A 72,089-nucleotide genomic window follows, 5' to 3' on the forward strand; every position below is an offset into this window, starting at 1 on the left:
GAGAATATGACCTTGTTTGAATTTTGTTGTTGTTGCTTTAAGGCATCTATAAATGTCATGAACCACTCCTGAATCCTACTTCTACTCTTCTATACGGCCATGGCGTGGATGCACTTGTGTCCTTTTTTTTTGGTTATCCTTATACTGGACTTGGAACAGGATTTGAGTGTGGCTTATGTCAAGTGATAAATGTATGTTGAGTGTTGGAAGTTTAGCGCCGAAAAATGAATCGAAAAATAAACAAGAAACCTTGCAGTTAAACAGAGTAAAAGACGACATTATGATAACAAAACAAGGACATGACTTTCAGTAAATAGGACACACACGAGTAGTAGGAAAAATAGATTTTATTTTGTGAGTATTTTTTGTTGTTGTTGTTTTCGAGAATGTTTTTGCTCTCGAATAAAATTCATCCTTTGTGCTTTCTCACGTGCGTTGATGTGATAAATCATCAGTGGCACTGCCAAGCCGTTCGTTTTGGACAGACTTCACTTGACATTTTCAATATGGAAGCCAACAAAATGAAAACGACATTACTGTCTGTAATATACGTTGACTGGGCAGGATGTCTGAGACTGGATGGTATATCTACAGAGTGAGCAGGCAAAAAAAAAAAAAAAAAAGGAAACGAAAAATGTTCATTTCATGGCGAGGAATTATTACATTGGATATGAGAAAAGTTTAATTTTCGCCGTCCTTTATTATATACATTTTGGTCTTTGAGTTCTTGTGGTTTAACGATATAAATGTTGAAAGTTTTACTCTTTAATAATGGGTGTTAATTAATCAAAAAGGGCTTCATAATAATTTTGTTGTGGTAATATTTGATATTAATGTGATGGGTACATTAATTGATATGACATTCAGTGGCCTTAGCCAGCTCTGGGGGTGGTTGCTGGTTGGATGAAATTGTTTTTTTTTTTTTTTTTTTTTTATGTTTTTAAGGTGGGTTAAAGAGAAATGTAATTAGAGAAGGTGAAATTTTTGTGAAAGTTTTGAGGAATGTTTGGTAACAAATATCATCTGTCATTGTCAATTATTTTCAATAGATTTAAGGAAAGATAAATATTTATCTGAAAAACATGTGGAGTTTATTATTAATTAATTTATTGAATGCAAACATTTTTTTAACTAACTTTTTCGATGTTTTCATAAATTCTTTTCTTAAAGTTTCTGAAGAGCGATATTAAATTATGAGGACAAATTACCATTATGTTACTATAGAAATAAAACATAAATAGCCACATGTCCTCAAAAATTTTGTACAAAAAAAGATATTTATAATACCAACAACTTTGATCTAAAATCTTTTAAAAAATCAGCCTTCTTGTAATTTGTTCCCCGAAAACTCTGTCTTTGCTGTACCTACATAAATACAAAAATACATTTTTTTTTTGCAGTTGAAGAATTTGTTCTGATTAAGCATTAAAATATTCAAACTAAACATTTTTTTTAATCTAAATATGTAGGTATCTCCTAAAAAAAAAAAAACTAAAAAAAAAAATGTTGCTCATACACCACAGTGACCCAACCAATGAAGGGTGTGGAGGCCCCTTCATTATTAATTTCATCCTTTAGTGGGTCGATCACAAAGAATTGAAATTTTATTTTAATTTTGAGTTCTTAAGAGCAATAACCGATTGACCATTCAATAAGTTGCTGTCAGTAGTGGCTTTTTACGGATCAGGCCCTATTGCACCAACCACTTTGCATTGTGCAAATTTGCAAAACAATACTTTTCTGCAAAGTAAAAGTGCAAAGTGTTAAAAGTTCCCCACTTTGCAGCAAAAAGTGCGGGCGTTGCATCAACTAAAAATGAAACTTTGTGTAATTTGAAAATTTGCAAAGCAAAGCAGTACATACATAGTTTCAATTTCTTTTCGTTGTTAAAAAAGTTTATAGTTACTCAGACTGTTCCTTTGCTGCAATTTGTTTAAAGAAAAAAATAAAAGAATTTTTAATCTCATTATAATCATTATTTTAGCTTTAAATTGCAATCATTCATTGAATGACGCATATTTTAAAATAAGGTTGAAAATTCTAGAGGAGGCTATGTGGCCATGAAACAGAGGGCAGAGGTGCGTTATTTATTTTACCATAGTTTATTTATGTTTATAATATCGAACTATGGTCTTTTGTTTATTTACAATTTGAAACTATTTGACAGCTGAACATCGTCCCTAAACTCCTTTTGAAGTGTCAAATACACTGAGGGAAAAAACAACTTTAAATCAACGAAAACCACGTTGATTCAACTACACCGAAAAAAAAAGATAATAACAGCTATCAAATTAACATTTTTCAGTGACAAAAGTCGTCCAACAGTTAGAATATCAATTTTGATATTTTATCATATCATTTTGACATTTTTGAATTTCAGGTGGGATAGTGAAAATTTCACTTTGACAATTAAAATATCAATGTTGACTAGATTTTCCGTTTTAGTTTATTATAATGAAACCTATTTCTTTCCTTTTCTTTTTTATTATTTTTATTATTTCAAGAATTTTCTTTCTTTTTTCAAAACATTATTGAAAGAGAATATTCTTTACAAGATAGTGGTGATATTATTTTTTCTATTACATATAGGTGATATAATTATTTGGTTATTTTCTCCCAAACTGTGTGAAGTAAAATCCTATTGCCGATTAAATTTTCTCAGTAAATCATACATTTTACTTCGAAAAGCACAAAGCGCCTTTAAATTAGTACACATTAAGAATTTTTTATTTAATATTTTTCAATAATTTGGAACGAGAAATTGATATGAAAAAATGATAATAAAATATTAAAAAAAAATTCCAAAATGTGACATTTAAATATCATCCTGATAATAAAAATGTTGTTTTAACATTTTATATATCATAAAACACATTTTATAGAGCATTTTTGGCAGATATTTAAAAATGTTAATTTGATATTAAAAAAATGTTAAATTGTTTTTTTTTTTTCGGTGATTTGACGGGATGATTTTGCGTTGAAGACGAAAATTTTAAAATCAAAGTAGAACATCGTTATTTTAAAGTGGTTTGCCGTTATAAAACATTTTTAAATCGAAGTTGTTTCAACTTTGAAAAAAGCACCAATTTGTAAAAAGAACAAAAAGTTTTTTTGGAACATACATTTTTCTTTGAAATAATTGATGTACTCAGTTTATCATTAATATCTTACGTTTATAATATTCAACAAAAGTTTGTAGGTATGGTTAATAGTTAACAGACGACAACCCTACGAAAAAAGCTTTCAACTGAAGAGTAAATTTTGTTTATATTGGAAATATAATGACCGGATACATATAAATATCGGTGGTTAAACTGCAAGGATTTTTAAAATTTTTAATTTCAAAAGACTTAAGATCTTTATTTAAATTTGTATAGATACTTCTTTCCTATAAAAGAAATTCTTAATTAAAATGAAGACACTTTATTTGAATTCAGAAGTTTGTCTAAAAAGCAGCTATTTCTTGTTGAATTTTATTGATAACAGATTTTTTTAAATGCCCTCAATTTCATAGTTTAATAATACCTGTATTAGAAAAAATATAACAACAATGACCTTTTCTTTCAATTTCCTATTACGTTGCAGATAAAAATCAAATAATTTATGTCAATATGACTTATTATCTAGATGAAATGGTATAATAGTGGACCAATAGAAAATAAAAAAAAAATAAATAAATAAAGTATAGCGTGTCAATTCAAGAGTAAAAAAATATTTTAAAACAAAATATATTTTTTATTAAAATCGTAGTCAATTTAGTTGGTGCAATTTTTTTATTACATAAGCATAGGTGTAAAATTCCCATTCACACAATAATAATATAAAAAAAAAAATACAAATTACATCAAACATTAAAAATTAAAAAGAAAAAAATAAAACACATAGCCAATAGCACTGCACTCGTTCATCTTGAAAAATTAAAATCAAAAATATATTTGTAAGATATTGTTTTGAAACTAACTAAAATGCACATTAAATTTAAAATATAAAAATATAATACTGTTTGTTCATTATATTTCTGAGAAGTAAAAAAATGTAAACAAGTATTTAATAAATTTAATCATTTAGGTGACGAGTTTAAGTGCTTTGTTTTGTTTAATATAATAAAAAACAAATATATTTTCAATTTTTAAGTACCTTCACAAAAAAATTTTAAAAAATAATTAAGAAATAAACAACTACATTATAAGCAATTAAGATTTTTTTCAAACTCTTTTTATAAACAAAACAAAAAAATAGTAGAATATATAAAATAAGGAAATTGGTATAAAAATTACCATTAGAAACTATGTATATTTAACTTGTTGATTAAAAGTCTTAAAAATGATGCTGTACCTATAAAAATTATTTGAACAAAAATTAAGAACAAAAAAATCTATTTAGATTTAAGAAATAAATAAGAACAACTCCAAATTATATATGAAACACTGTTAACATTAATGAATAAATATAATATTTTATTGATAATTAAAAATTGAATTTGGTTTCGGGAAAATTTTTTTGTGACCGTGGTAAGTAGAAGCATTGAAAAAGTATTCAATGGTAGAAGGTAAAGAAATTAACAATAAAAAAGAAATCTCTTTTGTTAGAGTCTAACAATAAAGTAAGATGATACAAAGTTAACATTTAAGCTGGATATACACAAATAAAATGATACCAACAAATACTTTTAGTAGGTACACATTTTTTTTATAGAATCAAGAAGAATATAGTTTAAAACCACTAAAAATTTTGATAAAAAAATATGGTACCATTATGAAATAATTTGCTTAACTCTTAAAAAATGAACCAAGAATTTAAAGAGTTCATAAGATATATTTGAGGAAAAACCTATATGCTTTTCAATCTGGAGGCAAACTAAGTTTATCTTCTTGTGAACTCATTATCTTAATCCCAAATAAAATCTTCTCAGAAAGCAAGTTTTTAAATTCCTAAAATAAGTTCTAGTACTGCAAGGAGATAAAAATACAGCTAAAAAGCTTAAGGGAAAGAACTATCTATCCATTACTTTGCAGGAAATTCAAAACAAATATGAAAAACATTTCTTTCAGTTAATAAAATTGATCATTTAATAATTTTTAAATGCACAGTTTCCACAAACTGAATCTTAGCCCTTTAAATGTCGGGATCGAATTTTTAAAAATTATTGTCGTGCAAGAAATTTTATTTCAATAAAACACATATTTTGTGAAATCAGAATCTTAAAAAGAATACAATTCAGCATTATAAACCACAGCACAACATATGTATACCTAATTCCATTACTCGAAAATAAAATTAAGGTTTCCATTTCATTTTGGATATTTGAATAAACTCCGTTAATACTCGGTCATCATACAAACTGTGACGATTTTAACGAATTCCACAGGTACTTAATTGGGGATTTTCAAATCTGCTGTAGAAAGTGAAATTCTGTGACGATCCCAATCGTAGGAATTCATGAATTATTTTTTCTGTTTTGTACCCTTTCAGAACCTATCCGAATACAAAACTTAAAATAATATGGAAAAATTACCTAATAAAAAAGTCGGATTTCTTAAGAAAATAAATTTTATCTCGGTTATTTATGGAATATTCTCAACAATGTTACACCATTTTAAAAAGAGAATTGAACACACCAACTTTTAAGGTAACTTGCCGAAACATCCTGGTGCATTTTTTTTTTACACTACGGTTCATTGAATTAGGGTCATGTAAAATTTTTTAGTACTTAGTTGGATAAAAAAGTAATATTTGCTTTAAAACTGATGCAGCTGAGTTAAAATTTGTAAATGCATTTGGTAGCAGGGTTATTCAAGGTTCTGTAACAAAAGAAAATAATGAGAAAAACTTAGATTTGTGGTCACGGAACATGAAAAACCGTCACAGGGTGACCATTTTTTAGACTTTTTTCCAATTGCCCATAACTCACAAAATGTATGACTGCGATTTTTTGTATTATTTTTCTGATAACTGTCACCACCTACCCTATCTACCGTTTTCGTTCCGACGTTGAATTTTGTGACACCCTGTATAAACACTTTTTTAATTTTCAGTACTTTCTTCCAGTAAGATGGTATGATAATTAAAAGATAAAACAGGATTTTAAAGTTAAAGACTGTTCTAAGAAAAAATGGCTTAAAATTTTAAACGATTAAGTAAATTGCTAAAGCCCTTTTAGTAAGTTTCTTAGCCAAAAAACTTTCATTTTTTTTTTTTTTTTATTTCAAGAGTTTGACCTTATTTGCGTAGGTAAAGATAAATAAATATTTTAATTATAAAATCGTTAGAGCTGTTTTCGAGAAAAGTTAATTTTTTGTTCGTCATATGGTTCTAGGAAATCATCAAAAATTCTTCACATCGAAGTTTGAAACAAATCGATTCAGTGGTTTGGGTTGCAGCCATCGACAAACTATACCAAGACTGGAAACTTTCGTACGTCTCTCCCCCCAAAACCCATTTGTTTACAGTGTTGTCTATGAATATGTGAAAGCCACCGCTGGCTGTGGTAAGTGACGTTAACACGCACACATAGATAGATTCAGGACATTCACCACACTTGCAAAGCTAAATACAATTTTTTTCTTGTCCCGACACAACATACCTACAAACTATTGCTTTTTGGCACTTTACTCCTGAATCACCCTGTATATTTTTGTATACAGACAGAAAGACTTTCAAATACCATCAGTGGAGGAAATGAGTGCGATAAGTGTGACTGACCCCCCAAAAAGGGAGTTAAAAAATACTTAGAAACCGCGCACCTTCTATAATAAAAAAAAAAATACAAGTAGGAATCCGACGACTTAATCAGCCCTATCCTGAGTTTCACGTGGAATGTTTTCCACCTGGAATATTGCCTTAAAAAAAAAAGGTGAAAATACCGACAGATGTCCGAACGTGAACAACCTTTCGTCCGGAACTTATAATAGGGGAACAGTGAAACTAAATTTTACCGGACGAAATCTTGTTCACGTGAAATTCACGATACGTCTGAAGGAATATCTTCTCTTATATAGTGAAGTGCTACTTATTAGAAAAGATTTTAAGTTATATGGTCTGTTCCATTTGTATTCGAATTTTTCAATCACAATAAATTCGTAGTAACGATTTGTATGAACGGATTCTGTGATTACTTTTTTGTATTTGTAGGAAATTTCCGATACTATAAGATAAGACCGATTACCTCGCTTGTTTCAAGACTATATTCGTTAACGTATCTCATACCCAAATTAATTTTTTGCATTTTCAAGAATCGTCTGATACTAACTTACGAATTAAGAATTTCGTTTCCACACTTTGTAAAAGTTTTCGATTTTTTTCAGATATGTTTCTGTAATCCCACAGGCTCTTAATTTGGTTCAGATCCGGATAAATGATAACCATGAAAAGGCAGCTTATAAAATATACACAATGGAAGTATATAGTATAAAGTATCTTGAATTTGGCGGTAACACACTTGACTTTGGCCAAACTGTTACAAGTTTTTATAACGCACTCACAATATGTGAAAACATATGTGGTGAATGATCTTTCCAAAAAAAAATTAATCAAGGTTTTTGTTTCGGCTGAAAAAAGTTATAAAATTGACTTATCTTCCTTTTGAAAATAAATTATTTGTTTATAATGAGGGCCTTAAAAAGCATAACCGATGTATCAAAAACGCTAAATTGTTAGATGTTTCGTGATATCAACCCATAATACCAAAATTTAAGCTGAAACTATTTAAATTATTTTGTGCTCGACATCTAACTCCGATTTTATATTATGTACCTACATAGGTATATTTCTTAATTCCACTATTTCACTCTGATCGAAATAAAACAACCAAAATTATTTGCACACATATATGTATAGATATACAATAAGATTTTATTGATTTTATTTTTGATATAATATAATAGAAGTTAATACATTGAATATTATTTTCAGTGATGATTTATTTTTGTTTTGTTAAATTTAAGAGATACTTATTAATACAATATTTAAAAATGTTTGCATTAATATTTGAGACCATTCATTTTGAATTTAAAAAAAAAAGTAGTATTGCGTAAATTAATATAAAAAAAAACCTAAAATCCTTTCTTTTAAATAGTTATTAATTAAATTCATTAAATACAAAAAAATAAACAAAATAATAGTATTTAAAAAAAAATAAGTTTCTATGAAATAACAAAAAAAAAAAATGTTTTGCCTCGATTTGTCTTTTTTCCAGTTTGACTCCTGGGAACTTGGTTGTTTTTTTTTTGTTAAATTGATTTAATTTTTGATCTCATCAAACTTTTTTTTTAAATTTTTTTTGATAAACTTAAGGGTAAAGTATATGTATATGTGATATATTTAGTATATAATTATATATGTTTTTTTTTTTTAAGGTGAAATATATTCGAGACAAAGAAAAAACTAATTGCAAAACAAAAATTAAATTCGAAATTAATCAATAAAATTATAAAAAAAATTAATGAAAATTTTTTCGAAAAGGTGATTTTTGTTCTTGTTGTTGTTCTTAATGGTGTTATAATGTTTGTCATTCTTTATCTCGTCCACCTATAGGTGTATGTGTGAATATTTTTTTGATACACCTCCTCCTGCTCCATCCTTTTTCATTTTTTTTTTTTATGACCACCGACTCAATACATACAGACATTAGAATAAACCAAAACTAATACGCATCTGTTTGTCTAATTACACATCAACCAGCGCCGCTCGAAGCCCACTACTTCTGAGGTCGCCGACTATAGCATGACTTCATTCGAAAGCTACACATTCTCTCTCCCTGAGAGAGTTTATTTTTTTTTTTTTGTTTTTAAACAGAGAGACAGAGAGTGCGGCAAGCCGCGAGTAATGATTTGAGTAATTATTTGTTTTTTTAATTTTAATTTTGTTTTTGTCTTTTGTTTAAAACAAAAAAAAAAGAGAATTTGTTTTTTTGTTTGTTTGTTTTTTTGTTGTGTTGTTTAATGGTTGGTTGTTGTTTTACATGCGCACGCGACGCGGCGTACAAACAAGAAATACTAAGAAACAGCTTTGTTGCCGTTTTTTTTGTTTATATAGGGGGACGGGCCTACGACTACGAGTTTCATCTAAAACACCAAACACTAAGGACTCTACGAACTAACACGTAATATATTTGAAAGATAATTTTGAAGAAAAGGGTAATAATGTTGCTGCAGCAATTGCCAATTATAATGGATGCATTAATAGTTGCAATTGTTGTTGTGGTTCTGTTGTTATTGGTGGTGGTGCTGGGGACCACTGGTCACCAGAGGTTCATTGGTAGAGCATAACCTTGTTTGGACACATAGATGTTACGGTCCGAATAGGAGGATGCATTTCCAATGGCCTTGCGGGCCGAAACAATTTCATTGTTTTTGTTGTTCTTGCTGAACGAAGTGACCGTTTCGGATTTTCCATTTATAGTCCGAGTTGTTTGGGTTTGTGTATTACCCTCCGAGTCCTGGGTAACTTTGGTGGTTTCATAAGAACCATCTGGTTTGCGTACAGTTTGCACCATAACACTCTGACGGAACATTTTCGGACCCTAGAGAAAAAATTATGTAAACTTAATTTAATAGAAGGAAAATTGAATCTTACTTGATAGGCCCCCTCGAAGACGCCCCCAAACGGTGTTTTTATAGGCGGAGCGATCATATCAGGGCCTCCTTTGGCCGGTGGACGTGTCTCGTCATCTAACAAGGTGCCATGTATACGGCCAAGAATGGTTTCCTCATCCGAGAGCTTCTTCTTTGGTTGTAACATTCTTGCACGATTATCATTGCGTGGCAAAATGTTGGACATTTCAGGAACAACAGCACGTTGCAACAAAGAGTGTAATTGATTAGATTTGATTCTATGAATGCAAAAATTAATTTAAATCGTAATGAAGTCAGTTTTACATTTTTGAACTTACTCTCCATCCAAATCAGTATCAAACATTTTCTTCTGCTTTTCAAATTCCTCGAGGAAATGCTCCTCAAATCCAGGCTTTAAATAATCTTCCTTTAGGTCCTTGTCAAATTTAGGAGGATTTTCTAAAAAATAAAAAAAAAAATAAACAAATGTGAATTTCAAATTTTTATTCCAGAGACAGAAAGCAATTATTTTTTTCGGAAAAAAGTTGATTGAAAATAAAAAAGTACCTAATGTACTCGTAAGACAGACAGAGTTGAAGATGCTTAGATATGAAAATTATTTGGTTATTGTAAATTTTGCTATTATTATTTTCAATTTTCAAATATTTCAAAAGAAACGAGGAAAAGCATTCAAGGTGTGTACAGCAAAATAAAGCTTATGGGTTGCAAAAACACTTCAATTTTATCTATCCTGTCTAACACAAGTCTGTTAATATCTCAAAAAATGCTAATTCCATAGGGCTAGACGTCTCAAGCAAATTATTTCCCGATGTGTGAGCTGCTTCTTGTAGTTGGAACTTTCACTAGCTAACTTGTAGAGTAATATTGAGGCTATTTTGAGTTAACGTTTGCAAAAAGTGTTTTGCTTTGACAGGTTCACCTTCACACGACACTTTCGACTACGTAAAAGAAACTAGATTAGCCTGGCTCAAAATTGGAAATTGTCACTTTTTTAATAGGCGAACCTGTAACCAAAACAATCAGCTTGATGCTGCTTCGCTGCTCAAGAGGAGAATTAAAAACTGTTACCAGAAGACTGGTTTCAAACGTGCTTAATCAAAATCACTTGACGTTGAGATGCGAATTACAAATCAAAAGCTTTAGAAATACGAGTATGGGCGAGTCATAAATGCAGGACTGCAGCAGTTCTGCAAAAAAGAATTTTCATTTAAAAATTAATCCAACTTATTAGAACTATTTGTCATTGTTTCTAAGAACGAGTAATAAATTAGTCGAAATGCACTCGTAATTATAAAAATATTATCAATTCTTTTTTGCAGCACTGCTGTATTTTGATGAGAAAGAGCCGCCTGGTCGGAGGGTGTAACTCATATGTAATACCTATAAGCACTAGATTTATACTATACGTGGTAACCAAAATGTGATGCAAGTGTCTTATTTTCCCTGTACTGAGAATTTTTTTTTTTTGACAGAGTAAAGATGGCAGACTCCAGCCCAGATGCTGAAAGCAGAACTAAACTAACTTATCATGTTAACTTGCAGCGCGGCGTTTGTTTAAAAATATAACTGGCTGGAGAAGCTAACGTGATATCCGCAAAGAATTCTAGCACCGCAATAAGGTGCTGGTCAAAATCAAACTTAACATGAATTTCCCTCGTACTGAAGATTTTGTTAAAAATCCCGAAATAAACGAATTGGGAATCCAAATTTGAACATTTACGGCCATATTATTCACTAGTTTCAAAAATACATCTGGATTTAAAGAATGTGAAAAATAAATCCAAATCCATAATATTCACTACTTAAATCCAATTTTTTAAATCCAATTTTGTTAAATCCAAACAAATTTAAACTGCTCTCTGGAGGTCTGTTTAACTTTATAAATCCAGATGTAAAATTCATTTTCACAGTGTTCAGTTGTTTTGTCAAGTATTTTGTGAAGGAAAAATAAAGATTAATGCAAATTATACAAAATTTATTGAATAATCACATTATTGTTTTTGAGTGAATAGGTAGGTAGGTAGAGATGGCGGTCATAAGCAGCCTAGCTTGATGACCCAATTAGCGCAGAAAGCGTAGTTTTGATACCAAAACTTGTGAAACCTATGAGTTATAAATGGATTTATTGAAATAATGTGATTTCAATACAAACGAGTGTTTAGGCTGGCCTAAAACCACTTCGTTGCATTGAGTGAATTATATGAACAAAAGAAATAATTCCTTGGATTTATGAAATTCAGATTTAATGGATTTAATTTAAAATTAACTTAAATCCAAAGTAAACCAGAGTGAATAATATGGCCGTTAATGTTAAAAAAAATTTCATATAAATTGACATTCCCAATGGTTTCTGTAGGAACATATGTATTTGTTTTTTTTTTCGGGATTCGTAACAAATATAGGACACGAATGGAATTCATATGAAGGTCGAAGTACCAAACTAAAATTTTAGAGCAGCACAATGAAAAATGAAATGCACGACTGGGTCGCACGAACTTGCTATTAAAGTTAAAGTTGCTTAAATTTTTAAAACTTTTTATATAGAAATTTGGAAAAAAAATGAAATTCGTTTAAAAAAAAATAAAATAAAATCTGAAATCAAATTGCCCTCCAAAACAAGTATGCAGTTTTGATTGATATATTAAGATGCATTTTTAGAAAAAAAATTTCAAAATCATTCGAGCCGTTTTTGAAAAAAAATAATTTTTTATAAATAATTTTTTGGAAAAAAAGTTTTAAAATAAAATTGATATGCCATTTTGTAAAAGTCAATAATCAAAATCTAAAAAACAAAGTTTCAAAAAAAATTTAATGTTCCGTTATCGAAAATATGATTTTTCAAAAAAAAATTTTCAATTTTTTTTTTTTTAATCCAAAAATTATTTTTTCAAAATTATAGACATTAGCTTAAAACTAACATTTGAATTTTTTAAACAAAATCGTTAGAGCCGTTTTCGAGATATTTCAATTTTACTAAAATCGGTATTATGACAAGTACCGTTATTTTTGGTCCAAAAAAATTAACTCCAAAAACTCCTCTGGAGAGTCGCCAAATAACGCTACATACAAGTTTGACATTAATCGGTCCATCCGTTTAGGCTGTAGCTCCTTATACAAACAGACTGACAGACAGACTTCCGCGACCCACTTTTTGGCATTGTCTACCATCGTAATGTCATGGAAAAATGTTATCTCAACTATTTTTTTTTTGTACGAATGCATAACTTGATATATAGTACCTATATCGCAAGTAAAAATTTAAGGGTTGAGACTGGTTTATTATTATAAGGACTTGCCCTGTAATTGTAATTTTCAAAAAAGGGAAAAAAGATTTCAATTATGAACAAGTCACCAAATTCTGATAGCCTTTTGCCCATTACTTTTGTGACACTCTGCAAAAACTAATAAACATAAAACATTTACTTGAAAAACAAATTTTGAATTTAAATGGGTTGATACTAATTTTTTATCTGCAAGACTGACGAATCTGTTAGCCTAGTTCAATGTCCGAAAGTACAATCATGGGACCGTCAAAGTTTTAGCAACAAAGAATAGAAGTAAAACAAATCATTATTAAACTAAATATTTGTCCTGACGCCTTGCCCCCAGAATTATGAATTCAATGAGGTGGGAGTCCCAGGAGCCAGACCAATACGGGACTTTTCTTATGTAACAAGGTCCAAGAAAAAAAGGATAGCTGTACACCGCGGTTGTGCGTCCAGGACTCACAAACGGTTCAATGTTGGACCATGTAAAGAAAGTATGATAAAAAGTAAGTAAAAGGAAGAAGAAAATGGTCCAAAAGTGCATTTAAAACTTCAGTTATCTTAAAGAAAGTGCTTGTACTGAAGGATTACACTGGTCTACAAAATTTAATTTTTTTTTTGGTGCCGAGACTATGATATACTTTTCTATAAGTTTTTGATGTGCTGAACTCGAATCTGAAGTCAGAAATATCCTCTCAGCTCCCGTTTTTGAAATATTACCGTTAGAAAAAAAAACGTTTTTTTACCACTATTGATGTTATGCCTTAATTTGAAGAATTTTTTTTAATATAATTCATAACGGTTTCTATAAGAACTATTTTCCTTCTTTTAAGACCTGTTTAAATCTTTGCAATATCTTTTTTACTGCCGGAGATATCTTAAAATGAAGTAAGTGTGTTTTTATCAACAAGGAGATGAAAACGTGATATCTGTTTGATACATTACAATAACCCAAAAAAAAAACTGACGATATCTCGAACAATAAAAAAGATATCGAAAAGATTTAAAAAGATCTTGAAAGAAGGAATATAGTTCTTATAGAAACCGTTATAATTTATATTTAAAAAAAAAATGTCTTCACATAAAAGCATAACCTCAAAAGTAGTTTTTTTACATCTTTTAAAGGTAATATTTTAAAAACGGGATCTGATAGGATATTTCTGACTTCAGATTAGAATTCAGCACACCGAAAACCTATAGAAAAGTATACCATAGTCTCGGCACCAAAAACCTTGTAGACCTGTGTTAAAGGTTCCTTCAGAAGACGTACTTAGGTGCTAGCACGTAACTTTACAATCTAGTTAACTCCATACAATCGAGCAGTGGCAGCGCTTATTTTGTATCGATCGAGCATTTTCCATTGAAATCCTCGCTAGAACCGAATTATATAGACCAAACTCGATTGTATCAAGTTACTGGCTGGGGCCCCTGATTTTTTACCGACATCTTAGGCTTAAAAGAACATGCGTCTTTTCCCAAATCAGATAGAATTTGATTTTGTTAAGTATGTAATAGTGCTAATGTTTAGCTAGCCAAGTTTTCAACACCAAAGTCATAGGAATAAAAGTAATTTTTATGATCTTTGATTGAAGAGCATTGGAGTTAAAAAATTATGACTCATAAATAAACCAACTAAATTCGACAAAGTGGATTCATTACTAAGCTTGACAATTGATTTTAGCAAAATGCTTTAAACCTGCAAAACAAAATCTATAGAATTTACCTAAACAAAACCATTCCTCATTAATTAACAAAAAAAAAAAACAAAACGACACCGGAAGAGAAGAAAAAAAGCCTCTTCTGTGTGTACATAAATCACACACAAAAAAAATCTATACCAAACCAACTTTGCTTTAAAAATATAAAAAAAAATCTCAAATTGACAGTCAGCCGCACTTGGTCAAACAAATCCCCTAAACAGTGCCAACCTTTTTTTCGTGCTAAGTTGTTTCGTTCAACTAAATGCGCAATAGAAATTTTTAAAAAAAGGTGCACCTTCTTACCACCCACCTGCAAAAATGCAACCCACAAACCAAAAAGAACCCATTCCTCCCCTGACAAAACAAAAAGATGATCCACCACCCCACAAAAAAAACAAACCCATACCTACCCTCGTATTGGCTAACAGCCTCCATTATTTGCTGCATTTGGTGTTCGAAATGCTTCTGCAACTCCATCGGATTGGTAAAGACTTGGAAGACGAACTTCCGATTGTCCCCAAAGAGCTCATCGTCCGTGTCCGATTCATCGAACCAACTTGGCTTCCGGAAACCGTCCTTTTCTTCCAATGAAGAACTGAAAGAGAATTGTTATTTCTTAGTTTCCATTAAAAATGGTTTTTTATAGGTTTTTTGCAATGGAAGATAATTTGTCGTCGATCGATAAACGAGATGCTTCCTATGCTTCTCTATGGGAACTCAACCAACAACAACAACAACAATTTTGGTGTACTTTTATTCGTACTCGGGTTTAAGTGTACTTACTTCTTGGGGTCGTCGGTGTTGGCTTCGTTTTCGGTCTTATTAAACATTTTACGCAAGATATCCATTCTAACTTGGACAAAAAACTAAATTAAAAAAAAAACTTTACTTTTTCCACCAAATTGGAGATATAATTATAAAAAAAAGAAGTTTGTTTTGGGTTTTTTTTTTTGTTTGCAATTTTGCACAATAATTGAGGATTGATTTTTATTTTATTTTGCTTGCTCGTCAGAAAACTTTTGCTGCCTGCTGCCGGAATTCTCTCGAAATCGAACGAATTACGTTTTTTTCTCGGGTTTCTTGCATCTGCATAGAAAAAAATGTTGAGGGAATGCGCATGTTTTGGGATATTTTTTTGTGGTTGGCAAATGAATAAAATTTTGTTGTTGTTGTTTTTTGTTCAGTTTGTTTTTGTTGTGGGATATTTTTGATTTGAACTGGGATGGTTGTGAGGTTGAATGTGAGTTTGGAGCACTGAATGCATTATGAAATGAGCGAAAATGTGAACAACGTAGGGGATTCGAAAAGTATTCGCTCTTGGTTCTTTGGAAGAAGATTGACATTTTTTAGAGAAATTATTGACAGAAATTAATGTTGTTTTAAAAAATTATGTTAGTGAATCACTCGTTTTTTGTGCAATTTTGGAATTTGTTCACGATGAATTTGACAAGTGGAGTGATTTGACGTTTGGCTTTGCATGTATTTGTAATACTAAATAATAAATAAAATAATAACACAATCTTTTAAATTAACTTTTATTGATTTTTTTACAATACTTTATTGAATTTTTTTTATAAATAAATATAATTTCCTTCACAAAAAAAAAAAATTAAAACAACCACCCAACAATTTGACAAGCAGTCCATGAAGTCAAATGTAGAAGTATTATGGTAATCACTCCGTCACTCTTTCAAAATTTTGGGATTAAAGAATTCACTACTTTTTTTCAATTTTAGAATTTGAAATCACTCCTTTTAGGAGTGATTACATAGCAAGGAGTGACACTTTTTGAATTTTGGAAAACGACATAAGAATGGTACGCAGATATCGACATCGAGCTAAATTTTAGCCGAGATAAAAATCCCTTACAAATAATCGATAATGGGATACATTTTAGCTCGGTTAATTTTTTTCGATAATTTTTATGGGAGCTAAAATTTAGCGCGATCTAGTTCTTTTCGATAAAAAGAAAATTAGTGGTGCAGACAAAATTTCTGTGGTAAACAGATGACTGTTGTAAGATTTTTTCCGCAAAAACAATGGGCTGCACATTGTTTTGCGAGTAAAAAAAATCGTGGTGAGTATGGATTTTTTTTCGATTTTGGTTTACAGCTGTGGTGAGTTAAAAAATATTTTTATTTTTTTCGGAAAAAATCTCTTCAATAAGAAATGCATTGGCTTTTTTATTTAAGCCTGGTACGCAGCTCGCGCTAAATTTTAGCTGAGATAAAATTCCCATACAAGTTATCGATAACTTGTATGGGATCCATTTTATCTCGGCTAAAAATTTTCGATAATTTGTATGGGAGCTAAAATTTAGCGCGTGCAGCGTACCAGGCTTTAGAAGAACTAAAAAGAAAAAAAAAGTGAGAAAATTATCTATAGTTTTCTTAATCGTCGTGGCAGCTTTGTTGTTTTCATGCAATTTATCGATAAAAGTTTGACTCTTTCATACAATTTATCGATAACTTGGCGAAAACTTTAAAAGCATACGATTTCCACTCCTAGTAAGCAGATCGCGCTAAATTTTACAAATTAAGCCTGGTACGCAGATAGAGCTAAATTTTAGCTCCCATACAAATTATTGAAAAATTTTATCTGAGCTAAAATGGATCCCATACAAATTATCGATAACTTAAGTATACAATTGTATGGGAATTTTATCTCGGCTAAAATTTAACGCGAACAGCTAATCAACAGTTATCGATAAATTGTATGGGATTCATTTTAGCTCAAGCCTGGTACGCTGCTCGCGCTAAATTTTAGCTCCCATACAAATTATCGAAAAATTTTAGCCGAGCTAAAATGAGTCCCATACAAGTTATCGATAACTTGTATGGGAATTTTATCTTGGCTAAAATTTAGCGCGAGCAGCGTACCAGGCTTAAATTTTAACTCCCATACAAATTATCGAAAATTTTTAGCCGAGATAAAATGGATCCCATACAAGTTATCGATAACTTGTATGGGAATTTTATCTCAGCTAAAATTTAGCGCGAGCAGCGTACCAGGCTTCAGATAAAATTTTTCGATAATTTGTATGGGAGCTACAATTTAGCGCGAGCTAAAGGCTTTTGGGCACAAGTTAAATATATTAATAGATGGACCATGAACGCAATACGCACACACTGATCAACTGCATGACGAAACAATTGATTCCCAGTAAAAAGATACAAACAGAAAGTAAAAGTCAGTCATTCGATTTTTGAATCCTTAAAAACATTTATTTGCTATAGCCTGGTACGCTGCTCGCGCTAAATTTTAGCTCCCATACAAATTATCGAAAAATTTTAGCCGAGCTAAAATGAGTCCCATACAAATAATCGATAACTTGTATGGAAATTTTATCTTGGCTAAAATTTAGCGCGAGCAGCGTACCAGGCTTATCCGTTTACAATATGACGAGTGTCAAAAATCACAGTACACATAATAAGAGCTGTGTTCCTTTGGCCTTAAGTATACTGCTCAGTACTTCTGGTTGTATTCAACTCCATTTCTTCTATAGAAAAAATGTTTTTTGAATGGATTCAGAAGTACTAAAAAGTTCTTTACTGAGCCCAAAGGAACACAGCCAAGGTAATATATTCCGAACGTTTTCAAAATTTGTTTGTCAAAAATGGGCACCAATCTGACAGGTCGGCCTTTAATTTTTATATTTTCAATTAGTGCACGGAGAAAAAATAAGGTATGAGCTACCTTATTTCTGGTATATTTAACTTTAATGTAAAGTTTGAATAGGGATGACTCCCCAATAAAATGGAATTCACCTTACTTTTCTAGTAAATTTATAGCTTAGGATTAACTTTACAGTAAAGCCTTTTTTTGTATGACTTTCTAATAGAAATTACTAGAAAGTTAGGTACATATTTTACCGTACTATAAGGCTGAAAATACTGATTTTTAAAGTAAATTGAACTTCTCTATGGAAGGTATATAATTTAGTTCCAGATTGGATCAAATAAAGTCAATTTCATTTTTATTGATGACATTTTTCTAAATAAAATTGTGTGCATTTATCTTACAAAAATTAAAATAAAAAAGTTGAATTTTGTAATTATTGAAAAGCATAACTAGGTAACACGTACTTAATCCTCAAAGCTATTTAGAAGTAAGTAACGTATGACCCTGTTATGTTTTTCAATAATTACATAAATTACCTAGTTTATTATAATTTTGTAAGGTGCAAACAAACAATTTTATTTAGGAAAATATCATCAATAAAAATGGAATTGACTTTATTTGATCCAATTTTTATCTAATTCTTCATGAATTAATTAGATTGAATGATGTTAATCCATATGGATACCTATATATTTTTCTAACACAAGAAAAAAATATGCTATCCGTAATTACGGAGCCAATAACAACGCCTAAAAGAACACAAAAAGTAATGAAAACATTACACTTCCAAAAGAAAAACACAAATGAGAAAATAATTTTTTTAGATTTTATTTCTTTATTAATTATTCCGCACCCGCACACCTAAAAGCTTTGACAAAAAAAAAATTTCCAAAACACATGGAAGACAAAATGGCAGACTTTTCAATGACAGCAATTAAGAGTTATTACTATGTATAGGGGAAAATTCCTAGAATTAGGTAATATTATTACCTTAGTGTAAGGTAAAACTTATTCACAGAATAGTTAAATTTGTAAAATATGTTTTACTAGAATCTTAAAGTGAAAAGAGTCATACACTTTTTTGGATGAAGGTTTATTTTACTCTACGTAAAGAAAATATTGCTACTCGTAAGGTATATACTACTTTATTTTGTTCACCATAATTTTCTTGTAAAAATTACTTTACGGAACCAAGAAATGTTCAATACGTAAGGTAAATTTTACTTAAAATCTAGGGCTTTTTACTTTAATTTCCTTACTAGTCATATGGAGTATAAAATACTAGATTCATTTTTCTCCGTGTGGTGTGCCTGTTTTTGTGCGTTTTCGTCGGTAATTTAAAACAATTTAGAATTACGGTTGCTGACATTGGTCGCCAAATTGTCATGTTTTGACAATTTGGCGACCAATGTCAGTTCGGAAGATATTAACTTTTTATGTGTACTGTGGTCAAAAATAGTCATAAAAGAAAAGAAAATAATTTAAAGAAATTTATTTTATTATTGCTTGAATTTTTAATATGATTTTGCACAAAGACAACTAAAATTTGAACTTATTTCACCGTTAAAACCGTCACAATTTCTTGTATTGCCAATTTTATATACAGGATATCCGGGAACATTGGTGTAATCGTAGTTACAAGTTAGGAAATTGTAAACCCATTTTCTATAAATAAAAAAAAATTTTATTATTTTTATTATGCACAAAATTTTGTGTTTTTATCGACTGTCACGCATTAAATTTGACTTACTCATCTTTATCCGGAAAGCTTGTACAAAAAGTCATGGCACAGCCAACTCTTCCAACTTTGTCATTAGACAAAACCGTGAAATGACCAATTTTTCTAAAATTCGACAAGATAATAGCAAATTCATAAATATTTTCTAATCTCCTCTGGCTTACGCAGTTGAATCTATTTTTCCATAATTATGAATTATGGATTCTGGAATATATTGACATTCCTTATACCAATTATATATTGAAATTTGTGCCCGATCCAATGCCTTACGAGGAGGTCCTGTTGTCTTGTGATAGGCTAAATTTTGCCCCGATATTGGTATGCGTTCAGTATTTCGACATTGATCATGTTGCATTTTACATCGTCCAGCATGAATACTTGCTATATACTCAAGTTCGTAATCCCAAGCCTAATTTAAGAATAGGTATGAGAAAGGTTCTTATACGTTTTCGTCTAAGGCCGTGTGTGAATTGCGTTAAAATGTTGGTTAAAATTTGACATTTGGTTAAACTTTGACACTAGCGGGGTGAATAAAATGGGTTAAAATTTACCCAGCTGTAGAGCAGGGTAAAATTTGACACTAGTGGTTAAAATTTGACGTTTCTCAAGATAGAAATTTTTTTTTTGGCAGCTAGTGAACTATGAATTAGTGTTCGAAGACGGAATTACAAATTTCTTTTTGATCGTAATGAAGTCGGAATTTATCAATAAAAATAAAAAAAAGTATGTGAAATTGAGAATTTCTTACATTTTCATATTAGGATATTTAATTTTATAAATTTTCAGGTGGGTTTTCTTAAAAAAAATTAATTGAATATAAGAAAAACCATTTTTGAGGGTAATTTTGTTTTATCTTGAGGGAATTTTAATCAAAATAGTACCAAATAAAAAGTCCCATTTAACACATTTTAACCCAATCGCACAGCAAAAAACTAAATTGGATCCCTTTTTTAACCAAACGTCAAAATTAAATCGTGGTAGAAAATTTAACCAACATTTTAACCCAATTCGCACACGGCCTAAGTAAAGTCTTACCAATTCCCTCATTTGAAAAGCACGGGGTAAATAGCCTTCACTGCCTTGTGCTTTTCCACAAGCAACTTCGTTTCGATAATAATTATGCCAATAGAGAATCCAATTCCTGAATAAATCAGTCATAGGGTAATGTTTCTGATATTCGGCTTCTGGTGTCTGTGAAAACAAACAAAGGCTTGCAAACACAAAAAGTCTTCAATGAATTCACTTACAATTTGTTCTTTAAAACAGACAATGTGTCGTTTGGTATTTCCCATGCACACCTTTGTTTCTTTATTGCAGTATTCATAGCTATTAGCCAAATTCAAGAAGATGATAAGAAAAGTTATTTCGGGAATCATTTTGATTAGTTTAAAAATTTTGATTTTACTTTGATTGACAAAGAAATTCGTATTGAGCGATGTATTTTATTTTTAAGGTCGAAGAAGCTATGTATATTAAATATGTTAATATTTTATAGCCTGTTTTCACTACAGCCTAAATGAGCTAATTTTGCAACAAAAAAAAAAACAGGCTATTAGTCTCTACACCTACAGCCATCAATGCGTTTATTTTGCTTTTTGCTTCTATAATGCCTTACAGATGCTTCAGCTGATTCTATAAAGCTTTGTAGAAACAAAAATGTGTTCAGAGGTAAAAGGATCTCCAAATCCGTGGATCTTATTTAAACTAACTGGTGGTATATTAAAAAAAAAAACTTTTTTGTTAAGTGTCATTCAAAGTTTCAAGATTTATGTAGATATTAAATTTATTAAATCATGTTTTGCTGTGATCTTTTGAAGCTCCTTTTAATACGATCCTGGAATTATCCATTTAGACATTTCACCATACAGTCGCCAATACCACCATATCCTCCACCCAAGCAGACTTGGGTACAATACTTAGTCATGTCACTTGACTGAGAATGTTAAAAGAATAAAAATATTTTTATTAAATTCCAAAAAATGAAATTTAAAAAAAAAATGTTATTGTGAGCAAAAAAAGGATAATTTCTTCAAAACAACAACAAAATTCCTTAAACTAATGATACATTTTTAGATAATTATTTACCCTGGCATCGATGGTGATGATCAGCGACAAAACAACAATAATGATGCTTAGAACGCATACGATAAAGCTTGTGAAGTTCATTTTGTTTTTTTTTTTTTTTTTTTTTAGTTTAAAAATGATTTGCGCCCTCTATTTATATGCAGTTTTCTATCTGTTATCTTTAAAATTGATTTTATAAGTGTCTATTAACTGATAAAGTTAACAGTCGATTCCGATTGCTTGAACTCTAAATTTGCATCAGTTTGTTTTACGTAAATAAATTAAAACAAAAAATGTTATATAATTCGAGCAAAACCCGTTAAAAAACCTCGTTTTAATTATCTGGTATATTACAGCTTACAGGATTACTCAAGTCATTAACTCCTATCATAATAATAAACAACAAGATAATTGTTTTCCTATGAGAACTAATTGAATTTGGAAGATTCTTTTAATTTAGTTTTAGTACACTTACTAAAAACTGCAGGGTTTCAATATTTTTGCTGTTTTTGTCAATTATTATCTTAAAATGTGTGTAAACTTTAATTAATAAATACAAATTTGATATATTGCATATTTTAAAAATTTGCAAATATATTCACAACTGTATGGAGTGTACGAAAAAAATATTAATTTTTTTTAAATAATGCTGAGTAAAAAGTAGGTTACTGTCAATATCACTGTTTTTCTGATGTTTGGTTGAATTTGGCATATTTATGGCCAATTTCATAGAGCCCTTTCACATATTTATAAGGCTTACGGCCATATTATTCACTAGTTTAAAAAATACATCTGGATGTAAAATTGTCAAATGTCAAAAATAAATCCAAATCCCGATTTTAACTCTGAAAAAAAATGACTATTTTTGTCTCTGTGTGATGGTGAATATTATGGATTTGGATTTATTTTTGACATTTCAATTTCTTTACATCCAGATGTATTTTTGAAACTAGTGAATAATATGGCCGTAAGCCTTATAAATATATGAAAGGGCTCTATGAAATTGGCCATAAATATGCCAAATTCAACCAAAATCGTTGGAGCCATTTTCGGCGGTTAAACATTTAAATTTACAACCGAAATTTTTCATTTACGTTTTTTTTTTTATTTATTTAAGCCTGGTACGCAGATCGAGCTAAATTTTAGCTCCCATACAAATCATAGCCGAGATAAAAACTATCCCATGCAAATTATCGATAACTTGTATGGCAATTTTAGCTTGGATCGATCTGCGTACCAAGATTTAACTATCATTCATGACGGCCCTTTCTATATAAAATTTTGAATGGTTAAGCCTGGTACGCAGCTCGAGCTAAATTTTAGCTCCCATACAAATTACCGATAACTTTTAGCCGAGCTAAAATGTATCCCATACAAATTATCGATAACTTGTATGGGAATTTTATCTCAGCTAAAATTTAGCGCGAGCAGCGTACCAGGCTTTAAAATTAAGTATTGGGAATGGTTACCTAGTACACGTATGTTATGGCACATTGACCAACAGGAGCGAGTACTTTCGACCTATTCATACGTTTTATTTATTTATTACACTGGTTAACAAAATTAAACTTTTTTTTTGTTGCCGAAACAAAAATATACTTTTCTGAAGGTTTTCGGTGTGCTGAACTCGAATCCGAAGTCAAAAAAAATTAATGAGCTACCGTTTTTGAAATATTACCGTTAGAAAATGCGGTACTTCGGGCCTTATTCTTTTATATAAGGAAAATTGTTAAAGCCTATTTAGTAACGGTTTTTATAAGAACTGTTTTCCACCTTTTTAAATCTGTTTAAATCTTTCCGATATCTTTTTTACTGCCCGAGATATCCTCAGTTGTTTGGCATATTTAATAAATTTTAAAGCGTCATTATCTCCTTTATGATACATATGAAGCCAAACCCACTTACTTCATTTTAAGATATCTCGGGCAAAACAAACGATATTGAAAAGATTTAAACAGGTATCGAAAAATGGAAAATAGTTTTTATAGAAACCGTTACTAAATATACTCTAACAATTTTCCTTATACAAAAGAATAAGGTCCGAAGAACTAAAAAAAACGGTTTTTTGCGTTTTCTAACGGTAATATCTCATAAACGGGAGCTGATAAGTTGTTTCTGACTTCGGAGTTCAACACACCAAAAACCTTCACAAAAGTATATTTTTGTTTCGGCAACAAAACCCTTCTAAACCAGTGTTATTATTTTTTCAAAATACCCTACCTCAGTTTGTAGCTCAAGTGGTTGATTATTAAAATTTGTATTATCTCCGTAATTTATATTTTTTAATAGATGATAAAAGACTGATATTTGATTTTATTGTTTTCGCTCATTTTTTTTGCGATAGAGAATGCATCATGCCGCAGGAAATGATATCTCATGTTATCATTGATTTCGGGGAAACACTTATTTTTGTATGTCTTGTATGTTTTATTATTATACAAAATCAAAGTAGGTAGAGTTCCAAGAATTATATGTACATAGGTATTTTCTTATGTCTGAAGTTTCAACAATGGGGAACTAATTAAAACTTTTGTCATGTTAACGTCAGTGTAACGTCAGTGTCTCAAATACATTAAGGTGACTATGAGGCAGCACCGACAATATGTCTGTTTCATACTACATTACTGAAAAGAAAACAACAATAATTTTCGAATTTTTTTAGATGACTCAGAACCCTTCGAAGTACTTTACAGATCGACATACATGCACCTGAAGAAGAGAAAATTATACTAAAGGAGATCTGGGGTCGAATTACGGCACACGATTACGATCATACGTTAACGTTTTGACTATTTCTGTCTCTATTTAATTATTAGAAAAGGATAGGGACACATAGCAACCATTCGTTAACGAACGTATGCCGTAATTCGACCCCTGCTTTTGCAACACAAGACTTCAGTTCTTATAGAAATGTAACGTTGCTGAGAGCGTTTTCGTTTATGCCTGGTACGCAGATCGAGCTAAAATTTAGCTGACCTATAGATCCCATAAAAGTTATCGATAATTTGTATGGGATAATTTTGATCGATAATTTGTATGGGAGCTAAAATTTATCTCAATCTACGTACCAGGATAAAAGTATTAAAAATAAGAAAAACAGAATAGGTATCATACGGTTTAAAAGGAAGCTCCGGTTGAAAATTAAAGAAAACTTTTAAGCCTGGTACGCTGCTTGGGCTAAATTTTAGCCAAGATAAAATTCCCATACAAATTATCGATAATTTGTATGGGACTCATTTTGATCCGCGGATCAGCAACTTTCATCTTCTGAAATCGGTGGTAAGGTTCCGGTTTAGCATCCGTGCAAGGTACACATATAAGTAAAAATAGCCACATCCATGCTTGAACCGAAGTTGACCCGCAGGTAATCCGCCGAAATCGGTGGGTTAGATTCCTGATCCGAGGATGAACCACGTTTGTACAATTGGCCCTTAAAGCCTGGTACGCTGCTCGCGCTAAATTTTAGCTCCCATACAAATTATCGAAAAATTTTATCTGAGCTAAAATGAATTCCATACAAATTATCGATAGCTTGTATGGGAATTTTATCTCAGCTAAAATTTAGCGCGAGCAGCGTACCAGGCTTTAGGGTATAATTTGAAATGTTTGGCAAATTAAAAAAACAAATTAAAATTAAAGAGTTAAGAATACCTAATACACCGTACAAATATTTAATCCGTGGATCAGACAACATTTATCTCTTAAAATCGGTATTAAAGTTGAGCTTAAAGCCTGGTACGCTGCTCGCGCTAAATTTTAGCTCCCATACAAATTATCGAAAATTTTTAGCCGAGATAAAATGGATCCCATACAAGTTATCGATAACTTGTATGGGAATTTTATCTCAGCTAAAATTTAGCGCGAGCAGCGTAACAGGCTTAAAGCCTGGTACGCTGCTCGCGCTAAATTGTAGCTCCCATACAAATTATCGAAAATTTTTAGCCGAGCTAAAATGGATCCCATACAAATTATCGATAACTTGTATGAGAATTTTATCTCGGCTAAAATTTAGCGCGAGCAGCGTACCAGGCTTTAAGCACTGGTTTAAGGTCCATATATGCAAAAATAGCCACATCCATACTTGAACCGTTGAAATCAATGAGTTAAATTTCTGAACCAAGACTGAACGTTTGTACAACCTGCACTGATAGGGCCAGTTGCACAAATATTTAATCCGTGGATCAGCAACTTTTATCTTCTGAATTCTGTGATTTTTGGCACTGGTTCTAGGTCCATATAGGTTGAAATAGCTAAATTCATCCTTGAACTAAAGTTGATGCAGTGCTAATCCGTCGAAATCCGAGGCTGAACCACGTTTGTACAACTGGGCCATAGTTACGGTGACCATATTTCTGGAAGCCGAACCCGGGACAGATACAAATTCATTGGATCGTTTTAAAAATATTGATTTTTCAAAAAATTTCAATTTTTTTTAAAGAATTTTCATAATTTTCCCTTATTTTACGCAGCTTAGGTAACGAAATTGTTATCTGTGCTAGAATATATGGAGAGCTTTCAATCGTTTGCCACCTCCATTTATTTGTCCAGGCAATTTTTCTTGCAGAAAAAGTTTTTTGACTTTGGAGACTTAGAAAAATTTTCGTTTTGCTTCAGCAGCGTACTAGGCTTAATGCTTTATCGAAAAATTAGAAAAATTTTAATTTCCAACCAATGTTTTCTTGTTTTCCGTACAAATTATTTAAAATGTTGAATACAAAAATCAGAGAATGTGCAAATACGGGACAATCACGGGACAAATTACAAAATACGGGACACTTATACGTCCCGGGTTTCTTAAATAAAAACCCGGGACAAGCTGTAGAAATACGGGACAGTCCCGGGTAAACCGGGACGGATGGTCACCGTAGCCATAGTGTAATGTAATGATACATTACAAATTGAAGTAAAACATTGTGCTGGATTTTTTCTGTCTCTTACAGTTCACATCTAGTTACTACAAAAATAAATATAAGACACCGGATAAAATCCAGTACAAATTAGAGCTAGGCAAATCGTTCATTTCAAAAGATCGAATCGTTCAAAGATTGATTTCACCAAAGATTCGGTCTTTTCTATCAATCGTTCTTTGGTTCATTTAATCGAAACCATTCCTTTTTCACTCATTTCGTTCTGACAAATGAGAGAAGAAACAAGAAATCGCGTATAACCTGTAATATTAACATTTCAATGCAACCATATAAAACAATTTTTCGTTTATATTTTCTATGAGAGTTTTATTAAAATCTAATTATCTCCGCTTTTTTTTGAAAATATATTTTTGGAAAATTTTAATGGTAAATTTGATTATTAGTTAGGCCCTATGTCTCCGCCAAGTTCAAAACGTCGAAATAGATACATCAAAAATAAAAAGAAGTCAAGGGCAGATATTCGATAGAAATTCCCAATTGAATCCGATTCAATTCAAACTCTGAACCTGATTATATAAACTTGTATCAGTTGTATGCATTGAATCGAAATGATGATTGAGAATGAATGGTATGAACGAAATCCGAGTTCTGAGAGATTTTTTAGATGATTTTTGATTGTGAACGATTTGGATGAACGAAACGTTCTTTTCCACTTCGTGGTTTTTGATTGTAAACGATTTGGATGAACGAAACGTACTTTTCTACTTCGTACTTTCTTATTTTATGAACGAGATTGATATAAGGATTGATTGATTTGGTTTATAGTGATTGCAATCACTCAGAATTTTCGGTGAACGGGTCAAAAAGACCGAATCAATCACGATTGACACAGCTCTAGTACAAATCGAGTCGTGCTTGAGTTAGGAAAGTACCAATCTGGTATACAGTACAGAGTGCTTCTCCGCTTTTTGAAAGAACTAGGTTCCAGAATTGGATTACCAGGTTCTAAAACTAGTGACGTCTGCTATCTCAGACTGTAGTTTATAGTGGCGTCTGCTATCTCAGACTGTAATTTATAGTGGACACTGCTACCTCAGTCAAAACTAAAATTAAGTTTATGAATTTGAATTATATAATGTATATGGATTGAAATTGTATTAAGAAAACTGTATGATGTTAAAATTCTATGAAATGAAGTATTGTAATACATAAATATTGTAAAACATTGCAAACATTGTATAACACCTAGCAAAAAAGTAAACAAATAAAGTGAAGCTCAACCCGAGCCTATGACAAAAAGCTCCGCACAAGAGTAAAGATACCTATATACATACTACACTGAAAATCCTAGTCTGATATTACATTATATATTACATGGTTTTCCGCTGCTCTGTTATTATTTTATTAATTTTACATAAATGTTCAGACTAATATATCTACTTAAAATTAGAGCGTTAGCATACATGGCTTTCTGCTGCACCACTCTAAAAATAGGAACCAATAAAGAATTAAGGTAGGCTCAAAAAACACTGAGATATAAAAGTTTTAAATGTTTTTCGATTAAATTTTGATTGTTTTATTTGGCAAGTAGTTGTCTAGCAACTTTATGATTAAGGTTAAATTGTCTCCAAAGCACTCCATTATCCATAGCACTTTAGTGAATTTTAAATCATTTCTACATTGGCCTAAAATTTGTTTATCGAAAAGCTTCATTGATGTCCACCAGCACTAGAAAATTTGATTAAACCCAACAAAACAATATGAAAACAGTTTGATCTTCATTTTGATGCATTTGTACAATGACTCAAAGCTCCAAGGACAAGGAGTCTTACAAATAAACAATGGTGCAAAATTTTAAACGATTTAATAAAATGCTTAAGCCATTTTAGTAATTTACTAAGTTAAAAATCAGTCTGCTTTTGACTTAGTGAATTGCTTAAATGGATTAAGCATTTAACTAATTTGTTTAAAATTTTGCGCTAATTTCTCAAAAAAATACAACGTTTAAAATCCTAATCTATTTCATAAGATTTCAAATTTATTTATTTATGAATTTAAGATTTTACACCCTCAACACGTTCCGTCCACCAAATCTGTCCCTTTAATGGTGACCACCTTTCTTGACGAATCTCAATCCGCAGTATCCACAAATGTGTGAACCAGGTTTGTCCTGTAGTAAAGAAAGAGAACCAATAACAACTTACACTGACTTCTTCGAAATAAGACAAAATTCATACCAAATTAATGTAAACCTTTGGATGACCCAATGGACCATCTCCGCCATCGCAATAGACAACACGTTCGGTGCATTCTTTTGGTGGAATCTCATCGATCAGTTTAATGCCCCAATTTTCATTCACATAACGTGTGGCATTTGTGAAACGTACATTACGGTAGTCATCCTTTGGGAACACCTACAAAATCAAAACAACAAAAATATAATAAAGAAAAATGTTTGCGTAACATCATCGCGACATGGGATTCTAATTTGATTTTCTCTTCTGTGTCATCAGTTATTCGTTGGATTTTCTACTTACTTGACCAGTATGTGTTACTTTATCTAAATCATTTTTAGATGAGAATTGTCTAGCACTTCCAATGGCAGCTACTTTGAGTGGTGACTTGGTCAAAAGATGCAAATCCGAGATGATTTTCTTGCAGGCCATTCTGGATTTTTGGTTCTCTGCTGAATTTATTTTTTTTTATCACGACTGGTTGATTTTGACAGATGTCAAAAAATGAGAAATGTCAAATGAAAATGGTTGTATTCAGTGAAAATTTCCCTCTATTAAAATAAAGTGTGTAAATTTGTTGATGGTTTGTGTATTTGATAAACTATCCTCGTTGAATGGATTCAATAACAGGGTGACAGTAAATTGTAAAAATTATTATTTTACTTGCGATATAGGTACTATTAAGTTATGCATTCGTACAAAACAAAAGAGTTGAGATAACAATTTTCCATGACATTAAGATGATAGAGAATGCCAAAACAGTAGGTCCCAGAAGTCCGTCTGTCAGTCTGTCTGTATGTATACGAAGTTGCAGCCTAAACGGATGGGCCGATATTAATGTCAAAATTGGTACCTATCACCTATGTATCTTTATGCCGACTTTTCACGAGTCGATCTTAGCCTCGGTCGACTATTATTTTTCTATGGGGAATGTCACTTTAGTCGCCTGCGACTTACGTTCGACAAGAATCGACTCGTGAAAAGTCCCCATTATATGGCAACTCTCCAGAGAGGTTTTTCTTTTTGAAATTAACTTTGTTTGACCAAAAATAACGGTACTTGTCACATACCGTTAACAAAATTCAAGTGTAAAGCCTGGTACGCTGCTCGCGCTAAATTTTAACCAAGATAAATTTCCCATACAAGTTATCGATAATTTGTATAGAACTCATTTTAGCTCGGGAGCTAAAATTTAGCGCGAGCAGCGTACCAGGCTTAAGTTTTAAGACAAGTTCTCTCTTTTAATGAATAAAACTTTTTTTGAAAATCAAGGGGCACGGTAGTGCCCAGCCAAGTTCTCTAGCAACTTTGGCACTACACCCTTATTTACAGGAAACAACTCAGGCCATTTTCGACCGCCCTCTAACTTCCACACCAAAGATGGCAGAATATTCAAATTCGCTACATTAGTTGAGCTGGCCGAACCCAAATTCCTCACAAAATTTCAGCTTCTTAGCATGAGTGGTTTCTAAGATATAGGACTTCAAAAATCGCGAAAACCGTAACTGACTCACTGACAGATCATCAAAATTATGGAGAACTTCCCGCTATCGTAGAAACTTGAAATTTTACATGGTGATAGGACTTGTGGTTTATACAAAGGAAAAAATCGAAAATTTGGGATTTTCAATTCAGGGGGTGTGGTAACCGCCCATTTTTGCCGAATTTTCATCAATTATTATAGAGCACTTCTGATTATCGTAGAATCTTGAAATTTGGTAGAATGGTAGAGCTGGTGGTTTATATAAAGGAATAAATTTTATACTTGAGAATTTTAGCCAGGGGGTGTGGTAACCGCCCATTTTCTCTAAATTTTATCAAATTTTTTAGAGCACTTCTGATTATCGTAGAATCTTGAAATTTGGTAGAATGTTAGAGCTGGTAGTTAATATAAAGGAAAAAATTTAATCGTAGAATCTTGAAACTTGGTAGAATGGTAAAGCTAGCAAGTTATACCAAATACAAAATTTAAAATTTGAGAATTTTGGATAGGGGGCCCATTTCTGCTTAATTTTCATCAAATATTATAGAGCATTTCTAACTGTCGTAGAACCTTAAAATTTGGTAGAATGTAGATTTTAGAAATGTAAATTTTAGAATTGTAGACAAGGGGCGTGGTAACCGCCCATTTTCTCTGACTGTTCATCAATTATAGAGATTTTAAGTTGTACAGCAATACCTTGCAAAAAGTAGTGAAATCACAACATGTTAAAAAAAGAGCCAAGTTCTCCTATGTTGAAATTATGCTGGCACAAAAAGTACTGAAATGTAAAAGTGTACCAAGTTCTAAAGCTTGGCTTTAAATTTGTATAAATAAAATGTTGATTGTTCTCTTGACAATTTTTCTTAATATTACCGATTTTTAAAGCTAATTGAAAAATTGCCAAGCAAACAATAAGCATTTTATTATACAAATTTAAAGCCAAGCTTTAGAACTTGGAACACTTTTCCATTTCAGTACTTTTTGAGTAACAATATTTTTGTTATTTTTAAAATATGTGTATAACTCTAAACGGTCAAATTCAAAATTCATATAAATTAAGAGCTCATTTTTGATCACTTTCAATGCAGCCCTATTCCTCTCATCTCACCACTTCATATTCATGACCCAACATACTCTCTCAGTGAATGCTGAAGTTGTAAGAACAGGTAGTAGGTATATAGCTCACAATTTTTGCATTTACCAATATAATTCATCGAATTAAAAAGAAATAAGAAGCTTAACTCAAACAAAAATACCTTTATTTTTTACAAGAAAAAATCTAATGTTTTGAGGTCTTAAACAAAACAAAGTAAAATAGAGAACAAAATTTGAATTTAAAATAAATTAAACTAATATTTGAAAATCAAGAAAAATAGCATCAGCTGCGTTTCATATTTTTGTATTAAAAAAAAAAAACAAAGTTTAATTTTTTGAAAAAAGCTTACTCCTTCCTTTTATTCAATTTCGTTCGAAAACAGAATTAAAAAAATTAAATTTTAAGTCTGACTAATGGCGTTTTCGATTGGCAGTCCGGAAGCGTCCGGAATCATTCTGAAAAAATTTTATTCACACAAAACTGTCAGTTTTGTACGAATAAAACGCTTTCAGAATGATTCCGGACGCTTCCGGACTGCCAATCGAAAACGCCATAAGAAACAAACAAAACAAGAAGTCATACTAAAACAACGACCAAAATTATAGTGTTTTGTACTCTCTAAATCACAATTGTTCATATTTAGTAATTATAAGGTCGAATATTTTAAGTTTCGTTTTCTTTTTCATTCAATTATCTTTAGAAATATGAAAGTTATCCACCAATTTGTAAACGTTAAGATGTTTATGTAGTGGTACACTTAGCCTTAAGTAAAAAAAGAGTATTTTGACCTACTCTATCAGAGTTATAGATTATAGAGTACAAACACGTGGAATAGAGTACAATACTCTTTTTTAGAGTACGATTGGCAACCCTATGAACAGATGACAGTTGTAAGTTTTTTTCCGCAAAAACAATGGGCTGCACATTGTTTTGCGAGAAAAAAAAATCGTGGTGTATACAAAAAAAATAATTTTGGATTTTTAAAAAAATTTTGAATTTAATTTTTTTTTAAATCAAATTTTTGGAAACCAGACATCAAATTTTTTGAAATTTTGGTTTTAGATGTTGATTAGTGATTTCTAAAAAAAGCCATACCAATTTTATTTTAAAACTTTTTTTCCAAAAAAATTATTTATACAAAATTAGTTTTTTTTTAAAAAACGGCTCTAACGATTTTGAAATTTTTTTTGTCTAAAAATACATCTTATAAAACAAATGAAATTGCATAATTGTTTTGGAGGGCACTTTGATTTCACATATTGTTTTATTTATTTGAAAAATGATTTTCCAGTGTTTTTTTTTTTTTTTTTGGTTAGATTTAAGAAAATATGATTTTCATAGAAATTTCTTTTATTTTGATGGGATAAAATGTATTTTATAGTCATTCAAAAATTTTATCGCCAGTGATAAAAGTTACAGAACAGGGGCACAGGCCTTACAATTCATTTTGGATCAATTACCGAAATTGCTTAGAACTTTCTTTCACAGGAAATCCACAAGCTTATAGAATGTGACGAATAGCGTTAAATGGCCTCACAGATACCATCATACAGAAGCTTTAACTTCGATAAGGAGATAATAACTTGCATTTGATGTTTAAATAATGCCTTATAGAGGTTATTGTAAGATGTTGAATTTATGAATTAAATAAAACAGATTTTATTGAATTGAATTTGATTTTGTTTTTTTTTTTAATGTTTTCTATTTAATTTTTCCTACTTTTTTTGACATTCTTTGCTTTTCTGTTTTTCTGAAATGATAAGAATTTTATTTTAGTTGAAAAATAAGACATTTTTAATGATTTTTATGATAATTTTTTTTAAACTTGGTGATAACGTTTCTTTTGTTATAAGAACTTAAGAACCTAAATAGTATAAAAAATTATCTTGAGTTAAAGGGTTTAAAAAAAAAAAAGGATGAAATTCAGAATAAGTCCAACAAATACTAGGACAAAAATGGTAGGTACCGTAATGAAAATATGGTAAAAATATTTCAGTTATAACAGAAACCAAAAATCTAACCTGTCTTTAAAAAAATTTTAGGCGAAAGGATGTTTTTTTTGGGAAATCAGGAAAATCCTTAATAAGTCCAATAAAATCAATGGTTTACAGGTTCCCTTGCAAAATTTATTAAAAATGTTGTCTTCAACATACGAATAAAATGAATCTAAGGTTTTTTTTCATGTGCTTGGGTATCTTTTTAGATGTGGACAAAATGTGGGTAAATTGTAAAAAGTAAGTAATAATACTGGTAACCTGGTACCTACCCCATTGAAATTCAGCAATTATGTTACTTTTGAGATAACATCCAAGAATCTTAAGTGTCTATAAGAATATCATGGTTAAAAGGGTGTTTTTTTTTTAAGAGTAACAAATATTGATGGGTCAATCTAATGAACTGTGGTTAAAAGGTTGAATTTGAGATAGGAAGGAAGAATAAAGAGTTTTCATAACAAAAATTTATGAAATGGGTTTTTTTTTTTTGAATAGACAGTAAATTCTGTATTTCTACAGAAAGCCAATGGTTCGTGTATAACGTCTTAGAACCTAAGTATAAACGTTCAATTTGTCATCGACAAAAATCAAATCAATTAGGAACTGTTATAAATTGGCATGTTAATCTGGCACTCAGATCTAACCTCAATATGAATTTATATAAACACCAATGCAAACATTAATAAAAAATTAAACCCAACATAATCAAGACATCCCCAATATGAATTAAGATCGAAAACTTTTTTCAAGTTGAGACACTTTCAATTGGCTAAATTGAAATGAATTGCTACTTTGTATGAATAACGATCGCTTCTTTTCATAACACATCCAACTATAATGTAGCAGGTGATGATGGTGCAGCTATCAGAAGATCCAATCAACTGGCCGATAAAAACGAATTCCCTTAAATCAAATTACAAAAAAAAAAACAAATAACTTCGCATCGAATGGTTGTAAATGACTGATGAAGCCTCCGCTCTCAGAAGCCCACCAGTTCCACGATATTGGCCATTAAACATAAGACTTTATGTATGCTTTTAATTCCAACTTAAAAGTTGTTTTGTAGCCCGAAATTTACACTCTTTTAGCTGGAATTATGCATGGATCCTTACTCATACTCCTGTATAATCAGTATTTACTCTGTGATGTGGTAATATGGTCTCTTCCTTCGTTTTTTTTTGGGGGATTAATAATTCTGTCTTGATTTTGTATTCGGCATCTTTGCGCCGGTAGTTTTTATGTCAAATTTAATGTCTTCATTAGGTCGAGAAGTTCTGTTTTTCTTATAATTTGTGGAAAAATAAGAAGAAGACACCGCTCGTCCGCTTCTCAATCAGACATTTTCAATTAATTTTTTATTCCCTTAGCATGGAAATTAAGTTGGTCAATAAAAACGAGCATACTTATGCGTATATGACCAAGCGTTATAAAGATGTGTGCAGCCTCATTTGACAGCTACAAACGAGCCAGGTCCAAGGCAGTGGAAGAGAGTATTTTATTGCGCGTGAATTTTTTTATGACCTAATTCATAATTTAAAGAGCTGGGGATTGTTGTATTTTGTGGATTTGGATTATATTGGCATATATGAGGATTTGGTGTTTTATTATTGAAGATTATTATTCGAAGGGATTTTTTATTAATAATCATCAATTTAGGGCTTTCCAAAGGAAATATTCGGCGCAACTGCGAAACTCTCGCCTGTCAAAATTGTATTAATATTGCGATAGATCAGGATTCAGGATACCCACAGTCTGGCGGTGAAATGTCTGCCATTTATCGCATGTAAATTAATGTTAACCAGGGGAAAGTTTAATTTTAGCGTTATTAATATCCTGTCTTGAGAAATAACATTTTATGTCGTTTACATTTTTCTAAAAAATGACTCCAGATGAATCTCAATTGAAGGCACATTATCGCTATCATGAGTAAGAAAACTGGCGACTAATGAGGCTTTATCCGCTCATTAGGGTAATAAGCTATAATGAAATGTAATGGGAATTACAGTGGCTATTAGATGTACATATACCTTGATAAGAATTTATGAAAAGGAAGTTACAGTAAATTGTGAATTAAGACCTTAACCACCTACATAAACGCTCAACAAATTATATCAAACATTTTTTTGCAGTTAATCCGCAGCTAACCCGTCAATTTTAGTGAGTAAACTCGGGGTCCACTTTAACCTCGTTATAAAAACTGGTTTCTTAATAGATTTTTTAATTATCCCGGTAGTTCATTGTGAAATGTTATTCTAACGAATGTTACTAATTTAGTTTAGGCTTTTTTTTTCATTTGATCTGGCAACAGTATGACCCAATTTATTCACTCTCCATTATATTTTTAAAGTCTCCATTAAAACCAAAAAATCTATGAAATCGCATTCAAACTTTAAAATTTCCCGTTCTAAATTGGGACTTTGAATTTACTGGAATGTGAATAAATTTTGCCTAAGATGAACGTTATGGAATAATGACAAGAATGGGATGAAAGACTTGCTATCTAAATGGTTAAGCATTAAGGGGTTTGGTCACCCTGGAAGGCCGAAAAATGCACTTTTTTGTTTTTAATTATTTTGAGGTGTCAAACATTTTATTCCATTCTATTAGAGCTGTAGCAAATCGTATTTATTCCTTACTAAAATGCGGGTATTCACTTCAGTACCGAGTAACGAAACGTTACTTTCTAAACAGTATCGTTACTCGTATGCTTCGTTATTGGGTACTGAAGAAACGAAACATACGAGATACGAAACATACGATTAACGACGCGATTCCAGTTTCAATACTAATTCCGATGATACGATACGAAGTGATACACTCAATTTTCGGTGCAAAATTTTCAACACAAAAAAAAGCAGAGAAAACGAGGTTTGAAAATCACTCTCAATAGAAAAAATAAGTGAAAAATGGTTCGACATGGTTGTATTGAAGTGTTAATATTCCAAGATCTGCGCGATGTACTTTTGAAATAAAGGTCTCTAAAGAATCGTGATAAGATTACTGAACGAATATAAACATAAAATTATCGAAATTTTGTCGAAAAATTAGGAAAAAATTCAAAAAGTTTTCACATTTGATTAAAAAAAAATCGAAAAAATTCAATACAGCTACCTTAAAACTCTTATTACATGAAAACGGCGCAACTAATTTCAATGTTTATGGCCTAAAAATGTAGCTTAGATTGTTCTTTAAACTTTAGAACCTTGAAAATACAAAACACCTTTTTTTATTATTATTGATTACAATTTTTACTCGCTGTCCAACCACTTTCAAGTGAACATCAAATAAAATTATACTTAAAAAGAACACTCAGTGGGAACTGGTAAGAAATCATTTCCCATCGTGTCAGCAACAATGCAATGTAATAATACTATTGGTCATATGGTTACTTAAAATGTTACCTAAAATGTTTACTTAACATACTCCCCCCCTTTGAGGGATCTAATCCCTCAAAAAATTTAAAATTGTGTGTCTATTTCAAAACGAGGAGCGCTTCTTCTAGGAAGTGGTTTGGGTTTTCTTTTTTTAATAAAATAAAAAATGATGAATCCAATCATTGTAAGGAATAATATGAAGCTCATGCTATAATGATGGTAATCGTGCGTATTTATAGAATTTACCCAGGTATCATTATCTAGGTCTTTATCAACTTCACTAATTTTGCCTTTTAAATCTTCTATCTCTTTAAAATTAGTCTCATTGCTCGGGGATGTTATGATGTTCATATTTTTCATCGGTATTTTACCTTTAATTGACTCAGAAATTTTAATAGAGGGAACAAATGAGTTTTTTAAGGTGGTATTGCTAAAGACTCGACCATTTATCACTATGTGTGGAAGTTTTAAAATACATGGTATCAAAAATTCTATAAAACCACTGTCACTTAGGGTTAGACTTTTTGTTATTCCTTCACATACCAATAAACCAGTTACAGCCTCCTTAAGAGCAAATATCCAAGTATTGGAACTTCTTAGGCTTACCCATCGATCTTGAGAGATGGATCTCGTTAAACAACAGTGACTTAAAGCACTACTCAAATGATTCAGAAGCGAGACTTCACAACTTATACCGCTGTCTCGATGAATCATTGTTGGTAGTTGTTGGTTACAGACAAAATTTTTCGTTGAGAGGAAATGGCATGATGATAGCTGATTTTCTGTTAATTCAAAATACCTATCTCTTGTTGCAGTGACTGCTAAATAAGGGGATGATAATTCTATTATGAAACTTGAATCATTTTGAAATAGAGGAAACTGAACTAAATTAAAAAGCTGAAATTCTTGGTTATCAACCAAAGGGATCATCATTTCAAATACTATTGAGTCATTAAGACTTCGTCCTTTAATAGATGACAGCTTAAAAATATCTAATACAGATGCTGTCGGAATGTTAAGATGGGATGGAATGTTGTTCCGAATAATTTGGAGCTGTTTAGTAAATTGTGACGGCGAAATAAAATGAGGATTCATTTTGACATTATTAAGACTAAGAAGAACGTCAAGTAATGTGTCTTGCACTCTTTCGAGGTTTGAAATTGACAAAATCAAATATGAAGTTAATGCAGAAAAGCGCTGACTGACATCGATTATTTCTTGATGCTTTTCAATGCTGTTTAAGGATTTTTCGAACATGGTTTTAAAACCTTGATATTGCTGACTGAGTTGCAGATTATTTCGTTTAAGCAGATTTACGGTTGAATCTGCGATTGAGCTCTGCTTTTTAAAGAGATGCACGAGATGCTGTTCATCTTGGTTGACCAAAGAGATTTGGTGCTGTATGTCCTTAGCATCATCTTGATCCAATACCCCAAATAAGCTATGTGCCACGTTTCCTATAAAATCGAAAGGAGATCTAGCAATTCTTATCCTTTTATTGTAAGAAGTATGATAATTATGAATGAGGTCATTGTTTGATTCGATTGCTATAACTCTTTGTTTGAGAGCTGTTACTGTAGGCAAACAGTACGGATTAATTTTCAATTCATCTAAACAAATATTATCCATTCTCTGTAAATAAGTTTTCACTTCTCCTAGCTCTAGCCAAAATGATGATAAATTATAAAATATATAAATGTTCCAAAAACTATTAACGGTGCTCGCACTACCTATATCTTCAAAATAAATCCCTGTGGGATGGTCAAATTGGGTTATTCTTATTGGTTCGGTATCTGAAGAGGCAGCTAATGGAAACAATAGCAACATGAAGCATAATAATGATGTAAAAGAGTTAAGGAGGTATCTCCCACTTCTTAATCTCATCAGGGGTTGTTTTTTTATTGGGATTTGTGCAGCATCCTTTTGCTGCTCTTTATGGTCAATCGGTAGGGGACAAAGATTTTGAACAGCTCGTTGATATGTGCCGGTTTCAGTCTTAACATATGCCACTCGTACTAATCCGTCTGTTCCCTTGACAACTTCGATTACACGTCCGAGCTTCCATTTCATTGGAGGCTGGTGTGCATCTTTTAAAACAACCATTGTTCCAGGTTCTAGATTTTTGGATTCCACCTTCCACTTTAATTTCTGTTGAAGAAGATGGAGGTATTCATTTGACCATCTTTGCCAAAAATGCTGTTGAATATGCTGAATCTGACGAAATTTGTCTAATCTTGAGATGTTATGATCAGTTATGTCAGGTTCTGGAAGCGATGTCAACGGAGCACCAATTAAAAAATGACCGGGAGTCAATGCCTGCATGTCATTAGGATCTGAGGAGTTAGGTGTAAGTGGGCGTGAATTCAAGATAGATTCAATTTGAATCACAACTGTGGAAAGCTCTTCATAAGTTAAAGACGCTTCTCCTAAATATTTTAACAACAATGTTTTTGCGGATTTAACAGCGGCCTCCCAAAGGCCTCCGAAATGGGGAGAACGTGGTGGAACGTGTTTCCAGTTAATTCCCATTTTTAAACAATTTGAATTAATCGATGATTGAGTTTCAGACGAATCAAGAAAATCTTGAAAATCTTTTAATTGGTTTCTTGCCCCTACAAAGTTTGTGGCATTGTCACAGAATATAGTATGGCATACACCTCGTCTTCCTATAAATCGTTTCAAGCAGTTAATAAATGATTCAGTAGTAAGGTTGCATACAACTTCAATATGAATAGCTTTTGTTGAAAAGCATACAAATACTGCAAGATACGATTTTGTTGGAGTTTTCCCTCGAATATTATAATGTGTTCGTATTGGCCCACAAAAGTCCACCCCTGAATAATAGAATGGGCGAGAAGGTACGATTCTTTCCTTAGGTAGATTACCCATTAATTGATCTATGGATTTGGGTTTCGCACGGAAACATTGGATGCATTTAGAAAGTACCTTTTGTGTTTCTCTTCCTACACTCAAAATCCAAAATTGTTGCCGAGAGATAGATACAAGTGTTCTATGGGAAACGTGTAGATGTTTTTTATGTAAGTGATCTAAGAGTAATGTGGTAACTATATTATTTTTTGGGAGTAATATTTGATTTTTTGCTTGGGAAGGAATTTCAGCATTTTTAAGTCTTCCACCCACATGTATTAACATTGTTGTTTTATCAAAATATGGGCTTAACGAAATTATGCTAGAGGTATTGCGGAGAGGTTTCCCTGCCTGAAGTGCCTTATACTCTTCGGGAAAAACACTTAATTGAACAATCCTCCATAACAAATGCGTTCCTTTCTGGATTTCTTCCGCGGTTAAAGAACCAGTTCTTCTGTTTCCTTTGCAGCGAATATTAAAATTCATCATGAATCTATAGCAATGTGCAAAAATTTTCTGCAGTGTAAAAAACGAGTTTTTATGGTTGATTGAATTTATTATATCATTTTGGATTGACATATTTAGCACTGTCTTTGGCCTTCGATGCCCAGAGATTTCTTCTGGAATCGAATACTCCATTTGTATACTTGAAGTTTGTCTTAAAAACTCAGGGCCATTGAACCAAATGGTTGATCTTACAAGATTGGGCATTCCTAACCCACGCGATATAAGATCTGCTGGATTTAATACTCCCTTTACATAATTCCAATGATTCAAATCTGATTTAGATTGGATTTTTGCTACACGATTTGCTATATATGTCTCCCAAGTATAGGAAGGTGCCTTTACCCATGTTAAAACCGTTGTAGAGTCGGTGTAATAACTGACTGATGTGATCGTCCTACTGATTATTGGAAGGATTTTTTGCACTAATTCCACCATTAGGACAGCCGCCTGAAGCTCTAACCGAGCTATAGTTGTCGCCTTTAAGGGAACGACACGAGATTTTGAACATAACAATTGAACAAAAACTTTCCCTTCATTATCAATAGATTTTAAGTAAATGCATGCGCCATATGCGCTTTCACTACTATCGGAAAATGCATGCACTTCTAATTTCGTAGCTGAGTCTATTAAGATAAGGCGTGGGATATTAATTTCACACAAAGAAGAAAATTCTGATAAATAGTTTACCCACTTATAAGCCTGTTCTTGAGGCAGATTCTCATCCCACAATATCTTAGATTTCCAAAGTTCTTGTAAAAATATTTTTCCTAGTAATATGGCTGGGCCTATCAATCCCAAGGGATCGAAGAATTTTCCCAAGTCGGCAAGAACGCGGCGTTTGGTAATCTTTAAATCATTGGGTGCATTGTACTTGTAGCAAAATTTGAATGTGTCTTCAATTGGGTCCCAAACCAAACCAAGGGTTTTAATGACCTCCGACTGATAGATTGTTAACATTCTTTCTCGATCTTGCATTGGAATATTTTCTAGAATGCGTGGATCATTTGAACAAAATTTGGTTAAATTAAAATTTCCTTGACTTAATAATTTTATTGTTTCATTGAGAAGCAACTTGGCTTCCTCAAGAGAATCTGCTCCTGTTAGGCAGTCATCCACATAGATATTTTTTGTAATAATTTTTGATGCATTAGGATATATATGTTGAAAATCATCTGCTAATTTGACCAAACATCTTGTAGATAAATAAGAGGCAGACGCCATTCCATACGTAACTGTGTTGAGCTGGTATGTTCTTAATGTGCTCTTAGGATCTGGCCTCCATAAAATGTGCTGATATGCTCTATCCTTTGGATGAATGAGTATTTGACGATACATTTTGCTAATATCGCCAGTGAATACATATTTATGTAATCTGAAATTGGCTATAACTGAAAATAAATCTGATTGGACTGTTGGACCAACCATGAGGGTGTCATTAAGTGAATACCCAGATGTCGTCTTTGCAGAAGCATCGAAAACCACCCTGAGCTTTGTTGATGAGCTCTCGGGTTTAATTACACAATGGTGTGGAAGAAAATAATTTGACTTTGGTATGTCAAGCTCTTGAATTGCAGTCATATGACCTAGACGCTCATATTCCTCCATGAAGTTTGTGTAACTTTCTTTGAGGTCTGCATTTTTTTCTAGTTTTCTTTCTAATGAATAAAAACGCTTCTTTGCAATTTCTTTTGAACCTCCTAATGTTTGGTTTGGGTCTTTCTTAAAAGGAAGTCGTACTATGTACTGACCCTGGCGTGTTGTTTCCACGTTATCATTAAAATGTTTTTCACATTTAAATTCTTCTTCGCTGTAGACCTTCGATTCAACTTCAAAATTTTCACTTTCCCACAGTGATCGGACCATTTTATCTAGTGTTCTCAGACTAGGTTTTGACACTGAATGACAATGAGAATTTTGGGAAGAATCTACAGCGCTTCCTGCTAAAACCCATCCTAATCTAGTATTCCGCAATAGAGGAAGATTGTTTGAGATTTTAAATTCTCCCGGCAAAAGAAGCTCAAAGAATAACTCTGCTCCAATTAACAAGTCTATGCGGTTGGAACTAATTGTGTTAGGGTCAGCAAGAAGAATATTGGAGGGCAATTGCAAAGTTTGCCTATCCAGAGATGCAGTTGCCATATAATCACTTATTTTTGGCATTATACTGGTCTCAATAGTTCTTTTATATGATGAAGTTCTGGATTCTAAATGAACATTTATTACGAAATTGGCCTGACTTTCCCTGCCTCCAATTCCGCTAATCGGAATGTCCTTTCTTCGCTTTATGCTCCCTAACTGCTGGGCTAGGGATGTTGTAATAAAATGTAATTGAGATCCCGAGTCTAACATAGCACGACAAGGAATACGCGTTCCTTTTGAACTCACGACGTTCACAATCGCCGTGGCGAGATATACCTCGCGACCCTTTAATACGACCCCTAGAGAATTGTTATTATGGGACCCTGAAGGAAACTCACCCACCCGACCAATAATATTATCACACTTACCGGATGCTGGGTTTTTTACGTTGACATCTTTTTTATTTGGATAGTGTAGTAGAGTGTTGTGTTTCCCGTTGCAAACCTTGCATCTACGTTGCTGTTGACACGATGGGAAACGATGTCCTTGCAAACAGTTGGTGCAAAGTTGAAGCTTCCGCACCTGCTGATTGCGATCCTCAACTGAAAGATTAATAAATTTTTTACAATTAAAGATCTTATGATTATTAGTTTTACAATATGGACAATTTGAAACTTCCCTATTTTCAGATGCGGTGGTTACCGCTTTCTTCCTTTCATCTGATTTCACCGTCTCCAGGGCTTGGAACCTGCATTCGACAAATTCCAGTAATTGGGTTAGAGTTGGTGTTATTCTTGGTGCTTGTAGGGATTCCTCGAAAAGCATTCGGGTGTCTTTGTCCATTTTTTCCAGCAATAGATGTACAACTAATGGGTCCCATCCACTGGTGTCATAGCCGAGATTGTTGATGGCTTGAATGACTTCCTTTGTTGTATCATGCAGCCTCTTGAGACTTCTGACAGTGTCTACGATGGTATTTGATTGGAACAATCGGCTTAACTGAGCGGATAACAGCAACCGCTTGTTGTTGAACCTGTCAACTAGAGTGTTCCAAGCCAATTCATAATTGTCATCAGTGGCATGGAAATGTTGAATGAGGTTTTGGGCATCTCCAGTAAGATTTGTCTTTAAAAAGTATGATTTTTGAGCCGGTGCAATTGGTTGGTTGTGCACCATTTGTTTGTATAGATCGAAGAACTGCGGCCAATTAAGATAGCTTCCATCGAATTTGGGTATCTCAATTTTTGGAAGCTTGATTGTTGTTGCTCGTCCTTGATTCATTTGAACTGTTTCAGCTGGCAATGTATTAGTTGGTAGCCAGGTGATCCTCAAATCTAATTCATCCTGGAGCTCAAAGTAAAGCTGTATATCTTCTACAGCTGCATCGCCTCCAAGTCGTCTATATGTTGTTGTTATTTCATCCCAATTGGTCATTAGGGTTTTTGTTTTTTGGTTAAATTCTTGCGGTAAAGTTTCCCGCAATTTCAATGGGCACTTATTAAGACCTCCTTGAAATATTTTGCAGAGTAATCGGAATTTGCTATCCGTAGTCATCCTGTTGACCTTTACACTGGTGTCATCTATTAAAGTGGGCTTTATTGTCAGCCCTGGTGGTATGTTAAATTTGGAAATTGCTGCGGTAACTCCCTCTGAATGCCCTGCTGGGGGCTTAACGGCTGCTGGTCCTAAGAGGGCTTCTTTTAGCTGCTCCGGCTGACGATGGACTGCTGCGGTCTCCTCTATAGCCCCATCAGATTTTTCTTCTTCCGCTACTGCAAACCGCTTGATGATGTCATCTTTCATTTGATCATGAATTTTTTTTTACCCCATCGTAAAAACCTTTAGTGAAGTATTCGTGTTCAGTTACCTGCGGATAATTGTCTCTTATCTCGCTATCAACATTGTCGAATACTTCCCATAATTCATTTAATCTTGTCCACCGCGCATTTAAATAATCCAGGGTTTTCCTTCCTGGACCATCCTTTCCGTAATTGCGAGCAAGTGTACAGATTTCTTTTCCTACAGCTTCTTGCTGATTGGTAAGTTCTTCAATTGTAGCCACCATTTTAATTATTTTTTATATTGAATTGTTAGTAATTGAAAGGAACTTCTTTTCTTTTTTTTTTTTTCTTTTTTAGTCTTCTTAATAACGACTCACTTCACAACACTGTTTTCTTTTATTTTGTTTTGTTTTATTAATTTACAGGCCACTAAACTCTTTTAGTAGGTCCTGTCACGGTCGCCAAATGTTCTTTAAACTTTAGAACCTTGAAAATACAAACACCTTTTTTTATTATTATTGATTACAATTTTTATTTGATGTTCACTTGAAAGTGGTTGGACAGCGAGTGCCCATTATGCCGATCATTCAAAGGTACTTTGCCAAAAATGACAAGTCAGCATAATGAACACTCAGCGCGTGAGACTAAACATTGATTTTTTATTAAATGATCTTATTTCGTCTGGTCTCACGCAGAAGTAGGAGTTGGGTGGAAATATGATATGGTAGGAAAGGTAAAAATGGGTGATAGAATACAAAAATAAGTAGGTATACATAATTATACTTAAAAAGAACACTCAGTGGGAACTGGTAAGAAATCATTTCCCATCGTGTCAGCAACAATGCAATGTAATAATACTATTGGTCATATGGTTACTTAAAATGTTACCTAAAATGTTTACTTAACATAGATTATAAAAATTGTTTTTGTTTTTTTTTTTTTTCAAACAAAATTTTTGTACACCCTAATACCAACGTACGAAACATACCTTCTTAAAATACCAAACATACGAAACGTATCAAATACATCAAATATACGAAATGTAAGAAACATACGAAGCATGCCAAAGTAACGAAAGTAACGAAACATACGAAAGTAACGAAACATACGAAACACAGGAAACATACGAAATATACGAAAAGTACGAAGCATACGAAAGTAACGAATAACCATATTATTGATGCGGGTACTAATAAAAAGTATCGTATACATACGGTTACTCATTTTGTCGTTACTTTTACAGCCCTAAATACCTATATTTAAAAAAAAATATATATATATTTTTATATTTTTCAAAAAAAAAAAAAACATTTATTAAAACAAAACTAAGTCAGCTATCAAAAAGATCCTACGCTTTTTTAGATATTATATTCGAAAGCAATCGGATGAGTACTTTCCGAGATCTCGAAGGTACCAGCTCAAAAAACGTAGTTTCGAGATGATCGCAAAAGAAAGTAAGGCAACCCACCGCGGTGCACCGTATGGTCAATCTTCCTTTCGAAAAATGCCCTTAACTTGGCCAATTTTGAATGTTTCGATACGCAATAGGTCTTTATTTGTTCAATACAATTAAGGGTATAATTAAAAATAAATTAAAAAAAAAAAAAATGAACAAATATAAATTTCAGGGTGGCTGACCCCTTAATATAGAAAATGAGATTAGTTGAAAGTTTTCGATGAGGTGTCAAGAATCAAGATTCCATATAGTTATCAGTTTGAAAATCCAATCTTTCCTTGTTAGCCTTCGGCCCAATTTATTCACACTATATTAAATTTAAAGTAGTCATTTTAACAGGGAAATTTTAATAATATGCGACAAATTTTCAATTTTTAATGGCGACTTTAAATATAATGAAGGGTGAATAAATTGAGCCTTATTAAAATACAACATCGAGGAGCCCGTTATTATTTTGACGTTTGACAGTGTATATTTTTAATTATGTCAAAGGGCAGAATAGGTATATTCAACAAAGAAATTGCGGTTAAAAAAAAATTCATCTATTTTCAAAGTTCAAACCTAAATGGTCACTGTGGTGTATGCGTAACATTTTTTCTCAAAATTAATTTGTGCTCGTTAAGAATAATTTTTCTTCTTCGAAGCAGATAATTTTATCAGTTGAATTGGATTGGAAAAATAAAGTAAAGTAAATAAAACATTAACATGCAGTGTGTCAGTTGGCTTTTTGCTAGGATACAAATAATATTGTTACCCACAACAAAGTTTTCATGGTTGAAATCGTCTCAAAAAAGGATTTCTGTCACTTATTTGGTTATTAATGACGTGTTAAAAAAATGTTTTTTCTACTTTACCTTAAAAAAGAAACAAATAAAACAATCCGATGAGCAATAATCCGTATATACATATGTGATTGATTTTCTCTTAAACTAAAAACCACATCGTGATTCATTGAATTGAAATGTTTCAAATTGAGCCAATTTAGAAAAACTGTCTTGTATCTTTGAAAAATAAATGTTCCTTTTTATCAGATCGATCTAATTTATTTTATGCTCTCGTACTCATAACTAATTGTCTTTCGAACCTGAACTAATTTATATAATCTAATCTCATAAGAAATCACACTGAATTCCTACTCCCCTATCCCCCTTCTCCTTGTTCCATGAATAAGCTATAGCTACCTTGATCTTAGAGCCTTCCATAAGCTTGTTTGTTAACCATCATGATCAAAAACAAAAGCAAAAAATATAAAACCATGATCGATGGCAATAACTTAAAAGATTCAAAGGTGGGAGCTACTATATCGAAATTTATTATATGCCGCATCCCTTGGCGTCTTCTTAAGACTGTGCTTTCGAAGGTAGTTGCACTTTATAAGCATTCAAAGCGTGATGTTCATTCAAGTGCAAGAGTCTAATCATACACACAGCAGCAGCTGGTTAAATTGTTTAAGAAACCCTACTCAGTAATATAGGGCTTCTTTAAAATTGTGTATACATTCTGAACGTTACACAGAAGACTTCAGTTATTCGTCGTTCATAAATCACAACCCGTTGCAGAATCAATTTTCAATAATGCTCACCACAGGGATGCATGTGCCACACGCTGTTCTAACAAATGGCAACCTATCTGTTGGCCGCTTCTTGATTTTAATCTTCTTCTACTCTGGTAACTGGCTGTCTTAAGTTGCAGGATGCGTGGTGGTGGTGGCGTGTTGTGTGTAGCCGAAATGGTATACAACGTTTTGAGATGATCATATCAACTATTATAATATGCCTTAAGGCAATATAACAAGGATATATGCTGGTTAGATGGTAGATGGTAGTGGGTAGACCTAAAATAATTGTCCTACTGTGGTTTACACGTTTTCCTAGGCAGGCAGCCTAGAAATGTTATTTGCTGATATTGTGGACTTCTGTGTTCTTTTTGGATTTTTTTGTTTTTATTTTGTGTCTTATAACATGATGTCTTAAGCAAAAGTCTGACATTAAACCAATAATTGTGATTATAATCTGACTACTTTTCAGTAAAAATGATTGTTTTACCCTTTAAGACATGCAATAAGTATTCTCTGTTACAATTATAGGAACAAATAACACTTTCGAATATTTATCGGAGTATTAGAATAAGAAGTACAATTGGAGTGAAAAAAATCTTGACTTTGGAGTTTTAGGGTCAATGTGGGTAAATGTAAACAGGGGTAAATGAGAACATGGCTCATAACAAGCTTCAGTTAAATCTCTTTGACGCATACATAAGTACAAATCGCGGACGCATGTATCTTTTAACTTATACGTCAAACTCATTGCTGTCAAGAGAGAATTCATTCGACGAGCGTATTTTCCGTGAAAGATAATTTTTCAAAGTGTCAAACAAGTCGTTAGTCTTTCAGAAATATTAAATATTTTTACAGATTCAATTAAGTCAGTATAGTTTGCAAATACTTTTTAGTTTTGAATTTTGATGTAGATTCTATGTGAAACAAACAAATTTTAAAATAGAGGACATTTATGTCGATTTGCATGTGTTTACATTTACCCCAGAATATTTTTCATGATGGGAAAATGTAAACAACGTATTCTGGGGGTAAATATAAAAATATATTTTTCTGAAATTATTGGTTTTCATAAAATAAAGTATATTTAGTCAATTACTATTGCTAAAGTGCCACGGAGTCACACTTTAAAGTAGCCAACACATCGTTTTCAGTGGATCATGTTGCAAAATCAGTCTTTGACGTAAAAAAAAAATATGACGTTCAGAGCTGCTCAGGATGCATATTGGGTGCCTATCTAAAGAATCAAAAGAAGAAAACAAAAGCTTTTATTGGAATTTGAAAAAGTTTTCGTCAAATGCCTTCTTGAACGTTTTTCAAGTCGTTATCCATATGATAAAGAGGAAATTCTAAATTTTAAACCACTGTTTACATTTACCCCAAATTTGTAAAAAAACACAAACATGGTGGGGTATTTGTAAACATTCCATATTTGACAGTAATTTAAACAATTTGGTAAATATTTGTTTTTATTTATAAAAAAGAATTGCCATCATTTCATATTTGCATTTGAAGATACCTGTCAAGTTGTTCCGTGAAAACATATTAAAATCTAAAGTCAAAAGAAAAAAAAGACATGAAATTGTTTACATTTACCCACATTGACCCTTCATCAACTTTACATGGGATAAAATTAATCATGTTAAGCAGCTTCTCTGGATCATTATAGGAGTAAAATTGTTAGTTGTAGGTACCTCAACCTTCATATGAATACCTTATTGAAAATTACTTTTTAAAGGAATTATATAGGCAGTGAAAAAAAAAACTTTAAACTTTTAAGAAAAATCATTTTCTAAAATGTGCTTATATTAATTTAACATTTTATATACTTTAATTTTATATACTTTTTGTGACGTGCACAGAGAAAAATATGACCCCGTAAAAACTAACAGATTGCCATATTGTTTTACTGTCCATACATTTTATAAGGAAATCTTATTAAAATCAACTATTAATAAGGTTTTTTTTAAGGAGATTTCTTATTATTTTAATAGAGAAAATCTTCTTAAAATTTGAGTGAAAAATTCATTTTTGTTTTTAACTTGGCACTAGAACAAAAATCGCGATCAATATTTTTATGGCAGGTTGGTTCAGGTGGTAAGGTGTGCGACTCATGATTTAAGGGCCCCAGTTCGATCCCCGGCCTGGTCGTCTTTTTTTTTCCTCTTAAAACTCTACAAGTGCAGATTTTTAAACTATAAGGAAAACTCGATTGTTTTAATAAAGCTTCCTTCTTGGATGAAAACCATAGAGAAATCTTATTGTTATTGTATGTGGCTTATTTTTCTCTGTGTGATAGGCACACGGGTGCGAATTTGGTTTATAGTTTTTCATGTCGCTAGAACTTTTTTCGGTCACAATATTTTATAGGGAATCAAGTATGAAATTGATGTAGAATATTCCGAGGAATTCGAATATTGTATTCACAATTTCGAAAAAAAAATATTTTCACCCTTATAAAGAGACTTTTTTGTGGCCACTTTTTTGAAAAATCGTAGTTTTTTTTATTTTTGTCCTGCCAAATTCGCACCCGTGTGCCGACAGAGGGTTAAAAATAAAAAAAAATTAAATGGAATTTTTTAATAAAAGATGCTACAAATTAACATTCTAAAAGCTTTCTAAGCAAGCATTATTTTGAAAACACTAGAATTAACTATATTGACGGTTGATACGCATTTGTATCCAATTATTCTAAAGTATGTATGTATACTATGATTCTGGCCCTAATAAATTTTATTTATTGTGTAAATATTGCTTAACTATTTGAAATTTGAAGATTTGTATTGATTGTTTCTTTAATGTTTATATATTTTATAAATACATTTTTTCTTACAGTGTCAAATCCTTTACAAAAGTACGTCACGCCCGTTACATTTTTGAATTGCTATAAAACCAAATTGTTTTTATTAATTCCCCTATTTAAATAAAGCTTACCTACTGGGAACCTAATCTCCTTTCATATTGAATACGATATTTACGACTTTTCATTTAAAAATCTACAAATGGCTTCTAAAAAGTCACCGAAGTACACTTAATCAATTTTCTAACGTCACACCCTTTACATTTTATCTTAAAAGTTAATCTTAAAAGTTTGAGACGTTGAAAGACAGGTTAAGAAAATATTAATTTAAACATAGACTAACAACTAAATATTTAAGTTTTTTTAAGCTAGTAAATACTTTATTAATTGAATATTACACAAGCCAGGAACAAATAATGAAGTAACTGTGTCACACCCGTTACAATTTAAATATTCTTTTATAATTTCTGTATGCAAAATCTATGTAACTGTGCCCTTTTTCCTTTACCTATACATGATAAACTTAATTGAAGCTACATAGTTAAAGCTAGAATTGAGTATTCTATACAATTAATTTTTGCTATTCAAAGCTCCTAGAGTCTCCATCACATCGATTGAATAATAAACTAATTTGCTAAACTGGCACTGTTATGACAAATCTTTTTCAATCTACATTTTCGCCCTTAAAACATTCAAATAACTCGATCAACTGTCAGTTATAAAAGTTATCTAAAAGGTATAGAATTTTATTACATACTCGGACATGACCCTATAAGGCTGATTTTTTTTTGCAATATCATTTTTATTTTGTATGATTAATAAGGTAAGATAAATTTCATTTGCAAATTATAACTCACGCCCTAATAAATATTCATAACAAAAAAAAAAATAAAGCTTCAAGTAATGAAAAAAATGAACCTCCACTTGAATTTTATGTCCGTCTATCTGTCTCGTATTACTTTCCGCATTAATAGACAATAGAAAAAAAAACTATAATAATAATTATTTCTTTATTCTTTTAAAAACAAAAGAAAAACCTACAATTTATATGACTATAAAATCGAGCAAACAATCAAAACACCAGTAATGCTCGCCTACGTTTATATAAAAGTTGGCTTCAAGAAAAAAAGACTCATATTCTCAGTGGGTTAAAACTTTAGTTGATAAAATTTATCACCACAGCTAAAGCAATTAATATCTCTCGATAGAGGGGTTCCTTGTCTCCTCGTTGTTGTTGTTGTCGTGGTTGTCGTTATGGCCATAAAGTAACTCGAGACTTAATATTATAATTATCCAGCTCATTAATATGCATATTCGATTGGTATATTTTTTAAAACGACGACGCGATTCCAATTTGTAACACAGAAGTCTAAATTAGATTAACGTTCGATTTGACAATTTTTGAATACATAACCAGTTTTTTTCTAGTATTTTAAAAACATTTTTGTCTTAACTTTTATGTTGCTTTGGTTATATGAGACTCATGGGTAAGAACTATGTTGTATTGATTGATATTCGTTGGTTATTAAAGAAAATCACCTGTCAGCGACTTTTGGTATTTTATTTTAAGTTATTAAAGTTAGGGGAAGCTGGGGCACTTTTGAACACGGGGCACATTTGAACACTGCATATAAAATTTTAGTTTATCAATCTTTTTTAGAAGTTATTCGATGTTTGAACCCGTCAAAACCATATCCATAAACGTCAAGGACTTTCCTTGGTTATCTCTGCTAGCTTTCAGATTTATAGGTGGAAGGTGATTTATAGTGGTTTTGCATTATTTCAGTTTTTTAGTTGTAAGAGTTTAAAAAAAAATTTAATTTAATAAATTTTGAGTTTGTGTATGTTCTTATTAAAAAACTAATAAAAAGTTGAGTGTTATTTATTCATTACAACAAAACTAATACTGCTGTTCAAAAGTGCCCCTTCCATGTTCAAAGCTGTTCCATACATGGGGTACTTTTGAACATAAGAGCCTTTATTGTTTAAACATCAAAATTTAATATAAATTTTTCGTCTAACTAACCAAATGTTATTTGAAATCGAAGTTCAATGTTACTGTTCAATGTTAGTAAACTTTACAGATCAAGAAAACGAAAATATTTCGTTCAATCAGCTGCGAAAGCAAAAAGTGTTCAAAAAACTCTCCCCTACATGTAAAATTATGACTCTACAACTACTCAGTAAATGATCAGAAAAAATCAACCTGACTCATGATTTAAATAATTGTAATAAAGGGATCATAGAGGATCACTGTGGTGTATGAGTAACATTTGTTTATGAGAAAATCTTAATGAATATTGAATAATGAACTAAGCAGTTGAAATTTAGCATTTTAAGATCTTTCTTATAACAAAATTGGTGATCCGAAGGATTATTGCTCACTTGGCATGTGCAGCGTTGGGAGGGAATCATGCAAGATTGTGTAGTGTAAGGGAATTATAAGCTTTAAAATTTGTTGTTTCTACCAACTCTACCGTTCTACAAGGTTTCAAAATATTGCGATAGTCAGGAGTGGATAAATTAAGCTAAAATGGGTTAAGATTTTTTTTTCATTTGCCTACTTTAAGACCTATCACTCTGCAAAGTCAAAAATGTTTGTTGAGAACTCTCTATAATTTTGATAATTTTTCAGTAAGTGAGTCAGTCAGTTACGATATTTCAATTTTTGAAGCCCTATATGTCAGAAACTACCCATCCTAAGTAGCTTATTAATTAGTACAATACATAATTGACTGCAGTTATTTCCTGTGAATATGAGTGCCAAAACTGATGTAGAACAACGAAAATGGAGCTCGGACTAAGAAGCTATACTTTTTAAAAGATTTTTGTGTGCTCATTCCGATCTGAACTCAAAAACTTTAATAGCACGTCACGTTTTTTTAAATATGTATTTAAATATTATCAGGTCAAAAACGCGGTTGACATAGAATAAAATCGCCGTAAATTTTTTTTTTGTAAAACTACTCAGGTATCCAATCTAAAAAAAAAACATATTTTATCGTCGATTCATGAAAGGAAGGAAGGATTCTAACTCATTCCGAGAAATTCGCAATTTAAAATTTTGTTCGCTATACAACTTTTTTTTTATAAGATAAAGGATGCCATTAGATAGTGCTTAGTAAATACTACATCAATACTTTAGTTTTTTTTACTAAAAGTGTAGGTACATGCCACTTATAATTTTTTTTCAAAATATATTTTTTCTTATAAATATTGTAATATAGGTAAATTGAAATAAATTATATTTAAAATCTTAGTGGTTAACATATCTAATGGTTTTTTGAACCAAACAGTAATGTGTGACTTCTGATTTTTAAAGAAGCAACAACCATTAAAAAAAATTTCAGAGGTAGTTACTGCCTCTTTCGGAAAATTGACAAAGCCTCAAAAATATCATTGTCATGAAGAAATGCATCTTTACTAAGCCGTTCGGACTGGGTTATGAATTGAAGGTCCCTTTCGTTCTTGAAACTTGAAAAATCTTATAATCTTTTACTAAAAAAACTGCTCTTGTTAGAAAAAAAAAATATTTTTCCTTTTGTACTTTTGCAAGAAGTGACCATTGTAGTTAAGGCCTTAAAAGCAAGAAAAAAGTTATTGGTTGGATTCGTTTGAAAAAAAAAAATTTGCTTTACTTTGCTTAACTTTGCTTTATTTTTATGAAAATATGGCTTTAGTTAGAATGACGAACTGTACAAGGGCATTTATCTAACGAGTAAAGGTACCAGGTTTACAAATATCGTTAAAATTGTTCAAGTTCCAAAAACTTTACTCAGCGCTGCTATCAACTCCTAATCCTATTGAGAACTCTTTCACCAGCTTACTTTCACTTATAATCTGTCTGTGGAATTTCCGATGATTAATTTAGAATTTTGCACCATATGTCTCAGGGTTTTGGATTATTCCATATAAAATTTGCTGCAATTTTTTTCTTCGTATAATATGTAAGATATTACATTTTGGTTCCTTTAGGGTTCCCAACTGTAGTCGACTGCGTTGTACCCTTTGCGAGTTGGTATTTTCATCATGAAAGCTTCCTTAACAAATATATTAAAAAAATTTGCATTTAACCCAATGTGTAATAGCTTCAACTAGGATCCACAACTCAATGCAAAAAATCACACGTAAATAATAAATTCAAACTTCACTTGTTAACAACGCAATCAAAGGATGACCCAAGGGACAATATTAAACAAAAAAGAAAAAAAAAATAATATAACCAATTCTCATGTTTAGTTACAACAATCTTTGTGCAATTCATTTGAAATTCTGCACGAACCTAATGACATGTAATTGTTATTAATAGCCTTGCCAGGACATTGGACACAAGTTACTTTTGGACGGGTTATGGTACTTTATTTTGTGTGCGCGCTCTGGCCTTGTACGCATTTAAATGCTCTCATTAACTCCAGCTGAACACTTTATGGCCTGCAAGACATCACAAGAACCAGTTGCACGTACAAACACAAAGTTTTAACGCCAGCGGCTGAAGCAGCAGCGCGGCGGTGGTGGTTAGAGCTTGACTTCCCTTTGGATCGGATCGGATCGGTTCTCTGTTTTCTTTTTTTTTTTGTAGATATAGGTACTTGTTTATTTCATTCTGAAGTTTTATAGGATACCAGCAGAAGCAGCAGCTCGAACCGAACCGAACAACAACATTACGTCCGATACTTCCAACTGTTGGCCATCACCATGATCGTCTTGGCGCAAAACTTTTTAGCGAAATTTATGTCTGTCCGATGTGGTTCTTCTGGGATTCCATTTTGCATAATGTGCATCTGCTGCTGCTGTATTGGTACTCGGGTACCCCTCTGGTTCCTGAATCCCACACGTTGTTGCAAAGGCTACTCAGTTCATCACACATGTGGAGCACGGAGCACCTGAGACAAAGAGAGGAGTTGGAGTTTATGCTGGTTTTGGCGCGCGTAACACACCATCATGCAATATTCCTGCTGAATTCAACATTATTTTCAAATGAAAGAGGAATTAAATTCGCACTGTGTGCTGCTAACTGCTTTATTGCGTGCAAGGGTTGCTTGCAGTATCCAAAGTTTTGTACATTATATCCTGTTCCTGATGGAACGACACCACAATGACGATCGACGATGCAATGGTGTAAAACTACAAGAACGACGAAAATCGGACCACGTGAATAATAGCTCAAGGGAGTGGTCTTACTGTTTTGGTGGAAAAGAAAATATATTTACTCAACTGCTGTCTTCCCTGTCTATGGGTTTCTGTGTGGAATATATAGGATTCTTGTTTTTTTTCTTGGAGAATATATTGCAGTTGCATGCTGAATAAAGTCGGGAAGTGCTGGCATTTTCAAACACAAATATTTCTTCGCATTCAGCAAAGAGAAAAAAAAGTGTCCAAAGTGATGTTCCCGAGTGGGATAAATTCGTTTTGTTGACAGCATGTGTTCCTTCCTGTGCGACGACGACGATTTACTCGCATGATCTTGTTCTTGAGCTGTGGGAAAATGTTAAAATATGTGATTTTTATTATATTGAGAATTTCTTTGGTTAGAGATTTGATATAAGAGATGAACAGCTTCATTGTGAGGTTAAACAAATGGACGGGGAACGGTATCTTAAAACGGACCAATATCACAATAATTACCAGGATAGGATTATATTTATTCTAATAAGTGACTTTCTAACGTCACAACCGTTACATCTTATTTGAAGATATTCTCAGACAGCACAAAAGTTAGAATACTAGAATAAATAAATGAACTAAGTGTTAATATATTTAAATACTTAATTTAGTTAAAAGGTAAATAATTAATAAGAACGAAAATCATATAAAAATATACCTATGTATATTAGGGTGGGTACAAAAAAAAATTGAAATTCTTTTTGTTTTATTTTGTACTCCGAAAAATCGATCTAGAATATACACACCAAATATGGGCTCTTTATATTATTGGGAAGGTCCTCCGCTTCGCAATTTTCCATTTTTTCATCAAGCCTACTAAAAAAATCAGTTTTTTATTAATTGACTTTTTAGCAAATTTCTTTACATTATCTTGTAGGAAGTTGAATGATCTACAAAAAAGGCCTTCTACACTTTTTTTGTTCATCTAACAGTTTAATAGATATTTTAGGTACAAAAATCGAGAAAATCTTTAAAAATTCGTTTTTTGTTCCAAATTTTGTAACAAATTGAAAAATTATAATAATCAAACGCGCAAGACTCTTTGCTCCACAAAAAAAGTCTTGTTAACTTTTTTTATTAATGTAACCATTTGAAAGATATTCGAGGTCAAAGTTAAAAAAATATAAAAACATTTTTTACTTATAATTTTTTTTTAATTTACTGAAAATTCATTAGCAAGTGGTATTCTTATAGGAGCTTAAACGTTCTACAAAAAAGTCTTTGGCATCAAATTGATTGCTTTAACGGTTTAGAAGATATTCGTATCAAAACCAATGTCCACTGATTTCAATAGTTTTTGGATACAAACATCTTCTAAACTGTTAAAGCAATCAATTTGATGCCAAGGACTTTTTTTTGTAGAATCCCCTTAATCCCCCACAAGAACACATCTTGCTAATTTCAAAATAATGAATTTTCGGTAAATTTTTAAAAGTAAAAAATGTTTTTATAAATTTTTTTTTACTATAGAATTATAGAATTTCGGGAACTCTGAATTATGGATTAACAGTAGTGTGGTCCACCATATAAGGCAAAAAAATAAACCATATAATTCATTAGTTCCCCACCCATTATTTTGCTACAGACATCAATACCAACATATGCTGAAAGTTTTAGCCTTCAAAACTAAAAGGAAGAGGGCGCTCATCAGCTTTGGAATATTAGACTTTGTTACCCTTACCTTACCCTGATTATATCGTATTAGGACTTGGCTTGAGGTTGCAATTTGGATTAAACATGATAAGCACGCATGTTCCCGAAAACCAAGTAAATGATTTTCACGTTTCTTTGGTTTTGAGTCACTAGCTCGTATTTCATTGATTAATTCTGTTTTGATAACTTTAAGCAAAAAATACTTACAGACGAATTTAAATGAACAAAACTTTATTATCTGTGAAAATATCACTTAACTATTGGTTTTTTATGAAAAACTTTACCACATCATAACTTAATTCACTTGATAAATCAAAACAAGAGCTAATTATTAGGCATGAGGACCCAGCTATACCAGCATCTGAGCAAAAACTTTGAGCCTGTTGAGCGCCCACTTACACTTCACCTAAAAAGCTGAAATTTCACGTGTGTAATACAAAACACATATGCAACCAATTTTTGAGTGGGGAACAACGGAAATGTAAAAACCAAAAAATTGGACCACCCTAATTAACAGTCATATTATTCACTAATCTTTAAACAAGTTTTATCTCAAAACATGTTTAGTGAATGTTAGAAGTTGCAAATTTTCCCAAATAAAATAAAACAAAATCCCAAACAAAATTTTGGTTAAAATTGAAAATTGAATGAGGTATTTCAACTTTAAGCAATCACAAAAAATATTTTGCTATAAAACTTGTTTTGAAATTTGTCATTAATATGGGCGTAAGATAATTTTGGAGAACAGATTTATACTTTTACACAGTTTCAAAACACAGTGTAGCAACTCAAGCATTTTAAATTTCTTTCCCTTGACATCTTTCTTGTACAAAGTTGAAAAATGCAAAACTATAATATTTTTCATTTTATAGATATGATATATTACACTGGTTTACAAGGGTTTTGTTGCCGAAACAAAAATATACTTTTCTGAAGGTTTTTGGTATGCTGAACACGAATCCGAAGTCAGAAAAACCTAATCAGCTCCCGTTTTTGAAATATTACCCTTAGACAATGCAAAAAACGTTTTTTTGAGTACTTCTGACCTTATTCTTTTATATAAAGAAAATTTGTATAGCATATTTAGTTACAGTTTCTAAAAGAACTGTTTTTTATCTTTCAAAACCTGTTTAAATCTTCTGAATATCTTTATTATTTCACGAGATATCTTAAAATGAAGTAAGTGGGTTTAGCTTCATATACAATAAAGGAGATCAAATTTCTAAGGTAGATATAAAATGCCAAAAAAAACTGATTATATCTCGGGCAGTGAAAATATTAAAACAGGTCTTGAAAGATAAAAAATAGTTCTTATAGAAACCGTTACTAAATATGCTCAAAAGATGTTCCTACACCGAAAACAAAAAACCCATATCAATTTAACATGTTTTAAATATCAGCCAAAAATGCTCTATAAAATGTGTTTTATGATATTTAAAATGTTAAAACAACATTTTTATTATCAGGATGATATTTAAATGTCACATTTTGGAATTTTTTTTTTGATATTTTATTATCATTTTTTCATATCAATTTCTCATTCCAAATTATTGAAAAATATTAAATAAAAAATTCTTAATGTGTTTTTTCGAAGTAAAATATATGATTTACTGAGAAAATTTGATCGGCACTAAGATTTTACTTATTATAGTTTGGGAGAAAATAACAAAACAATTATATCACCTATAATAGAAAAAATTATATCACCATTATTTTGTAAAGAATATTCCCTTTCAGTATTGTTTTGAAAAAAGAAAGAAAATTCTTAAAATAATAAAAATGAAAAGGAAAGAAATAGGTTTCATTATAGTAAACTAAAACGTAAAATCTAGTCAACATTGAAAGCTGAAACACAATCACGCTTTGCCAGACGCGTCATCGCGTTACGTTGAGAAATCCTCAAAGCGCGCTTCTGTCACTTTGACTTTGAAAAGCTGATTTTAACATAAAATCTGCTGCAAATAAAAAAAAAACACAGTCACCCACAAAAATATTGGTCCAAGTTTTTATTTTTATTTAAAATGTGGAAAAATGAAGAGGGATATTAATGCGTCCGAAAATGCATAGAAATTTGTTTATTAAAGAATAAACAAATTTCTCCTATAATTCTAAATAATTATAAAAACAAAACCAATCAAAATAAATTGTTTTTTAAACAGAACAAACAATAAAACTCAGTCTACAACATCATTAAATTATTGTTGTTTTTAATACGTAAATTGTTTTGATTTAAAATATCTCGATGTCGTTTTTTTTTGTGCAAAATCTATATAGAGAAATTAAAAAACACACCTAGGTTTGCAATAATATATTTTTTTTTTATTCACATTTGGCGCAATAATAATGTGGGTGACTGTAACTTTTGTCCTTACGTTTGTCAAAAAAAGCGTACGTAAGAAAAGCGTCATTGTGGGATGTGGGAGGTTATACAGATTTCGTATGGTTGAACTTTTGGCAGTTTTCAAAATCGACTGCAAAGCGTGATTGTGTTTCAGCTTTGATATTTTAATTGTCAAAGTGAAATTTTCACTATGCACTTAAACTTAAAAAAATGTCAAAATGATATTTTAATTGTCAAAGTGAAATTTTCACTATCCCACCTGAAATTAAAAAATGTCAAAATGAGATGATAAAATATCAAAATTGATATTCTAATTGTTGGACGACTTTTGTCACTGAAAAATGTTAATTTGATAGCTGTTATTATCAATTTTTTTTTTCGGTGTATTATAAAAAAATAAGGTCTGAAATACAACATTTTCTAACTGTAATATTTCAAAAACGGGATCTGATTAATTTCGAGTTCAGCACACCAAAAACCTTCAGAAAAGTATATTTGTTGTTTCGGCAACAAAAAAAAAAGTTTAATTTTGCTAACCAGTGTTATCGATAAATTTTACTTTTAAAAACAACAATTTTTTTTCTTTAATAGCTACTCTTCTTCTATAATACATTAATTTTCATTTATCTTCATATTACCAATTTGCACGCTACCGAATTCGATATCCTGTCAATTAAGATTCAAGTCCAAGTAGGTACTGGCAATAACACATATTTCCATAACCACTGCATAAATGCACTGTTGCACTGCAGCAAAATGCAGTGAAAATATTTCAGTAAATCAAAGAAATTCCTGAAATTCCATCCGTTTGCAATTATTTTAATAAATTTTTTGATTCATCGCAGATTGCTTGCAATCCACGATCTATACGCACCTCATATTGATTACCAACTACAACATAAGTTGTTGTTGTTACGTTGTGTTGCCGTGAAGCCATTAGCTGGCCAAAAGATTCCATTTGGAATTGCATTCATAAATCACACGACTCGTTCATTGAATATCTCTTCTTGGTGTAATGCACTGCACAACACATTTTTATTGCCATATTGCTGGTGTGTCACAAAGAGTGTCCACTCTAGAGTGCGGTTTGTCTTCCTGTACACCTCCTCCTCCTGCTTCATTCCAAAAGTCTTCTAGTCCTAATATCAGTATGGAGAGAATACAAAATCCAGCATCGATCCACTTGCGTATTACTCCGGTGTTCTTCATGCGTCCGTCGTCGCGTCGCATCGTGTCGTTTTGTAAGTTGTCCTCATTGGCGCGCGATCCTTAAGGAAAATTATAAATTCACAACGTGTATGCTATATTGTCGCGATCAATTTCAATCGGAACCTCAGAGTGATCCCTGGGACTTGTTGGTTGGTATGGTTCTTTCTATCTGAGCTGGAGGGACCCGCCTGACTTGGTGACTCGATATCAAGTACCAGAAGGAACGTGTTTTCGGTGCACCACCAACATGTGGGTATCGAATAAGTCACCTGTCCACTTCGATATTCTCCCCGTGTAACATACTACGCATTGACGGATATTTCGCATAGAGTCCGGTTCTTAATTTTGTTAAGTTTTTTTTTTTATCAGAAACGATCAAATATACTCTCTGGTAGTACTGGTTTTTGAATCTGAAAAAAACCTTAACCAAAAGAATCCGAAAACTGGGAATAATAATTATCTCTCTCCACCTGCATGAATGAATTTTTCAATTCATTCAGCCGTCGCAATACACATTCATCAGTCATTTTAACTGATTTGATTCGTAACAGAAGTTGAATGATATGGTTTGAGATTGGATCGGAAGGTAGGTATCCAGATAGGGTCGTGCAGGGCGCTGCTCTCAACGGGATGCCCATTTTGCTGATGACCATGAAGTGATAGTATGATGATCATCATTAGGCAAGTAACCCTAAATCATATTATAGCCGTTGCGTGAGAAAACTAAGGTTTTAGTCTTTGGACTATTAGAGACGATGAACTTTTGTTTTGGCAATTGAAATATTAATCCGACACACAGGTAAAATAATAAATAAATTCAGTGGCATCAGCTGAAAATTAGTGATCATCATTTATCATTGAAATGGTAAGATTTATTCTATTTCCCGTTCCGGATGTTACATGTGATGATTTTGAATGAACTTAACGATTCAGTGGATAAAAACATAATAAGTGTTGAATAACACTGTCCTACATCATTTTGAGTGTAGAAGATGTAAATGCAAGGATCCTGATAGATTGCGCAAACATTTTATTTCTTTAAAATGTAACATATATGACCGTTGCTTCTGTAAGGCTTTATAGAAACAAATTTTTTTATTGAGATTTATGTGTGATAGTTCAGTATATGCCCCCTTTTTTTTGTAATAGTTATTTTTGAAAATTTTTTCCGATCTGTTCCGAAATGTTCCGATTTTTTTCTGAAAAAATTTAAAAAATGGGGGTCAAAGATCCGTTTTGATCCCTTTTTCCGAAAATTGAATTTTTAAAAGTTGTTCCTTACAATAATGTTCCAAATGTTTGGACCTCTAAAAAAATTCTAGCTTTCCTTTTTTTTTTAAGTTTTTATATTTTTTTTTTCAACTTTTAAAAAGTGTTCTAATCATTGATCTAAAAAATTGAGACCATAAAATTATTTTTAAAGATATTCCTTTCGATTTTTTTTTTTTTTTTTTCAAAAACTTAAAAAAAACTTTAACCAATTTTTTATTTTCCAAATTTTTTTTCTGAAGTCGAATATTAAACCATTTATGTGTACATATTTTGAGTGAGTTTCAGTGCCTTACAGTAACAGTATGAACTTGAAAATGCACTTTCAAAATAAATCGTAATGTTTTTACATTTCCAAAAGTTTCCACAGGCCCCTCTTTTTCGAAAAAAAAATTCCAAACGTTTTTCCAAGTTGAAAACTAAAATTTCTTAAGCCAAACCAAAAATCATTAAGAAAAACAACGAAAAACAACTCCCCCGTTTTGAAAATTTTAAAATCCAAAAATTAAAACAAATTGATTTTCTGATTCTGTTCTGTTTCAAAGCCCCAAAAATTATAATAAGAAATCCAAAAAAACATATGTATGTACATATTTATACATACTTATACAATCCATTCCAAAAATCAAAAACTTGTTCCAGAGATGTTTCAAGTGCAAAATTATTCAAATCCAAATGTTCCAAAGATTCATCAAAAATATTCAAAACTACAAAAGCATTTTAAGCCAAAATTTCATTTAATATGGGAAAATCATGTTAAACCTGTTCCATGCCCCCCTTTTTCGAAATCCAAAAATTGTTACAGGTTGTTCTAGCTTCTAGGGCTCGCGCATAGAGAAAGGAATACGGTATTCCTTTCTCTATGGACTAGCGGCTGGCTGTTTTAATGAGGTCTCCGCTTTTTTTCGTGTATTGTAGAAGCTTAGCCAATTTTGTGAACGGTCCAAATTAAAATCTTAAAGGGTATTGCTTCATTATAGTTAAAAAAGTTAATATGGAAATTTCAAGAGAATCAATACATTGATCCAGACCAGACTGAGTTCTGAATCTCATTTATGATCCAATATCTGGAGACTATATAATTTTTGAGTTCAAGAGTTGAAGAATCTAATACATTTTTCGACAAGCGTCATTTCTGGGAGCTTGGCTACTAAGTTGAAAGTTATGTTATCAGTATACTTTTCAAAATTCGTCTCCTGAACAGAAGTTCATTGCTTCTATAAGACCTTTTTCAATATAAGAATCATATTTCTGTCTTGTATTAATACATGGATCCCACATGGGCTCACTCCTTGTACTGATTCGTTCCAATTTTCGTACTCCACAATACCAAATGATAAATCTCTTTCCATTCAGAGTGATCACAAATTGGCCGCTACAAAACCGTAACCGCAACCGAAATGAAATCCATCCAATATGTTTATGTTCTGTTGCTGATGCCCTGATGGTCTGACCTAAACCAGGATCAAGAATGCACCAACATAAACCTCCTCAGCCAAAAAATATTATATAATTTTTTTTTATTTAGATCATAGAGCTAAAGCACGAAAGAAATTCAAGAAGTGAACAATTGCACCGTAGGCGAACAATTTTAAACAACCGAGCGAGACCTCATCTCAGGTCCGACCCGACTCCTATAGATATAGTATTTTTATAGGAGACAGAATAAACGTAAACGCAAATACTTTGCGCTTTTCACTGCTGCAGTGCTGCAGCCAGAGCGAGTGAAATAAAATTTATCGACGGCTTAATAAATTGTCGGGTATCCTGCTGGGTGTCTATGGGGAAATTTATTACTTTTGCTTCCTTAAATTAATTTAACATCGCAATGATACGCAACGAACACGATATAACACGCACTCGAACGTAATGTGCCAATGCAATTGGTCATATGAGATGCAGACTCAACTCTGGAGGGTCAAAACGCAAAGGCTTTGATATATATAAAATGAAGGCTTGAGACATGGAATTTTTTGGTTTTTGTTATTGTTGTTGTTGTTGGATCTGCATGGAACTACTATCTGGAAATACTTAATATTTGTGGTCAACTGCTCAACAGTGGGAGTTGATGAACGATTTAGTGGCCTATGGACAGAAAGCTTACGTTTCCAAGCATAAGTATGACTTCTTTTTTTTTTTGCTGCAGTATTAAGAGTGTTTGGCGGATTTTAAATGATATCACATGCTGGGTGGATTTTTCGATCAGCTATCATGTCGTATGTAACCTTAACCCTTTTCACCCGGCTTTTTTTTATTAGGTACATCAAGTTTTAATGAACAGCAATTTTTATTGGGTGTTTGACTTTTTTTTATAATTAAAAAGAAAGTTGTTAAAGCTACAATGTTGCTGAAAAAATTGGCACATTCCCGGAAACGTTTATATTGATGCTCCGAAAATACGTCACTCTATTTTTTTTACTTTTGAAATAAAAAAAAAAAAAAAAACAATTTGTACCGTTATTAATGGTACCTGCTATGGAACGTTTTTTTTTGGTTTCAAGTTATCTCGTACAAGACTAACCCGATTTCAACGAAAATTTTTTTACAAAAGCGTTTAAGTAAAGGTAATATTAAAATTTAAGAAAATTTTCAGAAAACACATTTTGGATTTTTAAAAAAGTATTTCAAATTTTTTTTTGAAAGATCTGAAAGTATTTCAAAATTTTTTTTGAAAGATCTACTTTTTGTAAAAAGGTAAGTGAAAAATTTTGAAATTTCGTTTTTATGTGTAAATTCATTATTCCTTTAAAATAGCAAGACAACTTTTTTTTTGAAAAATTTTAGAAAATTTTTGTAGGGACATACAAAATTATTTATAAAAAACGGCTATAACTATTTTCGAAATTTTTTTTCTAAAAATTCCTTTTTATACAAGAAAGGAAGATCAACGATGTAACGATCTTGTCGGTGGAAAATCACACCGAATTTCTAAAATGTGTTCAAAAGAACTTGTGAAAAGTCAAAGCTTTTATAATATTATTCTGTTATGACAAACAATAGCGAAAACTTTGCAGGAAAACATAGCCTATGTTCATCCAAGCCCCATGCTAATCACGACTTATACAAATCAAGTACCTAAGCATAGTAGGCTTGCTCTCACTAACAAATATTACATTAAGCTATAAAATTGGAACAAAGCGTGCAAAACTAATAATTTGAATAAAATTAACACGAAGATTTTTTCCTGTAAATGCTGTTTAAAGATTTATCAATGCAATAATTTTCTTAGATAACCTATCAAATTAGAACGTTACCTTCATTGCTAACTTTTCCAATCCTAGAACAATAGCTTTCCCTTTGTTTATTGTGTTAAAAATAACTCAACACCTGCTACGTTTACGAGTTAGGTATCTCTTATCATCATTAACCTCAATTAATTAAATCAGAAATATATTACCCAATCACCGCACTCGAACAACATCGATAATTCAAAATCCAATATTGTCGTGACCACCTACCTGATCCGTGTTTATGCTGGCGCAACAACTTATACAAGTTTCAACTTTTGTGGAGGTATCATGATATACCAACTTAAATTTCAAACGATTTCCCAGCTGCCAACAAAATTGCCCACGGTAAGGTCATTGCTGACCATGTCATCGTAGCATTTGTCAACCATGGCTGGTATGGGTATTACGAAAAAATATCTCATATAAGTACTAAACTCATATATGCGTGTTATAAAATCGCGCACCTGAGAACTTGAGTGGTGGCTTGTTTTAGCTGTGCGCATAAAAGTATAGGTACCACCCAACCCCACAGTCTTCAGACTGTTTTTTTTTTCTACCAGAAACAAGTTGTTGGCAGCAGCAACCAACCACATGTGTATCGGTTTTTTTTTGTCTTTAAATACAACCCGCAGAGTATATAGAGAGTCAATGGAGAGGTGTCTAGACATTGTACGTGAGTTTAGCCTACGCATTTGTTCAGCAATGCAGACAAATTGGATTAAATGTCGAAAATTGGAACAAACATTTTTTGGCTCGCTATCACAAGCAAGTGTCTGGCGCTCTCGAATTTCTTCACACATTTTGACTGCGCTTTGGAATTGAATGTGAAACATTTTGTTAAAATTTTTTGTTTTTCACTTGATTTGAGGTATTAATGTCAAAATGTTTTTATTGTAACAATGTTTTTTTTTTAGAATTATGCTTTTTGGATTAATATCACTTTTATAAGCGGGGACATATTTTAAGATTTACAATATTTGTGGAAATGTTCGTTCTTGTTGATTCTCATCACTTTAAGGGACCTTTCACTTTATTTTTTTTTTCAAATTTTTTTCATTCTTCGTTTCAAAATTAAAGGTCAAAATCAACTATTAAAGCCCTCTTATTCTCACCTCATAGCTCATCGTATATAAATAAAGGATTCCGCACGTGATCATACAAAACAATTTGTGTGGTTATTTGCAGATAATTTACTCGACCCCATGAAAAATTTATTAAACCAACCGGGACCGGCGCGAGTTGCAAGACCATCATCAATGTGCGGCATTTGGCCCTGATCTCGCTTGAAAAAGTGATGCACCAAACACCCAACAACATAGTACACCGCCATGCCACTCTTTTCGAACCAAAGAAAGGTGTTCTATAGAATGTAGATATATAAGTTCATTCCTAAGCACTTTGTTAAAGGTGTAATTACGAGCATGGAATAAGTGTGCACCGTGACTTTGTTACTTCACACCTTGCCATGGTGTCTGTAATGTACAATGTTCGAAGAGGTGCTACTAGCAGTTGCGCACGATTTGTGTCCGAGAGCCGACCAAAGTAAGTAAGACCAATATAGGATCCGCAAAATCCATTATTCGAGTAGAGAATCGTTCTTTTTATCCACGGCTTTGATGAATCTCTTTGAGATTATTATTAATTTATTGCAAGTGATTTCGCTTCCGTTTGATTTCAAAGTAGTATTTTGTTGAAAAAAGTAAAAGGAATAAAAAAAAAATACATTCTGAATATAAAAAAGTCCATAAGTGCTACTTTTTTGTGTTTTTCTTGAGGATACGCAACAAGCGATTAAGAAGAATTTTTTTTGTTTGTTCTTCAAATATGGTAATGGTGGTCATTTATGGGATATTAAACGACTACTGATGAGAATGACTGTATAATTAAAACTTATTAGCTATCATCCACTCGTCATGGGTGGTCATGGTCAGTGGCGTACGTTGAGTCGCCGGGGCCCCGGGGCAAGACTAAATTTTGGGGCCCCTTAGATACAAAAAAAAGTACGTATACGACATACATTTTTTTGTATGGCTTATTTATTTTTAGGTTTATTTTAATGATTTAATATGTTCGTAATGCACTTTGCTATACTTAAAATGTCTATCATAAATGTAGTAAATACTTGTACTAGGGGCCCCCAAAATTAAATATTTAAAGACCCATAAAATAAAAATTTTTTTAGCTTAGAATTGACCTCCTTCTTGGGACCTCTGTTCTGAAGTAATATGTATATTTTTTGATTTTCCATCATCAAACATAATTTTTTTTATTGTGGGGCCCCTGAAAGATTAATTTTGGGGCCCCAAAATTAAATATTTAGAGGCCCCTAAAATAAAAATGTTTGAAGCTTAGAATTCATAGTTCTTGGGGCCTCTGTTCTGAAGTAATATTTACACATTTGATTTTACATCATCAAACATAGTTTATTTCCTTTGGGGCACCTGAAAAATTATTTTTGGGGCCTCAAAATTAAGTGCTTAGAGGCCATTAAAATATAATATAATTTTTTTGGAGCCAAAAATTAATAGGTATTGGGGCCTCTGTTCTGAAGTAATATTCGGAAAGCCACCAATAACGTAATGTTTTTATTTTGGGCCCAGATGTATTTATGTTGGGGCCCCTGAATTGATATTTAATTTTCCATTTGATTGTTTTGAACCACTGAAGTAATAGCTTTTGAGGATCCCCAAATAATATTTGTCATGCCATCAGAAAATTTGATGAATATTTTTGGACTCCTTAGTAATAGATTTTGGGGCCCCCAAATTAATATTTGACAGTCTCTCAACTAATGGGTTCCTGAAAAATTATTTTTTGAGACCCTTCATATAATATTTTTGGAGCCCCGAAGTCATATTTTTTGGGGCTCCTAATGTAATATTTAGTAATCCATCAACAAATGTAATTAAATTTTAAAAAACAATTTTTTTTAATTTAATTTTGCTTGCTTTTTTAGGGCCCTTAATGTATTGACTTGAAGTAATATTTGGTATGTCATTAACAAAACTTTTTCTGCTTTTTTGGGGCCCCTAATGTATTATTTGTGGTTGCAAAGATTTTTCAAGTAATATTTTTTGGGGCCCTAAGATAAAATTATAATTCTTCTTTTAAAAAAGCAGTTTATTTTTTTGGGGCCCCTGGGGTAACCTTTTTTTTAAATCAATATAATATTGTGTGGCTACCAATGCATTATACATTATACATCACATAATTTGTCTCCCTTGTATCCGAAGTGATTCAAATAAATTTTAATTTACTTCGTAACTCAATTTATGCTAACAGTTTCCTTCTCTGCATTGTCTCCAGTGGGGGCCCTGGGGTCAGTCGGGGGCCCCGGGGCGCGGCCCCGCTTGCCCCAAGGGAGTGTACGCCCCTGGTCATGGTCATGGTCATTTCTGACATAATATAACCTTTGCATTTTCAAGTTGTCAACAAAAAATAACAACATCATTTTATTGACTCGTGCCATTCCATTCCTTTCATGTTTTTGATGGAAAAAGAAACCGCTTAAGTCTGGAAATGAATAGGTTTGGTACTTGCCATGCATCGTTTCAGATTATGAACATCAGGAGTCATAAGCATTTGAGACTCTGAATTTTTTTTAATCCATGATGGATAATTCAGATGATTACTGTTAATCCTCTTTCTAATATTCTTCGAGTTACCAAAGTGAATTTGCATTGCTGTGACTAACCTTACCACAACCTTTCTAAGTTTGATTCTGTATCTTTAATTTATTATCAGGGAATGATTATACTTCTATAACTATAAAGTTTTTCGATGTCCCAACTTGGAACAGTTGAAAAGTCTTTTTGTGTTAAACTTTTCCTTTGGCGGAAACCAAGTGCAATTCTAAAGACTTATGTAGATTAAAAAAAATTATCATTACGGATTTCCGCTTTTCCAATTTTTTGTATTTTATTTTTTATATTACTATTCGAGATTGGTACATAATTTCAACATAATTTCAACATAATTTCGCACGTGCTTGTTTTTATGCTAAAATTTGCTTTGACAGCAAACTTTTTTAAGACCTTATTTTTTTTTTAAATAATACAAAGTTTAATTTATGTAGTTACAAAAACGTCTTTTTGAATGACCTCCCAACGAAGTATGCCATTTGATTTATTCTATAGCAAAGAATTTTTTGTGACAAAAAAATATGAAAATCGTTAGATTTTTTTTATTTTTATTTCAAAAGTATGGGGTCGTGTAAGAAAATGCGTTATTTTAATCAAAACCAAATTATGGAGAAATCTAAAAAAAAATTGATTTTTGCCCTTCCGCCTGTTTTACAGTCTATGTCCATATGCACAAAATTCTACTTTCAAAACGGATAGACAGATTTTCTTTAAATTTGGTACAGATATTTTCTATGAAGTTTTGAAGGTTGTTGCGTTTTTTTTTATATCTTACTTAGATCATATACCTTCCATACGTAATATTCGAGTTATGGCAGTTTTTTCGATAACGGCTCTAAGTGGTATTAATCGCAAAAAATGTAGTCGATCTCTATTTAATCTGGTAACGTGTAAATCACATCCTAGTCATATCAATCAGTACTGAAACTCTTTTTACGTTATTTGTTATTACTGCAGGCTAAAAGCCTATTAAGTTGTTTTCGTTCGCCTTGGTATTTTTGCTATTTGTTGTTTTAAGATTGGACTTTCTACAAAAAGCAGGTGGCATAACTATACCTACCACCAAATGACGAAAAAAAGTCAAATAAGTAAAGTTCAGTGAAATATGAGTTTGCATTTACCATTACCTTAAAAACTCTCACGCTCTTCACCTTCTTCCGTTTATTTCAATGCAAACTGAAACAATTCTTCACATCGTCAGACAGGGAATAAGTTACAAACTAAAATAAAAATAAAAAAAGACTATATAACTAAAAAAAAAAACAATTCATGCATTTTAAATGAAAATCTATTTTTTTCTTCTTCTTCTCATAGCCCCAAGGACACAGCCAAACCAATTCGTATTCATGAATTCTCCAGAAGCTGTTTGCTGGTTCGTTAACAAAGAACCCCGAGAATATAGAGAGACAAAATAAGAAAAAAAAAAAAACTTTCAGTCTACTAGCTTCTGGCTTCGACAAGGCCACGCCCACTTGCAGCAGCTGAATATTTAACTCAGTTTTGTATAAAATCCAAAAGCTCTGATTTTACCATTCAGGAATCTGTTTTTTCTTTCTTTCCCTCTTCACTTCTGACAATCTTGGTCTTATGGTCGTCACAAAAATCCATTACCATACCGAAAAAAAGTAACGATCGAGTCAAAATTTTCGGCGGCGGCGGCAGCATTCTTGCGGCTTCCGCTCACTGAGGTTTCGCGAATGCTACTTAAAAATATGTCCGCAGGTGTTTACCTTACACCTCTTTTGCTTAAATCTTATATGTCCAAAGGTGAATTTCATCATTTTAATAGTTTGGAAGAAGGAAGTTATACAATATTCAAGAACAAGAATAAGTAAGAAGTAGATAAAGAAGAAGGACTTGAACTTAATGAAGAAGAATTGGTAACAAAATGTCTTCAGAAAATCACAGAAGTACTTGAAGAAGTGCAGAAATTGTGAAATTCACCATAAATCGATTTTGTCGATTCACAAAAACAAAATCCGTGTCTGTTACGATTTTGCGTATTCATTCAAAAATTTGCTCGTCCAAAGGTATTTTAATGCACTCGCAGAGCAGAGCGCTTAGAGGAACAGACTTGACTCTATACGAGTCAATGCTGACGCTACTGTTATGGTTGATGATGATGCTACTTCTTCAATTTTCTCTCCCCAGTCCCTTAGAATATAAGAAGATCACTTCTGGCCCCTTCCACCAAAGATGCTATATAGCTATTAATGACCGGATGCTCCACGATGTTCGATCACTCTTTGCTGAAGTGGTATTGGTAATACCCAGGGATTACAGTAGTGTGCTGTTCGGTTCGGTCGAGTATAGTCGTCGTCGCAGTTGGACAGAACTGGTTCCTTTTCCTCTATTCTTATGGGATGGTATGGCTGATGGCTGGGACTGGGACTGGGGCTGGGTGCTCCATTGAATGCTTTAAGAAAATTAAGTGCACCTTGCTACCTGACTTGCAGGTAATGATTTATGATACCAAAGATAATGAATACAGCATTCGGGAAAATTAAGTGGATACGTGCTCCGATGATGGTTGTGTTGCATAGAGATGGAGTGGAGATGATGGTGTATACTGGTGATGCTGGCCGAGTTCTTTGGTGAATGATTTCAGCTTCTGATCATGATGATGATGATGGCAGAAGTGACGGCGGTGGTGGTGGCGGCTATAGGAGAGCGCATCAAGATGCGTTATGTTTTCCTCTTGTTCTTCACGAGAGTAATATCGAAAGATAAAAGAGGCGTATGCATGGATGAAAGTATCTTTTGCTCCCGTAAAGTGAATTATGCTTGGTGATGGAGGACAATACTGGCGTTGTCGAGCCATCCAAAGAGAAGAACTTCTTTATTTTATGATGAGAAAAATTTATACAACAACAAGAAGAAGTTAAAAAATCACTTTTATCACATTTTTATCTGAAGAGGCCCAGATTGAGATTTCAATGTTGTGGTATCTATGAGAGTTTTGAGAGAATTATTGTGTATCTGTGATGGAAGTTGTGTTGTTGACGCGTTTCTGCGCCGCCGCGAAGCAAGTTTAATTACCAAGGGAAATGAGAATAATGAAGGAATTGATAACTTTGATTGATTGTATAGAATTTATTGTATCTTGGAAGTTGAGCTATTGTTTGATCGAAGATAGGAATCAAAACGAAGTTTATAGTTATATTTTCTTGTTTCATTTTTTTTTTTTTTTTTTTTGATTTCTTATTTTATTAATGGGAAGAGAGGGATCTCTTTTCTTTTGTGTGATTCTTGATTCTAGAGTCTTAATCAAATCGATTGGTATGAGGTTCTTGATGAGATCAGCTATAATGGGAGATGAATCAAGACGAGAAGTAGGTAGTTTTTTATTTTATAGAATAGTAATCAGTAATAATTATTATGGGATGGATAAGAAGACAAGGAATATAGAAAAAAAAAGAATGAATGAATGTGATTAAATAGAGTTTTTTTTTTGTAGGTTGGTTAAGAACGTTATTAGGGATTTTTATGAGTTTTTGAAAATGAGTTAAGTAAAATAGAAACCATAT

At 32.0% G+C, this 72,089-nt stretch overlaps 3 protein-coding genes and 1 long non-coding RNA gene across 4 annotated transcripts; all 4 read right to left on the reverse strand.

Moving 5' to 3' along the window:
- Positions 1–8,214: 8,214 nt before the first annotated feature.
- LOC129905571 (uncharacterized) lies at positions 8,215–15,683 on the reverse strand. The gene is made up of 5 exons (XM_055981069.1): positions 15,322–15,683; positions 14,949–15,133; positions 9,890–10,010; positions 9,574–9,829; positions 8,215–9,520 (listed from the first exon to the last, which is right to left on the reverse strand). Exons 1-5 carry the CDS (start codon positions 15,384–15,386, stop codon positions 9,239–9,241), a joined length of 909 nt encoding a protein of 302 aa, XP_055837044.1. The 5' UTR covers positions 15,387–15,683; the 3' UTR covers positions 8,215–9,238.
- Positions 15,684–19,639: 3,956 nt separating this feature from the next.
- LOC129906425 (antigen 5 like allergen Cul n 1-like) lies at positions 19,640–21,365 on the reverse strand. Its single transcript, XM_055982199.1, has 5 exons — positions 21,145–21,365; positions 20,933–21,088; positions 20,062–20,306; positions 19,910–20,002; positions 19,640–19,824 (listed from the first exon to the last, which is right to left on the reverse strand). Exons 1-5 carry the CDS (start codon positions 21,271–21,273, stop codon positions 19,674–19,676), a joined length of 774 nt encoding a protein of 257 aa, XP_055838174.1. The 5' UTR covers positions 21,274–21,365; the 3' UTR covers positions 19,640–19,673.
- Positions 21,366–28,832: 7,467 nt separating this feature from the next.
- On the reverse strand, positions 28,833–29,543 carry LOC129905130 (NADH dehydrogenase [ubiquinone] iron-sulfur protein 6, mitochondrial). Its single transcript, XM_055980523.1, has 3 exons — positions 29,367–29,543; positions 29,067–29,243; positions 28,833–28,999 (listed from the first exon to the last, which is right to left on the reverse strand). The coding sequence occupies exons 1-3, from the start codon at positions 29,493–29,495 to the stop codon at positions 28,931–28,933; spliced, it is 375 nt and encodes a 124-aa protein (XP_055836498.1). The 5' UTR covers positions 29,496–29,543; the 3' UTR covers positions 28,833–28,930.
- A 32,700-nt stretch (positions 29,544–62,243) lies between these two features.
- LOC129918935 (uncharacterized) lies at positions 62,244–62,952 on the reverse strand. Its single transcript, XR_008773026.1, has 3 exons — positions 62,711–62,952; positions 62,454–62,646; positions 62,244–62,398 (listed from the first exon to the last, which is right to left on the reverse strand). It is a non-coding gene; the product is annotated as an uncharacterized LOC129918935 (long non-coding RNA).
- Positions 62,953–72,089: the final 9,137 nt, after the last annotated feature.

The sequence above is a fragment of the Episyrphus balteatus genome, chromosome 1 (assembly GCF_945859705.1).
Source record: "Episyrphus balteatus chromosome 1, idEpiBalt1.1, whole genome shotgun sequence".
In the NCBI taxonomy this organism is placed as follows: Eukaryota; Metazoa; Arthropoda; class Insecta; order Diptera; family Syrphidae; genus Episyrphus; species Episyrphus balteatus.

Excerpts from the sequence above, each read along its gene's own strand:
- LOC129905130 (XM_055980523.1), bottom strand. The coding sequence starts at position 29,495 with ATGGCCTGCAAGAAAATCATCTCGGATTTGCATCTTTTGACCAAGTCA. Across the intron at positions 29,244-29,366 it reads AAGTAACACATACTGGTCAA|GTGTTCCCAAAGGATGACTA; the intron begins GTAAGTAGAAAA and ends TTGATTTTGTAG. Across the intron at positions 29,000-29,066 it reads CAAAGGTTTACATTAATTTG|GACAAACCTGGTTCACACAT; the intron begins GTATGAATTTTG and ends TCTTTACTACAG.
- LOC129906425 (XM_055982199.1), bottom strand. The coding sequence starts at position 21,273 with ATGATTCCCGAAATAACTTTTCTTATCATCTTCTTGAATTTGGCTAAT. Across the intron at positions 21,089-21,144 it reads TCTGTTTTAAAGAACAAATT|ACACCAGAAGCCGAATATCA; the intron begins GTAAGTGAATTC and ends TTGTTTTCACAG. Across the intron at positions 20,003-20,061 it reads GGAAAAATAGATTCAACTGC|AAAAATTGGTCATTTCACGG; the intron begins GTAAGCCAGAGG and ends GTCGAATTTTAG.
- LOC129905571 (XM_055981069.1), bottom strand. The coding sequence starts at position 15,386 with ATGGATATCTTGCGTAAAATGTTTAATAAGACCGAAAACGAAGCCAAC. Across the intron at positions 15,134-15,321 it reads AACACCGACGACCCCAAGAA|TTCTTCATTGGAAGAAAAGG; the intron begins GTAAGTACACTT and ends ATTCTCTTTCAG. Across the intron at positions 9,521-9,573 it reads TCTTCGAGGGGGCCTATCAA|GGTCCGAAAATGTTCCGTCA; the intron begins GTAAGATTCAAT and ends TTTTTTCTCTAG.